Source organism: Lactuca sativa, chromosome 5, assembly GCF_002870075.4.
Source record: "Lactuca sativa cultivar Salinas chromosome 5, Lsat_Salinas_v11, whole genome shotgun sequence".
Taxonomy (NCBI): domain Eukaryota; kingdom Viridiplantae; phylum Streptophyta; class Magnoliopsida; order Asterales; family Asteraceae; genus Lactuca; species Lactuca sativa.
This window is the reverse complement of record NC_056627.2, coordinates 308,083,935-308,156,023: the sequence shown is the minus strand read 5'-3', so window position 1 is coordinate 308,156,023 and position 72,089 is coordinate 308,083,935. Positions and strand designations below refer to the sequence as shown.

The 72,089-nt window shown below is 38.9% G+C and overlaps 2 protein-coding genes and 1 non-coding gene across 5 annotated transcripts; all 3 read right to left on the bottom strand.

Moving 5' to 3' along the window:
- Nucleotides 1–30,874: 30,874 nt before the first annotated feature.
- Nucleotides 30,875–31,318, bottom strand: LOC128126071 (uncharacterized). Its single transcript, XM_052763800.1, has one exon. The coding sequence runs from the start codon at nucleotides 31,316–31,318 to the stop codon at nucleotides 30,875–30,877; it is 444 nt and encodes a 147-aa protein (XP_052619760.1).
- Nucleotides 31,319–33,950: 2,632 nt separating this feature from the next.
- On the bottom strand, nucleotides 33,951–40,128 carry LOC111888512 (polyprotein of EF-Ts, chloroplastic). Of its 3 annotated transcripts, none has more exons than XM_023884673.3 (10): nucleotides 39,972–40,128; nucleotides 38,270–39,521; nucleotides 38,082–38,165; nucleotides 37,916–37,993; nucleotides 37,519–37,596; nucleotides 37,084–37,164; nucleotides 36,213–36,290; nucleotides 35,856–36,059; nucleotides 34,847–35,567; nucleotides 33,951–34,764 (listed from the first exon to the last, which is right to left on the bottom strand). In XM_023884673.3, exons 2-10 carry the CDS (start codon nucleotides 39,438–39,440, stop codon nucleotides 34,137–34,139), a joined length of 3,123 nt encoding a protein of 1,040 aa, XP_023740441.1. In that variant the 5' UTR covers nucleotides 39,441–39,521; nucleotides 39,972–40,128; the 3' UTR covers nucleotides 33,951–34,136. The 3 variants fall into 3 exon arrangements, with proteins under 3 accessions (XP_023740441.1, XP_023740442.1, XP_023740444.1); XM_023884674.3 differs by having other exon boundaries at nucleotides 38,082–38,159; XM_023884676.3 differs by lacking the exon at nucleotides 37,084–37,164.
- A 9,024-nt stretch (nucleotides 40,129–49,152) lies between these two features.
- Nucleotides 49,153–49,259, bottom strand: LOC111888528 (small nucleolar RNA R71). Its single transcript, XR_002849254.1, has one exon. It is a non-coding gene; the product is annotated as a small nucleolar RNA R71 (small nucleolar RNA).
- Nucleotides 49,260–72,089: the final 22,830 nt, after the last annotated feature.

Here is a 72,089-nt window from a genome sequence, read left to right as displayed (position 1 = left end):
GTGTGAAATAACTTAGATCATGTTTTTTTTACTTTCTTATGTCATAGATCGTGACATATCACTCTTTTTTGGTTACATGTTCATCACAAAAAAAACACATAAAATCATACATACATGCATAAAATCACACATAGCATACACATACTCATAGATCTACACATTTTCTTGTATTCTCCCCCATAAAACAATTAAAAACCAAAAAGAGAGGGGTATGAATCTCACCTTGAGTTGTGGTTTCGATTTTGAAGGAAGAGATGAAGAAATTTTGATCCTAGCAAGTCCTCTTGGTAAATCTCGAACTTAGATGATTTCTAAGAGAGTGATCATGATTCTGTATAGATTAGGAAGAGGTTTTTGATAAAACAAAGAATCTATATCATAGATCTAAGCATGAACTTACCTTAGATGATGAATTTGTGGAAATATCTTCTTGAAAAACCTCCTAAATTTCGAGAACTTGATGAAGAGTGGAGGGAGTTTCCTTGAGAGAGTTTTGAGTGGAATGTGTGTGTGTGTTTGTGTTGTGTTCGGCCGAGAGAAGAAGAGAAGGGGAGAGAGAGATCTTTGATGGGATAGTTGCATGGAAATATGAGATGAATGCATGGAAATCCAAGAGATAATGGTGAGGTGGCTATCCTAAAGTCAACTCCTTCCTTTATTTTATGGTTTGGGCCGAGAATGGAGAGGGGAAGGAAAAATAATTGGGCCATGTATGCTTAAGCCCATATCATGACTTAATTAGATGATTTTTGGTCCAACATAAATCAAAGAATGATTTTATGACCTATTAGGGCTAAATTAAGTTGGTTGTGACCCAATAAGGCCCATTAAAGATAACCTAGTTCATTTTAGGCTTATAAGGCCCAAAATATTAAGTTTCATGTATATGGGTCCAATTAGGGCCTATTTGAGAGTTCTAGGTTCAAGGTAGTTAAATTGGAAACTTATTGGTCCATTAGGCCCAATAAGGAAATCCTAGTCCAAAATGGACTTAAACCGGGATTTCAAGGGTTTCCAATTCTTTTTGGACTATTTGTAGTGCTTGAATGAAGTATTTGATGAAGTTTTGTTGTTATTGAATAAGCATCATACATGCTTTCACATTGTTGGTGCATAGTTGACATAATTGTTGTAGTTACATGGCATCAAAATTCCTAGTTGTGACAGAGAGAGTTGTAACACCCTGTTTCGAGTTTTCATAATTTGGGGTCATGGCCCAAAGATCAATTATCATAAGGATTCGGGCACTGGAGATTGAGAGGTTTAGACCCATTTGGATATGGGTAATATGAAGAATGTGATCCAAGAGTTATGTTTTGCTTTGGAGCCCAAGGGTATAACGGTAAAAAGGCGATAGTTCAGGCCTTTCATGATTTAGGATTTAACTTCGGAAGGTTTTAAAGAAAAGGGGATTTGATAGGAGTATAAGGCTACTCATTACCTTTCCGTGGATATAAGGTATCATCGAAATCGGAGTTAGAACGGAGAAGTTATGGCTTTGGAAGTTAGGAGGATTTTTGGGTTAGTCTAATACGATGGGCGTACATGGTGTACACTGAGTGTACTGGGCTTAGGTGATCGTGGAGACCTTTGGAGTATGATGGGTGTACCTAAAGTACGTTGGACGTACTCCAGTCATATGCAGACCCTAATTTAGGGTCTTGGACCCTATTTAAAGGTCTTAACTCATTTCCAACCCTTCTTATCTTTAGCCTCCATCCCCTCTAACCCTAAGTTCAAAACCCTAACCCCCCATTTGGAAGGATTTTAAGCATTAATTGCAGTGATTTTGGTGGATGTTTGGTTCCTTTGGAAGAAGAAATCCTTGAAGAAGTGTTGGTTGTCTTGGAGCTTGGAGATCCAGGATTTGTTCATCTTGATCTAGCTCGTAGGGGTATAAAGTTTTAATCTTGATGGCTTTCTCTTGTAAATCTATCTTGGGGTTGTGATTTGTTATGTTTTGGTCCCATAATTATGGTTCTTGTGAGTAGAAGTTACTCCAAAACCTTTGAGCCTCATATTTGGTCCTTGTTGAGGTCATTAAGTCATAAATTTTGGATCTTGAGGAGTGTTATCCTTTCATGCATGAACTAGTGACCTTTTGATGAAGTTATGAAGCTTGGATTTTGGACCCCATTAAGCCATGCAAAGTCATATATAACTTTATGAATTAAGACATCCCTTAGAGGTTAGTGTTTGGGCATTTTGTCTTAAAATTAAATCCTTAAAATGAGAATTGGACACCTATGGCATACACTAGGTGTATGTATGTGTACGCTCAGTGTAATGCATGGATTTCTACGTTACCCGTTGTGACAGGTTGTACCTTGAGCTTCAATTGGTAGTATGTAGGGGCGTACAAGTTTGGTACGCGGGGCGTACTCATGAAATACCCTTTTGGGACTTTTGGGCCTTGGGTCTTTTGGGAGTTGGGTCATGAGTTGTTAGGTCAAAAATGAGAAGTGTAAAATGGTCTTTTACCTAACGGGGTGATAGAAACTAATTTGGACATTAGATTCTGGGAAATTACCTAATTTATTGATTACGAATAATTTGGTAGTGTCCGGTGTGAACATTTTGGTTGCAACAATGCATGTGTTTCAGTTATCTTAGATTGAGGTAAGTTTTCCTCACTATACTTGTCAGTCAAAGGCATTAAAGTCGGCCCACTGGATTTGATATCTTAGTATATTGATTGATGTTATGCTTAGTATGTGGTAGATCCATATGATTACAGATACGTGTTAGATTGGTAGATATGTATGATTACATGTATTGTTGGATATGTGTTAGACCGGTAGATCTGTAGGACTACTTGTATTTGCTGGCTATTGATTGTTACGATGTATGTTTTATGTGTTATGGTCGACTTGGGTTGAGGCGATCCTGCTTTATGCTGAAGGCCAAGATACCCAGGGCAGTCCGAATAGAATGAAGGCATGTGAGGCGATCCAGTCAGGCCCGAAGAGTGGTCCAGATAGGTTGTATGCCCGGTGTGGCGGTCTAGTCATGTTGAAGGCTCTTAGAGCGGTCTGGATAGTCTGTAGGCCCAGTGTGGCAGTCCAGTCAGGTTGAAGGCTCATGTATGCATGTTGTTATTTGTATGGTTATGTGTGGTACTTTGGGAGAACTCACTAAGCTTCATGCTTATAGTTTCAGTTTTATGTTTCAGGTACTTCAAATGATCGGGGCAAGGCGAAGGCTTGATCGTACACATCCTTCACTTTTTATGAGAATTGATTTTGGGATACTATGATTTGTGACTATTGACATTTTGGAGAATATGTTTATAAACGCTTAAGGTTTTGGATTGATTTCAAAATGAAAAATTTTATCGTGATTTTATGGATGTTACATGTTCTTAAAGAATCAAGAAGAACCCATACTCATTTTCAAGATTTCAAGAACAAACCCATATTTGATCTTCATCGTGTTCATTAAAACATAGGTTTGATCTTCATCTTGTTCATCAAAACCCAAGTAATTGAACATACAACCCTACAACAGCTTCACCAACAAGCCCTATACATATCTACCAACTGTTGTCGTTCTTGTTGCAGATCCATTCCTGTTGCAGAACCTTGTCAATTCTTTGATCTCTTCTCCTCCATCCCTAGTGATTGCTCTTACTATCATAGTTACTACTCCGGGGGCCTAGCAAAAACCGACTATTACTTTCTTTTCTTCATCCATGGAAACATTCGAGACCTTTGTAGTTTTTGATTGAGTTCTCAATATCTTGGAAGCTAGTTTAGCTTCCAAATCATCACCAAGTATATGTTGTGTGGTGATTTGATCTAAAGATGGTGGCCAGCACGAGTTTTTGAGGCCATCATGGTAATAATCGTGATCAACAACTTCTCATGGTGGTAAAGCTAACCCGATATAACATAAATCAAACAAAGTCTAGAAAAAAACAAGATGTAGGAAAGCAAATCTACTGAAGTCATTATAGAAAAGTTAAGAAAGAAATAAGAAAAACCTATATTTGAAAGAATCAAGTTCATATGTTCAATGCTTTGATTTAGGAGCAACATGGAAGGATCAAGTTCTCTAGTTTATGGCAAGCTGATGATACCTGTGAAAAGATAAAAGGAAAAAAATATGGATAGATAGATAGATAGATACATAGAGAGAAAGAAAGAGAAAGAGCGGGAGAGAGAGATGTGGGCCTATTTATTTTTAATATTTATTAATTATTAAAAAAGAAGGGTATAACAGTCTTTTTAATTTGGAGAGAGATCTTTCTACATACAAATATGTTCAAAATGACCAAATATCCTAAACGTTATGGTTTGTACCAAATCTCATAAAAATACAGTTTTGTCTTTTTATATATATATATATATATATATATATATATATATATATATATATATATATATATATATATATATATATATATATATATATATATATATATATATATAGATTAGAGTTCTATCAGAACATAAAATATTTAAGAGTTCTTTGTTACATTCTAGTAAATAAAAAATATCTTAAAAATTATAACAATTTAAAATTATTAAGTGTAATTTGGTTTGATCTAATATTTGAAATCGTGAATTACGCACTAAAACTATATTTGACATAATAGCTGAAAAACTAGCTGATAGTTTATAGATTAGCTGATAAAAATGAATTATTGTAAAAACTATTTGGTAAGCTGGCTGAAAGATATAAAATGATATAAAAAAATTTGTAGAAGAATATTTTTTGTATAAATAATGAAGAGAATGTTTGAAAACTAAAAAAAAAAAAAAAAAAAAAAAAAAAAAAAAAAAAAAAAAAAACATAGTCTATGTAATTTTCTAAAAAGCTAATCTATAGCTATTTTATTGTTTGTTAAACATAACAATTTTAAAAATATATATAAAATAAAGTAAAAATAAATTAGTTTTTCAGCTAGTTGTAGTGCATCAAACACAACCTAAATTAATATACTTATATTTTTTAACACCAAGACCGAGCTATTTATTATATCATTAAGATTATTTACATACATCCATATACACATGTAATATATACATATATAGAATCAGGGGTCGATGCATGTGGTTCCCCGGGGGTCTTGATCCACCACTCTGATTCGGTCTGTAAGTGTAATTTTTTTTTCTATTAGGTGCAACCTCTTCGAATACGAGTGTCAATATTATTTTAGATTTGTTCAAAAAATTTTTGATGTCTCCACTATTGAAACTGTGTGCGTTCGTCACTGCATAGAATATACAAGCCAACATCTACTCTAATAAATAAGGATCTTTTTGTCACATGTCACATTTTCATTCATTTTGCCACATGTAATTTTATGGTAATTTTAAATTAAATTTTATTCCAGATGTCATTTTATGGTTTTTCCATTTTATTAAATTTCACATAATATTAAATGTACTAACAAATACATATCAATTTCATTAATAAACTTTCCTTTAAATTTCAAAATTATCAAGTTAAAGTTTTATTAGTTTCTTATATTTACTTATCTAAACTATTTGTTTAAATTTAAAAGAGAAATAAAACACCTTAATTTTTATAATTCAACATTTTTTTTTATTTTTCTTATAAATTCAAAGTTCTTAATGTTTAGAATTTTATATTTAATTTTTATTTTAAATAAACCCATGTAATACATGGGTCTCACACCTAGTGTATAGATATATACATGTGTATATGTATATGTATGTCATTGTATGTATACAACATACTTACCTACATGTGTATATATGTATATGTATGTCATTGTATGTATACAGCATACTTACGTGCAATGATGAAACGAAGAAGAAGCTGCTAGTTGCGTTACCCTCCTAAAAATCTCTATGATTAATAAACATAATTTAAAATTTCAATATAAGTCATGACTTTTGTTTGTTTTCAAAACGCATAATATGTTACACCTATTGCAATATAAATATCTTAGAATTGATCACGGGTCTTGATTCAACATGCTGTATTTATGATTTGTAGAAAACCATGTGCAGCATAAATCGTGACAATTATCTTTATTCAACTTGGTAGGCTAAAAATAATTATTTAACTCAAACTTGTTAAAATTGTTAAAACTTTTAATTAGATGGTGATGTATCAACTAGAGGTGATCATCGTTCATCGAACACGGTATCCATCTTCATAACCAAAAACCATTCCGAATTAATAAGTTTGAACCGGACCTGGTGTTGTTTAAGTGTAGTACGTCAAAACTTAATTTTTTTTAGTTTTTATACGTTGGATTATCATTAGGAATTTAGGACTGCTTGCTTCTAAAATCGTAATAATAGAAAATTCAACCAACTACCATTTTATATTCTTAAAATATAGATACTCAATAAAATAACAAAACCAAAGGTTTTCTAACCCATAGTACTAGTGTTGTCATTTATTTCCGACTTCAAGATTTCAATTAAAAGTAGCTTAGAAATATATTAGATTAAAGGTTAAAAAAATAAAAAAATAAAATACAACTCAATTTAAGATTATACATTAATATTTAATTATTTATTAATATAGTTTAAGTACGTTGTGGTTTATGTTTGATATACGAGTCGTCTATTGTAGTTCCGAGTATCTTTTTGCGGTTTATGTACTTCACTTTAGCATAAATATAGCATAAGTAACAGTTAGTAATAATTTATTAATATCTATTACTATGGTTTTTGAATATTTCATTTAAGATTAAGGTCCCGTTTGATACGTATCTTTTCAGATTTAAACAGATTTTTCTGGCTGAATGGACCGTAAAAGACTGTTTGATTTACACAAAAAAAAAAAAAAAAAGTCTTTCCTGGTAAAATATGTCTTTCTCAAAAAGCCTCAAAATCATATCTTTCTGGCTGAATGGACTGGAAGGACAATTATGCACCAAAGCCCGCCTCTTTCTTTATTTCTTGGATTATTATTTTTTTTTTAAATAACTTTTTTTTTAATTTATTTTTTTTCATCATTCAGCACAATCAATCAGATGTACAATCAAACAGCATGGTTTATTTCCCAGTCAGAAAACTTTTTCAGATAGCATTTTACCATACAACACTTTCCAAAACAGAAACTATCAAACGGGACCTACGTCTTAATAAAATTTGTAGAAGGATATTTAGGGGTTGTTTGTTTTTTCTAAAAAATCACTCCTGACCATTTATTGTTGTGTCGTGCAGCACACGGTACCACTTGGCACTTCACAACTGTTGTTTTTCAGAAGAATTATGATTTAAAAACTGATATATATATATATATATATATATATATATATATATATATACATATATATATATATATATATATGTGTGTGTGTGTGTGTGTGTGTGTGTGTGTGTGTGTGTGTGTGTGTGTGGCACAACACTTGACCATCTGATTCAAACATCTTCACACATTACTTTAACTTATTGCAGTAGTCTGCAGAAGTTAAAAAAACAAATAGATTTTTTATTACATGTTGCAGCCGTTTGGTCTCCCTCTTCTGCTGCTACAGAGGGTTGCAGAGGTGATCCGCAACCATCAGATATTTTCGTTTCGAAAAAACAAACAACACCTTAATTTCTCTGTTTATAAATATAGTTTGCGTACGTCTAGTTCCGAGTATTTTGTCGTATATGCACTTCACTTTATATTTATGATTATTAATGAGTAAAATAATTTATTATATTTATTAGTGATAGTTTATAATATTTAATATGATAAATAAAAGGGAAAACTGAAATAAAGTCTCTACATATTGGTCTCATAATCGATTTAGTACGTATATACATTTTTTATTCAATTAAGTCCTAAATACCAGTAATCGTATTCAGTTTAACCATTTGACCCGGTCAACAGGTCATCCAACTTTCAAAAAATACATTTTTGGCCAAGATTTCAAAATTTATTACAATTTTGGTCCAAAATTTACACTTTTGGCACCGATTTTAAATATTGTTACAAATTTGGTCCAAACTTTACCCTTTTTGCCCAAATTTTAATATGAATTCATCATAATTTTAGTTTTTTACAACTTTTTTTCTCAAAAAATTGTTTCTAATGTGTTTTGTCTTTATAAAATAATATTTATAAAAAAATGTATTTTCACTTAAAAGTCGTATATTTTCTATTGACAAAATTACAAAAATTTCTCCTGTGGTTTGCCAAAAGTCACAAATTCAGTCCCTATTAATTTTTTTTTGATGTAATGGTCCTTGTGGTTTGAAAAACTCTAACGGATGACCTTTTTTACTAACGCCATTAGTATTCAGCCGTTAGGGACTGAATTCATAAGGAAATTTTCGTCTTTTCAAGTATAAATTGACTGAATTCGTGACACTTGGTAAACCATAAGGACCATTTTTGTAATTCGTCTAAAAATAATTTAAATGAGTGGAGGAGGATTCGAACTTAGGACCTCCTCCCCTAATCACAAATCAACCTAAGCCTTATACCACTAAACTGCATTCAAACTTGGTTTGTAGTTCCGAAAAATAAATTATACTACGTAAAATCACAAAAAAAAAAAAAAGATAAATAACAAAATAAAATACAATTTTTTTACATATTTTTTTTTAAATAAAACAAATTGGACTGTTATGTATTGAAGAAAAAATAATTTTTTACAATTAGTTTATATGTTTTTTTACGTTTTTATTTTACGTAAAATAATTTTTTTATGTATTTAAAAAATACATTTTTGTACAGTACGTTATTATGTTGTTATAATCTTATAGTATACTTTTATGTTATGTTAACGTCTTTAATTGGTTTAAAGCAAAACTACAAGTATTTTTTTACGTAAAAACATTAAGAACATGAAAACATAACGTAAAACAAAAACTTGAATATTCGCTTTAAATCAACTAAAAATGTTAAGATAATGTAAAAGTATATTTTATGATTTTAACGACGTAATAACGTATTATATGAAAATGTATTTTTTAAATACATAAAAAACATACTTCACGTCAAATAAATATATACAAAAAAAGTTACACATTTTTAGGATTACGTTTTTTTATAATATATTATTACGTTTTTTTATGTATTTAAATATGTTATTACGTTTTTTATGAAAATATACTTTTATATGAAAATATACTTTTAAATACATAAAAAAACGTTTTTTACGTTTATATGAAAATATACTTTTAAATACATAAAAAAAACGTAATAACATATTATACAAAAACTTAATCTTAAAAATGCATAATTTTCTTTTGTATATATTTATTTTATGTGAATTATGTTTTTTATGTATTTAAAAAATACATTTTTATATAATACATTATTACGTTGTTAAAATTATAAAATATACTTTTACGTTATCTTAACATCTTTAGTTGATTTAAAGCCAATATTCAAGTATTTTTTTACGTTATGTTATCATGTTTCTTAATGTTTTTACGTAAAAAAAAAATACTTGTAGTTTTGTTTTAAACCAATTAAAGACGTTAACATAGCGTAAAAGTATAGTATAAGATGATAACAACATAATAGCGTATTGTATAAAAACATATTTTTTAAATACATAAAAAAAATTATTTTACGTAAAATAAAAACGTAAAAAAAACATATACTAATTGTAAAAATTTATTTTTCTTCAATACAGTAAAAGTACAATTTGTTTTATTAAAAAAATTATGTGAAAAAAATTGTAATTTATTTTGTTATTTATCCTTTTTTTGCGATTTTAAGTAATATAATTTATTTTTCAGAAGTATAAATCAAGTTTGGATGCAGCTTATTGGTATAAGGCTTAGGTTAGTTTGGGATCAGGGGAGGAGGTCCCAAGTTTGAAACCTCCTCCACTCATTTAAATTATTTTTAGATGAATTACAAAAATGGTCCCTATGGTTTACCAAGTGTTACAAATTCAGTCCCTTTATACTTGAAAAGACGAAAATGCTCTTACGAATTCAGTCCCTAACGGCTGAATACTAACGGTGTTAGTAAAAAGGGTCATCCGTGCAAGTTTCTCAAACCACAAGAACCATTTACATCAAAAAAAATTAATAAGGACTGACTTTATGACTTTTAGCAAACCATAGGGACCATTTTTGCAATTTTGTCTGTTTTATATAAAAACTTTTTTATATATGAAATATCTAGTTATCAAGATAAGTATTTATTAAGTATACAAATCCATTTTTATAAAAAAAATGTATACAAAAACGTATTTTACAAAAAAAATGTATACAAACACCTATTTTACCTATATTGTTTTATAAAATCATGTTTATTTACATTTTCTTTATAAAAACGTGTTTCAATAATTTTTATATAATACATGTTTGTATACATTTTATAAAAGGTATACAAACACGATTTTATAAAATATATACAAACACTTATTATATACAAAATTATTCAAACACGTTTTTATAAAATGGATAAAAACATAATTTTATAAAATGTATAAAACACGTATTATATAAAGAATTACTCAAACGCATTTTGATAAAAAAAAAATATAAACAAACACGATTTTATAAAAAAATATAGATACACACCTATTTGTGTGCATATATATATATATATATATATATATATATATATATATATATATATATATATATATATATGTGTGTGTGTGTGTGTGTGTGTGTGTGTAGGTGATAGGTGTTTGTATACATTTTTTTTTATAAAATACATTTTTGTATATTTTTTTTTATAAAACCAGATTTATATATATTTATATACTTAATAAATATATATTTTTATAACTAGATATTTCATATACAAAAAAAAAAATTAATTTACTTTTATATAGAAAATATAAGATTTTTATGTGAAAATACGTTTTTTTTGTATAAATATGATTTTATAAAAAAAAAACATATTAGAAACAATTTTTTGAGAAAAAAAGTTGTATAAAAAGTATAGTTAGGATGAATTCATAATAAAATTCTAAAATTTGTGCAAAAAGGGTAAGGTTCGGACCAAATTTGTAACAAAATTTAAATTCTGGGCCAAAAGTGTAAATTTTTGACTAAATTTGTAATAAATTTTAAAATATGGGCCAAAAATGTAATTTTTGAAAGTTGGATTACCTGTTGACCTTGTTAAAGGGTTAAATTGAATACGATTACCGGTATTTAGGACTTAATTGAATAAAATATATATATAGGGACTAAATCGATTATGAGACTAATATGTAGGGACTTTATTGCAGTTTTTCCTAAATAAAATGGTCTTAAGGAAGTTGGAAGGGGGATGTTTGAGGTGGGAATCCAACACCGGCCCACCCATTTGGTATCACATCAATCCGTATCAAATCTACTTAGCCACCACATTCTTAAGTAGTTTTGGAAAAAAAAGTTAAAAAGTTAAAAGGTAAAATGACTTATTTCGTATTGATATATTTAGTTATTATTATTATTATTATTTGTAAAATAAGTTTTTGTACATATTCAGTTTTTATAACCGATTAATTAAGGTTAAGTTCACAGTTTGTACACATTTAGTCGTTAACTTTTTTTTTTGCAAAATAAGTCTTTGTTTTTGTAATATTTAGTCATTATGATCGATTTCTTCAGGTTTTGCTCACGTTACATCCAATATGAGACAATCATTAATGATGTGTTCTCATACCTGACTCGTGTGGTCAGTGAAAACATGTGTCACTTGACTTGGTTTTGGTTTGGTAGTTGGATCATGTGTAACTCGTCTTCATCAACACAATGCCAAAATTCACTTTTACATGGATTCTTTAGTAACAAAAAACAAATTTAAGCATGCTAGAAAGAAGGTCAATTTAAAAAGAACAAAAAAATTAATTAACTCACAAAAAAAATGTCAAAATTGACATATCAAGGAATTACTAAAGACTTTAAACTTTTTGCTAGGATGTTCTTTTGTCTTGGAAGTGCAAATTTAAGTTGGAAGGAAGCAATCATAAAGAATCTCATTATTTGGTATGGAGATAGACGAAACTGAAGTCGAAGACTGATGGGTTTTACATGTATTAACGCGGATAAATCCTTAACAGTTAAGATACATGCAACCTAAACATCTAAGTCATAACACTATTGATAACATTCTATTGAACAACAAGAACACACTAACCCTAGGTAATTTCAAAAATTATAGAAGGAACAACATACCTTTTGATTGTTGTAGTATACAATAAAGAATCTTTTCTTCAATAACTTGGAAGCTAGCACCACAAGTGTCGTGCCTCTGATGGTTCACACCCAACACAAGCAACAAGAAACTTTTGAGAGAGGAGATATGTGATGATCTTCGACCTTCTTTAGAGTAGGACGAGTGGTTTGCCTGAAATTGAAGGTTATAGGTCATTATATAGTGTAACTTGGAAACCCTTGATAACCCTAAATGAATAAAATAATATTTATACAATTTGGTAATTATCCACCTTCCTATTTATCTGCAATGAATACTACAGATACCCTGGAACACCCTAATTCCGTCCACCTCCTTTTAAGGAAGGTTTCAGACTCTTTCTTGTTCAACTATTGAACAATTGCATTTAAACCCTTGTAATTTAAATTAATATAGTTAATCCCAAAATCAATCTAATTAATTTCTTGATTAATTATTAATTAAATATTATTATTTCTAATTAATATTTTCTTTCATAACATATTAATAAATTCATTTATTTCTATTTATTAATCATATAATAAATCAATAAACCAGTCTCTCTCTCTCTCTAAAAGTCATCATATTCAATTACTAGGTTTAAGGGCAACCCAAAAGGACTTTGTTAATAATTCAAGATTATACTAATTCAGTTATTGACTTAGAAACCTAATCCAACAGTCTCCCACTGGATAAGTCTATAACTTCAATTACTAGTATCACTTCTAAATTAAACAACAAAGAGTGCTTACATAACAACTGTCGAACTCTAAACTAAACAGACATTGGTCCTAAGATAAGTGATCAAATATTCCTCCATTCTACTAGATATCATACAGACATGAGACATGGATTAGAGTCAATCTCATTGTCCAAAATTTTTGTTTCTCGATTTCCCGATTTGTGATGACGACATGAGACTTTAAATAAAATTGAACACATCAATTGAGTCTTGATTGGGTCCAACATTATAAGCCAACACTAAATCACCGAAAGGCCCAAATATATCCTTTTTCCTATTAGACCAAAAGGAACGAATAAACTTTGACTTATATATTTGTATCTTTTACTCACCAAATCATACATGACACTACATTTTAGAACATCATGTTACTAATGCTTGTATGCAACACCAATGCACAACCGATTTACAACTCATATATCCCAATTTCAAGAATATAAGATATTATCATCTCAAAATTACTCGTGATGTAATCCATGAAGTAATTTTCTGAGCATGAGTTTATCTAATACTTAAATCTCCATTTCTAAGTACTCATGAATGTTGTAGCAATGCAATTGATATGTCTAACTCCCTTAAACAATCTAAAATCCAATTCATGACAGTCTTAATTCACTACTTACTTCCTAAAGTATGAGCGACCATGGAATTTTAATAATTAAATTATTCGGGAAGTAAAACATGCAAAATGAAACACAAGAATAAATAATTGACAAAGGCAGTAACCAAACTCATAAAAATCTCTATTATTTAATCACCAAAAGTCAATTACATTTATTTGGTTATAAGTTTCAAACTAATCATCTAACTATTAAAACTAATGTCATCTTTCAATACAATGCTCCTAGAATGTTGTATGAGTCTAATCCTACTCAGAGCCTTTGTGAGAGGATCTGCAGGATTATCTTCTGATGAGACTCTCTTCACTATGAGATGACCTTCTTCAACTCTATGTATGATATAATGGTACTTTCTTTCGATATGTATTGATTTGCTTTGATCTCTCAGTTCTTTGGTTAAATCAACCACCCCTTCATTATCGCAGAAAAGTTCCATTATTTCCTGAATGATTGGAAGTGCTCCAAGATCTCCAATGAAGTTCTTCAAACATGTTGCTTCATTTGGTTCTTCACTTGTCTCTATGTACTCTGATTTACAGGTAGAATCAGCCACTGTGTTTGACTTGGAACTTTTCTAAGTAACTGCTCCTTCATTTAATGTAAATACCCAACCAGATTGAGAAAGAAAGTTGTCTCTATTTGTTTGAAAGTTGGCGTCACTATACCCAGTCACTCTTAATGTATCATTGCCACCAATGACTAGAACCATGTCCTTTGTCCTTCGAAAATAATGTGGTGGATTTGTTCACCAAACCGTTCAACAAAGCTCGATTCGATGTGCTTGTGGGTTTTCTCAAAATGATACGTTTTGAAGACTAATTTTTTGTTTTAGGTTAGTTTAAATTTGTGCATTTAATTTCCTTTCTCTCCTATGCACAAATTTAGGGGGATAAATAAAAACAAAACAAAAATCATAAAATACTAAAATCCAAAAATATGTTCTAATGGAGGTTGTCTGCAGGTAATTAGTTGGGAAGGATATTAACCAAGTGATAACAGGCAATTTTAATTTGTGTAAGGTACCAACACTGAACTGTGTAGGCTCTGTGTTCAATGTGCTAGTAGGCACGAAAGATTTAAATGGACCAGACTAGGCATAGATTGACATTTAAAAGGACTTGACAAGTATTGACTTTGATAGTTCGGTTTGGTCTGACAATACGACGCTTGGGTAGATTGAGCAGTGAGATAAACATGGGAACTTGCAGGATACACTAAAAGTCATGTATCTAGAACTGTGGCTTAACATTTCCTCAATGTATGGACTTGTGTCCTTAATTCCAATACTGATAGGGCGACTGGGGGTTCTGATAAAGTAGGTATGTGGGAAATTACTTTCTTGCTTTCTATCTGTCAGTCATATGTTGCATCCTCTACGTGATTGGAACATATCCGACCTAGAATGTAACATATGCAACTCTATCTCTATGCATATCCTTATCTATGAAATTCTTTCTATCTGTTAGCCATATGTTGTCCCCTCTACGTGATCGGAAGATCCAACCTGGGACACAACATATGCACCCTACTATCTCTCTTACCCTCTATATATGTTAGTCATATGTTGTTCCCTCTGTGTGATTGGAAAACATCCGACCTGGGATATAACATATGCAGTTCTATATCTGACTTCTTTCTTAATGGTTGAATACTCATCTAAAGTAAGGAGCTCTTTTGAAGTTCTTGATTACAGGGGTACGTCGAGAAGTGGGAAACACGTTCTAGTGCATCTAAAATTGAACAATTTAAAAGGTTGTCTGTAGATCTCGCTGCTGAATTTAAGTAGACAACAATATCCTTGGTCATCGTCAGCTAAATGGTCCATTTAAGAATAAGATCACAATGTCTGGACACTTATAATCTATCAAATTTGTCCATATCCTTTGTGTTTAAGTGGACCACAATACCGGTGATTGACCAGATCTAGACAAGCAGGCGTGTGCTGATAAACGATATTGAATTGTTTGACAACTTTGATCCCAACTATTTTTGTTTTTGTTAAATTTGCTCATAATTTTCCTCTATGCACAAATTTAGGGGGAGAATTAAAAACTAAAAAAACAAACAAACAAAAATCAGAAAACTAAAAATCCAAAATATTGTTATTTCTCTTTTATTTTTTTTTTTTAGAAAAATCAAAATTCCAAAAATATTTTTGTTTCTATTTTATTATTTTCAGAAAATATGAAAAATCCAAAAATATTGTGTGCTAAGTTTGTTTTTTATTTTTGTTTTTATCTCAAATTTCTTTGTCTTGAAAAGTGAATTCATATGTAGATGAGACTCATGGAGATTGTATCGAGATTTTCTAAGCCAAAGCTTCATCCATGATTGTCAAAGAATTCTCATTCGAAGGAACAAGAAATGAAGATTATTCTTTCAACATTCAATCTTTCAATCCCAGAAGCAAGGTGAGGCTGTACTTGAAGATATGTGACAAATTACATTGAAGCCTCCTCAATCAATTTGTTGTTATCTTGTGCCTGCTGAAGTGATCTAGAAGATTCGTTCTCTGTTGTTCTCTCTGAAGATTCTCAAGCTGAAAGTGCAGATTTTCAAGAATCCATACAAGAAGCCTCCACACCCAACATGCGTTCAAAGTCAAATTTTGAAGAAAAACCTAATTGTTCAAGATGAAGTCATTCACCTAGAAGATTCAGTTGTTTATCTTGAAGTTGTGAAGAAATAGAAGACAAAAAGCCGAAGCCAAGCTCCAAATGAAGATTAACAAGAAAAGTCAGCTACATTTTTAGGGGAGTTTGTTGGGTCAAAGAATAGAAAGCTATAAACCAAGAGGGAGATTTTTGGGTAAAAAATATGGTTTATACTTTACTTTTCTAGGCAATTGTAGTTTTTGGTCTAGGATCGAAAACAGCCTTGTGTTTACGGTTGTAAACGCGTTTACGGTTGTAAACATGTTTACGGCTACTGTTCCCTATAAATAGTGTTTGTAGATGTCAGATAAAGAAGAGATTTACGGTCATGTGTGTGTGTAAATCAAGGTGTTCTAGAGAGAGAAAGTTAGAGAGAAGAAGAGAGAGTGTGTGTGTGTGTGTAAGTCTTGTGTTGGAGCATCAATCTTATCATCAATACATCATAGATTCATATTCTTCTTCTTCTCCATTCTATCTTGTATCATCTACTTGATTGGGATTCCGCACCATCAAGTGGATCGGATTGATACATCAGACAAAATTTGGGACTTACAATATTGCTTCCTATTATGCAAATAAACTGAGTGGGTTATGTTGGAAAACCTGGTGAGTACATAGGGTTTTCAACACACGATATTATACTCTTTAATTATATATTTGTCAACAATGAAATATCATAGTTACCCATTCCCATTATCCTCACTTCCTAAATCCTTAAATAATGATCTCGAGGGATCTCTCCTAAAGGATCTTTATCGGCAGCGGTTGTCATCTATTCTTCCTTAAACATCTAGGCACAACAGTACAATAGTACTTTTGGTACAACATAATAGCATAATAGTACTTTGGGTAAACTCAAAAATATGATAGTACTTTTGTCATAGCACAACAGGTCACAACTTATTATTTTGACACAACCTTTTACTAACTAATATTTTTCTAGTTGACTAGGCACATCAGTACAATAGTAATTTTGGTAGGCATAATAGTACGATAGTACTTTGGGAAGAGCATCAGGTCAGAAGTGATTATTTTTCACAACCTTTTACTAACCTATCACAGCCTCCTATTTATTATTTCACACATTCCGTTACTACCCAATCATATATCAAGTATGATTAATATACAACTTAATCAAATAATAGACATATCATGTTACATAGATATATTAAGCACAATTAAAAAACACACTATAACATTTAAGAATTTAAAATACTTGTATTTATGTGTATGTTGGAAGTAGTTATGCACTCACTTGACTTAGATTGACTGTTGATTTGGGCAGAGCTTCACCTAACACCCCAACTTTTCATTTAGCGATACCTAAGTACGATTAATATTGAGTCTTAGTCTAATGTTTCTAGTGACTAATGACAGTCTAGATTCTCAACTAATCCCAATTTCTATATCAAAATCTATCAAGTAAGGAATAACCAGGTAGGATCATATCGGAAGTAGGGTCTGTTTGGTATACAGAGTATACTGTTTGGAAACCCCACTTTAAACACCTCACTAAATCCAACCTAGACATCACTCACATATCTAGATCAATCAGTATAATGACTTGAAATCAATGATAAATTTTATTTATATGTTCATAATAATGACTATGAACATAAATATAAGTTACACTTGAAATAAAATAAGTGTAGTTTAACTTATAGAGACTTTAGCGAAAACCGCGAAATTATACTAGTAGAACTTCGAACTAAGAGATTTTAATTTTCGAGATCTCCGATAAATCATAGCCAAGCTAAATACCATAAATATAAAGAAAATTTGGATATTGACCTTAGAAAGTCAAAGAGAAGATTTTTGGATTAGGTGTCTAAGCCCGTAACTATAATTGGTATAAACTTGAATTGATAGTAGCACAGTCGTTTTGGGTTACCTTCAAACTTGACAATTGAATAGGATAACTTTTAGAGAGAGAAGAATGATTTATTAATTTATTTCTTGATTAATAAATTAATTAGAAATCAAAATAAATAATTTATTAATGCGTTAGGGAAATAATATATTAATTAGAAATCATATTGTTTAATTAATATTTAATCAGAAATTAATTTGAAATTAATTTTGGGGTTAAAGGAATTAATTAAAACTGCAGGGACTAAAGGTGAAAATGTTCAATAGTTGAGCATTGGACAATTCTAGAACCTCCCTAAAGAGGGGTTGGGGACTCTAGATGATATCTAGGGTTTACTTGGGCTCCAAGGGTGCCTTGGATGCCTTAGGAAGGAAGTTAAGGGATTAGGGTTATCTTGGATACACGTGCCTTATCCAATACCTTCCTAACACCTATATAAACCCTCCTTAGGGTTAAATTTCGGTTATGACTCCTCTAAGAGCCCAAGGGCCAAAATTTCTCTTCTATTACTCTCTCTTTATAGTATTTCTTGGTTGCTTGAGTTTGTTTGTGAACCATTAGAGACGCGACACTTGTGGTGCTTGCTAGCAAAGGTATTTCAACCAAGGATTCAACATTGTTTACAATAATAATCTTAAAGGTATGTATCATAAACCTTTTATGTGATTTTCGATTATACACTAGGGATCTAGGGTTTATACTTTTTTTTTCATTATTTATGCTCAATTAGAGAAAACGTAGATCTTTAATTAGGGTTGCCTGCACACATAGGATTGTATGCCATGCCAATAACCCATCAAAAGTAAGTGAAGGTATGAGGAAACAATGAGGCATTGGCAACTATTTATACAGGATTTTCGGTCAAGGCATGTTGCATATTTAGAGGTACGCACCGCCTCTCCAGACATGTCGTTCCTCTAGCCTTGTCACATGTGGCAGCTGCATAGTGGATCGATGTGGCCCCCTTCTAGAAGCGCGTTTCGTGCCTATACGCGCGTTGCATTGATGGGAAATTTTCAAAAATTCATATCTTCTTCATATAGACTCCGTTTTTGACGTTCTTTATATCCACGTGTAGCCATCGACTAGGTCTACAAGTTTCATTTACACTCCATAAGCTAACTCTCACTTAGTTTTTAAAGTTATGAATTTAACAGGCTTAGACTGTTAAAGTCCATATAAAAATCATAACTCTTTCGTATGACATCCGTTCTCGACTATCTTTATATAAACAGACTCCTATTCAAGAGATCTTCGATTCTTGTTTATATTGTTTTGCCTAACAATCGACCAATTCTAGTTTCGGTTTTATGTTTCGCACAGTGCTACGTTGAATCTTTGAAAAATCATAACTTACTCATATGAAGTCAGATTTGGATGTTATCTATGTACGTGAGTTCGCTTTTATGATTACTATGACTTTTGTTTAGATTGCTTAGGCTAATAAGCAAACTATCTTGGATTCACTTTTTATGACACGTATAGTCGTGTCGGTTTGATCGCGAAACTTCGAAGAAGCGTAACTTCTTCATACGACGTCAGATTTATGTGCACTAAGATAGTCATTATGAGTACCACATGTTTAGCTAAGATTTTTTATTTCATCTTAAAGGTATATCCGAATCCACGGGTTTTACAAACATTTAGACCCTCCATCTTTTAACAAATTAATTCAAAATTATTTTAATTAATTTCTATCAACTCTAAACTAGTTTCCAATTAATTTATCATCACATGATTAATTGATAAACTATATGTATCTCTGTCTTATAAATTTCTAAAAGTATTTGCATCATTTAGGGAAACCCAAAAAGGACACTGCTATTAGTGGATAATCTTACCAGTTTAGGTATGACGGTGGAAACTATTCCAACATGCTTAACACTGTATTATAGATTCTTTAGACTCGTTGCTTTTCATGTTTATTTATTTTCTTAAGGACAACATTGTCCATCTTATGCATATATTTATAACCAAAGGTTTAGAGTCTCCATCCATATCATACCCCAACATATTTCCAAGATCCATGTAACGACCCATTTCTTCTAAAAAAGAAACACAGTTCTTATATCTTACTAGTCGAGATTAAGAACATTTGTTTCCCTGATTATAACTCGATGAAAAAATCTTTCACCATTGAATATAGGAGGTTTTGAAGGTGTCTGTGAGCTTCTGAACCCCATTTCATCAACTTAAACATTAACTTGAGTGACCGAAGCTGCCACCAGAATCCAATTCGAACCCATCAAAACATGAACTTTTCATTCCTTAGCTATTGCGGAAATGGGCTCATCACACACATATGGTGTTATATCAATATCCCTGACACCAACGAGAGCTTTATTATCCTCACTCACTTATTTTCATACTTAAGACACACAACCTTTATCACATTTAGCTGTGTAATCTAATTCACTTGAAACCTCTTCTACTAATGCTCCACAAAAGTTGTTATTCTGTTCATCGTTTACACCATCACGATTGTCATCTTGCATCTCAAAAGTACTCCTGAATAACTTCCTTTCATGTAATTCATGGAATAAACTAGGAGTGTCACAATCATGTATAGGCTTGTAACTCTTATGATTTAGACCATGGAGGATAATGTCAGTAATGTCCTCCGGATCCATCTTTTCGCCTAGAATGATAAGTTCATTGGCAATTTCTTTGATAAGTTGCATATAGTTGGTAACAGTCTGTTCATGAGTCTTGGAGGACTGTTTCAGCCTATGTTGTAACTGTTTGATATGGCCACAAGAAGGATAAGCATATGTATTAGACATAATCTTCCAAGCACCCAAAGAGGATGTATCATTTGTGATCAATGAAATGATATGAGCCAACAAACTACCAACGATAGCGCTAAAAGGAAGTCAGTCCTGGAGAAACCAACTACTGTAATCTGCATGAGGAGTGGTGGTGCCATATGCATTTTGGGTTGGCGACATTAGGAGATGTGCGACATCGATGAATTCGTATATATCTAAGCCTTAAGGAGAAGCTTTAATATGAGTTATCCAACTTAATTAATTAGTAGAGGTTAGTTTTAGAGAGGAAGGGAAAGTAACCATTGTTAAAGATGGTGTTGTGGTGGGGATGGTAGGAAAGGTGGCGTTGTTGGTGGTACTGTCAGATGTCACTCAGAAGGAGGTGTTGCATCAGAAGAGAGGTAGGTGGCAAAAAGATTAGGGTAAACCCGCTCTAATACCATATAAACCTATCAAATGAAAAAAATATTTTCTAATTCACAAGGGAAATACATATAAATACATAAATAATGTCATGAGAATAGGAAACTACAAAAAAATAGGATCTGAAATTGATTATGTACAATATTTTAAATAAATTCAAAATTATTGGTAGGAAAGGAAATCAAGTTTAATATGCTAACGTCTCTTTGACCGTAAAACTTTTAGATATCGGGCATAGTTTTTTGGAACACCACCTAATCCGTTCATTTTTCTTAAATTTCATGCATGTGTGACTTGAATTGAATCGAAGCCAAAGCCAATAACCCTTAACATAATGCTAACCGGAGTGGACATAGAAGAAGACGTGCGAAGCTGACATGTCCGGCCAAGGGACGTGTGAACACCGCCCCAGTGGCCATTGGCTTGGGTGTGATCAGTGGCGGATCCAGGATCAATGCAAAGGGGTATCCCTAATAAGTAAAGGGGTATCCCGACAAAAAAATCGTGTAATACACAATAAGAAAAAAAAATTCCGAAAACATTACACTACTAAAATTTTTTTGTGGGGTATCCCAGGCTACCCCGAGATACATAGTAGATCTGCCTATGGGTGTGATGGCTTCATGAAGACGGATGCTCACAAGGATGATGATTGGCCTTTTTCCTTTACCGTTTTGCTGACTATTGGCTTATAAAAAAAATCAATTTTAAAATTAATCTCTCTATATATACACACACTTTACACATTTTTTACATACATTTTACACTACAAAAACACACAATCTCTTCCCATATTCTTTATTTTCTTCAGCATATGAATCCAAATTAAAATACACCACCCACTCCAAACACCCCAAACACTCCAAATGATCAATTTGCAATCTTAGTTACATGCAATTGATAATATCTTCAATCCAACAACAACCTCTATTTAACAATCTTTCGTACCATCCAAACTAATACCAACAACAACGACCACCACAATTCAATCAACCCCAATTTCAAGCCTTCCAACAACAACCTTCTCCACAATTTCAACCCTAATCTTCTCAACCTCAACAATTTCATGCACAACCTTCACAACCATATCAAGTCCTATTATTTCAATCCCAACCTATAAACCTCAACAATGATGACGACAATGAACGGCGTCCAAGAAACACAACCAAATCGTTGAAGGAAAAAAATGAAAAGATGCAAAAAAAGAACTACGCACTGGACCGAAGACGAGGAGGAAGCTTTAGCTTTGTATTTTCATATCACAAGACGGGGATGTCAGCAATGCGCAATCGGGTTAAAGTTTTTGGAATCATATTTTAGACCAATATCATGCGATATTAGGAAGAAAAATGGATAAGATGTACGACACGGTCAAATGAAAATGGCATGACCTTTGAGCCGCTTGCACCAAATTTAATGACATATTTGAAAATCTTAGAAATATGCATAGAAGTGGTAGCAAAGATTTCAACATTTTAACAACTGCATGCTACCAATACAAAATTATCAATAATGGTAAACCATTCGGCAACCAAAAAGCGTGGGAAGTTTGTTGTAATTGTCCAAAATGGGTCCTCTATCCGGAAACGGCGCATCCAAGATCAATCACCGACTCCAACAAAAGACCTAGAACTTTCAAGTTGGACGTGGGTGTTGGTCTCGACCTCAATGATGACTTCGACACCATCGAGCGGGAAGGTCTACCAAACGTCCAACTTCGTCGACCACTGGGAAGGGACAAAGTGAGAAAGGCGGCGTCTTCAAGTGGAAAAGTGACCACCGAGGACGTACTAGCGGAAAAAAAAAATAGACAAAACTCTAAGTTTTTTTAGATTTTTTTTTGTAATAACGGAGGAAGCTCGTCATCAAAAAATAGCACTTACCGATCTTTAAACTTTAAACACAAAGCCGCAACCGGATCTCGACCCATAAAATATAGCGGTGTTTTTTTAAATTCAACAACAAGTTCATGAAAAATATAACAACTAAATTCTATGTTTTTTATATTTTTTTAGTAATTTAGGTTTAATTTTCTATGTTTTTTTAGTAATTTAAGTTTTAAAGTTCTATGTTTTTTAATTAATGTAATGTAGTTTTAATTAATGTAAAATACTTATTTATGTTTTAAAATATGTTTTTTATTTAATTTAATGTTAAAAAAAAGATAAGTATTGTATAGTGGTAACCATTTCCAATTCTAGTGGTTTGGTGGTGAGTTTGTAGTGGAGCTGACGTGACGCTGAGTTGAAAACATGATGCGATCCAGTCCACTGAGGAAGTCCAACCAACAGCAGCCCAAGAACAGAACCGAACCAAGAGAATTATTAGAAGACACAACCGATTCCAAGATTGAAGAACTGGTCAATTTTTGACCACTGGCTCCATTTCCCTTTTAAGTTTGCATGTATTTCTCCATGATACAAGGAACTACCCATGTTCCCTGAATAACTTGCACATTTCCATATTCAGTAGAATTAGGATTGAAGTATTATTGCATTAGTATTTATAGGATTGTCATTTTGTTATTAAGGATTATTCAGAAAATTTCTCCAATCGTGATTATTACTCTTGCTTCTTGGGAGACAAACCATCTCAAATCAGGTTATATATTTTGGTGCTTTCATCGACGTTACTATGCCTCCTCGGAAAGACTCCATTTCCGACGACCCACCACCTCCCAGCAACATGCAAACCCTCATCCAGTTAACCACCAACCTCATCAGCCACATCATCGCTCAATCCGCCACCATGTTCCACCAAACGGAAGCCATTACCAAACTCACCATACTCCTCACCAAACCAGAAAACCAACCACACCCACCCCCACCACTACCTCCACCGCCACAGAACAACCACCGACCACCTAAGATCTCGCTCCCCTTGTTTGATGGAACCAACCCATTAGATGGGCTCTTCCAAGCTGACAACTAATTCACATATTATTCCATCCCACACGCACAACGTGTTGCCCTCGCCATGTTCTACTTCACAGGAGACGCCCTCAGCTAGTACAAACATTTGCCCAATAACCATCTTCTTGGTACTTGGACTGATTTTACCCGAGCCCTAGAAACCCGTTTTGGACCCTCTACCTATGAAAACCATCAAGCCACACTTTTTAAACTCCACCAATCCACCACCGTATCTGCTTATCAATCAGAATTTGAAAAGATTAGCAACTATGTTGAAGGTCCCCCCCCCCCCCCCCCCCCCGCGGAAGCCCTTCGCAACTGTTTCATCTCGGGCTTGCGATCCAAGATCGCACTTAACAACCCCACCACACTCCACCAAACTTACGGATTAGCCAAACTCATCGAGGATAAACTCACCACCAACCGGCCCCATTACACACCCTCGCCATGCAACTACAGTCCCAACCCATCCACCCCACCAACACCTCCTAAAACAGTCATCACCCTCCCTACCCCTCAAACCACCACCACTGGTCTACTATCACTGCCTAAACACTGTAATTCCCTCCCATTCACTCGCCTACCACCGGATGCATTACAGAGAGTCGAAGGTCTTTGCTTCCACTGCCCAAAAAAATTTCACCCAGGACACGTGTGAAATCCCCCACAATTCCTTCTGATTGCAGATAACGATGATATACATCCCACTGAACCACAAATCGATGCCAATTCCCTCGTCTCCACCGACTTTAATCTTCCCAAAACCACCCTACTACCGTCCCAGACATTGACAACTTACAACCTCAATTCATGTCTCTCTTATATGTTGCATTTTATGGGTTACAATCACCTCGAGCCGTTCGTGTCACTGCTTACATCCATGGCTAGCCGATAACTACCCTTGTGGATTGTGGAAGCACTCGCAGAATCATCCAACCTCACATTGTTGTAATGACTAATTTACTAAAAAAAATAACTTTGTGCAAGATAATTCTCACACAAAGGATCGATAAAACTAGAAATTAGTGTTAATTTTTGAACCGTTCCCCGACAACGGCGCCAAAATTAACACTAATTTCTAGTTTTATCGATCCTTTGTGTGAGAATTATCTTGCAAAAAGTTATTTTTTTTAGTAAATTAGTCATTATTTTAAGTTTTAATAGTTTTCTGTTTTTAGGATTTTTATTAAAAATTTTATGTTTAAGCCGTGAACTCGCCGAGTGCGGTTGAAGCTACTCAGCGAGTCCATAGCTGATTTCTAGTTTCGTGTTTTATTTTATTTTTGTTCTTTTTATGCGTTTTCCTTGTTTTGATTGCAGGCATTACATGACCCGAGTATCCAACACACCTCTGGTAAAAACTTGATGTGTGTGAAACCAACTAATTTTAATCCTACTTTTCAAATATAAATTTAACACACGAAAGACAGTGTACCTATCAATTGGTGGTATAATTAAGCAAGCAGGGTATCGAACACAGGGAACGACAAATTAAGCTAACTACTAGAATTATCTTAAACAAGTAATAAAAAGAAAGGTTTTTTCTAGTTTTACAAGACTAGAAACTTAAATAGACTAACTAACTAGTAACTAAAGCAAGTAAATACCACTAAATTTAATAGTTAAGAGGACTTATGTTTAGGTTCGAATCATTTGTTCCCATGGATGATTTTATGGTAAATGCATCGAAGTAATTCTTCATTGGTTACCGATTACGGTGATTAGGTTCACATTCGCTATTGCTAATCCTTAGAAAACAGATTAATTCAAGCAATGGCCAGTTGTCTAAATCAATGAATTTCCTAGTTTATTGCTTCGGTTTAAGTAAGACTTGTAATAAGCTAATCAAATATGCTAATTCAATTAACTCCTTGTTGATGGTTCGTCACATAAGCTCACACATTAACTTACATATCTTCTAGTTAATTCTAGTTTCACATTCGTTATTCCTAGACATATAACTACGTGGTCACATAAATCATATGAAATTAATAATTAAGAGATGTTCATACAATTAACTTAATTACTAATTTATTAACAGAGAATAGTTTTTATTAACATATGAGGTTCTTTAACAAGCTTAACAAAACAATATTACCAATTAAAACTAATCCTAACCATAAAATCAATCCATATTCACAAAATCATCTACCCAAAACAGAAGATAAAGGGTTTAGTTCATAATTGCAGTAAAAATAAATTCAAAAACGAATTCAATTAGTTCAAACATGATTCAATCAAAAGATTAACTAAGAATAAACTAGAATTATCCTCTTCAAAATCGAACTTAGGGTTGATTCCTCAGCTTCTCACGGTCTAGTAGCACCTTTATTCGCAATTTTAGCCTCTTAGGGTTCCAGAGAAGTCCCCATCACGATCTCAAAGTCCCTATTTATATTTTTCTGGAAACAGAGGTGACTCGTCTAGTCAAGGTCCCAACTCGCCAAGTCCCTCATTAAAAATCCGTGTACGGCAAGGACTTCTAGAGATTCGCGAATCTTCAATCCAACTCTTCGAGTCAGGAGTTGACTCGCCGAGTGCTTCTTATTTTTGGCATTTTTTCTTCTTTGTTTCAACTCCTGAACTTCCAACTGCTTCTCCTGCTTCCTTTTGCTTCCGAGCATATCTTTTGGACTGAAAATACAATTCAAACACTATTAAGTACATTTTGTCCATAATTTGCAAATAATTAGTTAATAAATAAGAAAAATCCACACTAAATATATAGCTAAATATGCACATATCAGTTTCCCTCCTTAACACTACATCTACACCAATTCTCCCATTCACATTCATGGTCGGCAATGGACAATTTATTGAGTGTAACAGCCTCCTTCCCAACACACCATTCGAGCTTAATAAAAATACCTTTCAAGTGCCCCTCTTTGTGTTACCAGTATGAGTTGATGTTATCCTAGGCCTTGCATGGCTTCGTTCACTTGGACCAATCCTAATAGCTTTTTCCATTACCCAAATCTCGTTCACTTTTAATGGGCCAACCTATGTCCTAAAAGGAGAACCGTTGGCATCTTCAGCTTCACCCAGTTCCATCCACACACTGCTCAAAAAAACTTTGTGGCCTTCCTACACACTATGATTTACCACCACCACTAACCAACAGAGCTACCAACCCCATCTGGAACCCCATATTGAATCCTTTCTCACAAAATACAAACCCCTATTCGACCCACCTCACAACCTACCATCATCTCGCCAACATGATCATCACATCGCTCTTCATCCTAATACTCAACCCATCAATGTAAAACCATACCGTTATCCACATTATCAAAATGAGGTTATGACCTCCCTAATCACCGAAATGCTCACAAATGGCATTATCCAACCAAGCCATAGCCCATACTCTTCCTCGGTACTTCTAGTACAAAAGAAGGATGACACTTGGTGCTTTTGCATCGATTACCGGGCCCTCAATGCAGTCACAGTATGCGACCGTTTTCCTATACCCACTATCGACGAGCTACACGATGAACTCCATGGTGCTACCGTTTTCTTGAAAATTGATCTTCATGCTGGCTACCACTAAATACGGGTTTCACCAGCCGATATTCACAAAAAAATGTTTTGCATAATAGGTGGGCATTATGAATTCAAAGTAACGCCATTTAGCCTTATCAACGCCCCTTCGACCTTCCAGGCTGCCATGAACGATCTCTTCCAATCAGTGTTGCACAAATTCGTTCTAGTTTTCTTCGATGACATCCTTTTCTACATCCCTACCATCAACAACCATTATGAACACTTACAATTTGTTTTTCAGACACTCCTGGACAACAATTATCATGCAGAGGCTTCCAAGTATCAATTCGCTACTACATCTATCCATTCCTAGGGCATATTATATCCACCAAAGGTGTCGATGCCGACCTAGAGAAACTATCTGAGATTTAAGCCTGGCCCTCCCCCACCTCCTTCACTACCTTGCGCGCCTTTCTGGGCCTTGCATGCTATTACCAGCGATTTGTCAAAGCTTACGCCCAACTCGCTGCCCCGTTAACGGGCCTCCTAAAAAATCCCACCTTTTCCTGGAACAAGAACACCACCACTGCCTTCGCTTCCCTCAAAACGACGATGACCCAACTGCTTACCCTCGCCCTTCCTGACTTCTCAGAACCCTTCAGCATCACCACAGATGCCTCTGGAGTGGCAATAGGTGAGGTTCTATCCCAACATGATAAGCCTATCACTTTTTTTCAGCTAGAAATTGTGTGATAGAATGCAGGCAAACTCCACCTATATAAGAGAATTATATGCCGTCACCAAAGCCATCAAAAATTGGCGACAATATCTCTTAGGTCGCAAATTTTGTGTCTACATAAATCATCATAGCCTCAAACACCTCCTCACACAAACAATCCAAACACCCGAACAACACAAATGGCTCATGAAATTGTTGGGATACAATTTCAAACTCCACTACAAGTCGGTTAAAGAAAACTAAGTAGCTGATGCCCTTAGTTGAACTGAGCCACCACAACTCATGGCACTCACTGGACCCACAACCACTTGGTTGAATGAGCTGCATTCCTATTACACTAACCACCCCGAGGGCAAGAGTTTGATTACAAATTTAGAGCATGATTCACCTTGATTCCTAAATTATACACTTCACAACGGCTTGGTATATGTCCATAACCGCCTCCTTATTCCTATCATTCCACATGTACGTTCTTTACTTTTGCAGGAATTTCACAACAACACTAGGAGGCCATGTCGGAATACAAGCTACTGTTCGTCGCATACCATCTTCATTTTATTGGCCATAACTCAAACAAGAGGTTACCACATTCATTAACCAATGCTCCACTTGTCAAACCACCAAATACCCCACCCACAAGCCTTATGGCCTCCTCCAACCCCTTCCCATACCAACAAAACCTTGTAACGATCTCACAATGGACTTCATTACCCATCTCCCACCCTCCAATGGAAACACGACCATATGGGTCATTGTTGACCGACTCACAAAATTCGCTCATTTCCTAGACCTCCCTAACCACTTCACGGCTCACTCCTTAGCCACAATCTTCCTACGAGATATCTATCGCCTCCACGGACTACCCAAATCCATTACATCCTATAGAGACCCGTGTTCTTCAGCCATTTTTGGACCCAACTGTTCAAACAGTTAGGCACAAAGCTCCGACATTTGAGTGCCTACCACCCTCAAATGGATGGCCAATCTGAGGTTGTCAACCGTTGCCTCGATTCATACATTCGAGTCTTTGTTCATGATGAACCCCTCTCCTGGAAGAGTTACTTATATTTAGCATAATTTTGGTACAACACTAGCTTCCATTCATCTACCCATATGACTCCATAAAAAGTTATGTGCAGACGTAAAGCGACTACCATTCACGACTATACCTCACGCTCTAACACTACATCATCCATTAATGCCTCTCTCCTGGAACACCAACGTCTCATTAAGGTTTTCAAAACAACCCTTTCACAAGCACAAGACCAGATGACTAAACAAGCCAACAAGAAACGAATGGACAAACAATTTCAAGTGTGTGATCTGGTTTATCCTCGACTCTGTAATTACCGACAATATCCAGTAGCAGCAAGAGAAAGTCAAAAGCTCCCTAAAAGGTTCTTCGGACCCTACAAAATTCTTGAACGAATTAGACCAATAGCCTATCGACTACAGCTACCACCCATGTCACGAGTCCACCTCGTCTTTCACGTATCTCTCCTCAAACAGAGCCATGATCAACCAATAGCGACAAAATTTCCTAGTGAATGGCTATATGATTTAACTGATGACATTCCAGTTCCAGAGCAGGTCCTCCAACACCGCCAAATTGATCCACGAACCAACCAAGTGATCATCAAATGGAAACACCAAGATCCATCTGAAGCAACCTGGGAAGATTTAAGAGAATTCAAACTCCGATTTCTAGATTTCATTACCGGACTTGAGGACAAGTCCGATTTCGAGGAAGGGAGTATTGATGCGATCCAATCCACTCAGGAAGTCCAACCAATAGCAGCCCACGAACAGAACCGACCCAAGAGAATTATCAGAAGACCCAGCCGATTCCAAGATTGAAGAACTAGTCAATCTGTGAACACTAGCGCCATTTCCCTTTTAAGTCTGCATGCATTTCTACATGCTACAAGGAACTACCCATGTTCCCTGAATAACTTGCACCTTTCCATATTCAGTAGAATTAGGATTGAAGTATTGTTGCATTAGTATTTATAGGAATGTAATTTTGTTATTAAGGATTATTCAGAAAATTGCTCTAATCGTGATTCTTACTATTGCTTCTTGGGAGACTAACCATCGCAAATCAGGTTATATCACAACACTTTTTAAGTAGCTTGAGTGTGACCACTCCCTATAGCCTAGCTGTCATTAACATTCAAGAACCCCTCAAATAAACACATCTTTTTAATGGCGATTATTGAATAAACTTATCAGACTCGACCATGAACAACACAGTTTGCATTGGTAAGTTTTATAACCCTCTTGTGTCCTACGTAGCCTCGTCTTTTACACGATTACATTTCTTTGGGTGTTTGGAACAACATTTTGCATACCATGTACTTTTTTGTTGTTGGTTGAATTTTGCTATAGATTTCAAAAAAGTGAAAAAAATCCAACCTGGATCGAACATAAATCCTTTTCCAGAACCTTGGCATTCCGCACCTTCAAGAAACGAACGAAAGAAAAAAGTTCCCCATCTCGGAGAGCTTAAATTTTATTAGACATCAGCAACTCTACCGTACTTCTCACAAAGATTCCACAACCCCTTAACATCCATTTCACTTATGAAGTTCATCATATAGAATGTGACATCAAGATTCACTAAATTCGGAAAAGTTCGGAAAGGGAGAGCGGTGAAGAATAAGAGTTGCAAGGTGTTCGTACTTGGTAGATAAACCATTAATCACATAAATTACCAAATGCTTGTCTTGTACCTTAGATGAAGCATCAAGATTTTCCAATAGATTGGATATGTGTTGAATTTTGTAACAATAAACTGCCATGGATATGTCATCAATTGAGATATTGCGAAGTTCGGTATCGAGTTGCATCAATCTTGCTTTCTTATTGTCACGAAAAAGCTTCTCCATATGTAGATATACATTACGAGCATAAGAATATTCCTTGAGAACCATTTGTAGAAGAGAATGAAAGACGGTGGAGAAGACCCACATCTTTACTTTGACGTCGACCTTTTTCCATTCATCAACATCTTTTGTTGTTGTTGCATTGTAAGTTGTAAGTGTCACTGACATGGTCAATAGCATCGTATGCTTGACAGTGGGTTAGGAAGAGAGCCCTCCAATAGTCGTAATTGAGTCGTTCTATGTAAGCACTAATGGAAAATGTGACTTGATGTTAACGAAGGTGAAGGCTTTATGAGGAAAAAGTGGATTAATGTCGCCTATGATGATGAAAACATGGAGAACATAGGTGGTGATAGTAGGATTTCAATGAGACACAAAAAGAGTCTCCGGTAGTGTTTATGGAAAGGGTTGAGAATACGAGGGAAAATATGATAATTAGGCTGATACCATATTGAGAGATATAGTAAATTATTCTCGTTGTCGTTCAAAAGATGGAATAAAAACAATATACAAACACGATATAAGGGCGGGAAATGGACTTAATAAGGTAATTAACTTTTCGGTTTGTTCACATCTGGGTAACTATCTTTTTTTTGTACACATTTAGGTAACAAACTTTTTGTAAGTGTTCACATATGACCATTATGACTGGATAATGGTCATATGTGAACACTTCTAAAAAGTTCGTTACCTAGATGTGTTCAAAAAAAGATAGTTACCCAGATGTGAACAAACCGAAAAGGTAACAGTAAAATACGCGAATGGTCCCTGTAGTTTGGGTAATTTGTGCGTTTGGTCCATAACTTATTTTTTAACTTAGATGATCCTTACTATTTATTTTTGTTGTGTATTTGGTCCCTGTGCTACCTCAAAAGATTATTGTGGGACCCAATTTAAATTTCTCAAATGTGGTTTCAGATTTAGGGTGAAGAGATGCAGATATATGAGGTCTATTAATTTTTTTTAATATATAAAAAATAAATACATAAATAAGAAAAAAAAATAAAAAGGGCACAATAGTCTTTTGAGGTAGGACAGGGACCAAATGCACAACAAAAATAAATAGTAGGGATCATCTAAGTTTAAAAAATAAGTTATGGACCAAACACACAAATTACCCAAACTACAGAGATCATTCGTGTATTTTACTGTTACATTTTCGGTTTGTTCACATCTGGGTAACTATCTTTTTTTGTACACATCTAGGTAACGAACTTTTTGAAAATGTTCACATATGACCATTATGACTGGTTATGACCGGATATAACCTGCTACAGCCGGTCATAATGGTCATATGTGAACACTTCCAAAAAGTTCGTTACCTAGATGTGTACAAAAAAAAGATAGTTACCCAGATGTGAACAAACTGAAAAGTTAATTACCTTGTTAAGTCCATTTCCCTATAAGGGCCTATACACTACAAAATACATGGCCTATACAATATACAATACATGGTCTAAGCTATATACACTAACACTTTTGTCACTTTATGATTAAGGTCACATGCACTTTCTCCATTACGACAACCTTGTATTTCTTCCATTACTTAAGTCATCCACCTAATGTCTAACCCTAAGGTTTACTTAGGTTTTCCAAACCTAACCACTACTTTTATATGTGTTCATGCTAGTGGTTGGTTTTCCTATTGGCATTGAAGGTTGAGAAGCTTAAGGAAATTTAGAAGACAATACCTTGATGTATCAAATATTATTTACTTGAGTTGTTTCTTGTTTATCATGTTACATCCACTCGTATGACTTGATATTTAAATACTTTCAAATGTTAAGAGTTTTATTTGTTAGGACATTTATCTGCACTTGCAAATAAAATTTGAAAAAACATTAAAAGCTTGATTTGAAATTGATTAATAAATTAACCTGTGTTTCACATTACCAAGCACAAGAAATTTAAGACGACTTTCCATTAAGTTCATGGCATTCTCTATCAAACGTTCATGCCATTCTTTAAGAGTGGCGTATAAGACCGTGGAGGTTACAAATTTTGAAAAAAAAAAAATTGAATAAACAAGTGTACAATTACGTGTTGTGATTGTCAAGTTGTTCGAGAAATCACAAGTTACATGGTTATTTATTTTGTGCTAAAAGTTGAAAGGATGGTTATCTTGATATATTTGACTTTCATATAATAGAGTGATTTCATATATGGTCATCTTAGTAAACATCCCTAACATTGATATATTTACACAATAAAATATTTTCAAATGATTTTTACGGTATAAAATAAGTTTTAGGGACGTTTCTTTTTTACTTAGTGAATTTAACGTTTAAAAAACTTAAAAAGTTCAACTATATAAAAAATTTTCTTTTTTATCTAATGTTAACAAATTATCTTAGTGGATTAAGTTGAAAAATAGATGCAAATTATGTTAGTGGATTAAGTTGAAAAATAGATGTCTTTAATATTAAGTGGTCTTTGTTTGATATTTTTTTAAAGGAATTTTCTAATATGTGTGGAGGCACATATAAAAACATTAAATATCATAAATATTACCATAATTAAATATGAAATTCATTTATTATGGAAACTATTAATGTATTTCACATTTAATTATGATAATATTCCTTATAATAAATGAATTTATTAGAAAATCCTTTATTTTTTAAGTTGCAAAATAATGGTTTTATTTGATAAGTGAATTTATCGCCGCTGTAACAAGCAGCTAACAAACCTCCCTACTATTTTACATGACATTGTTCCACTAAGGTTTCTTGTTAGCATGATATGAACACATGTACATTTGTTTAAAAGTACACCTTAAATATCTAAAATGTCTTCTATATACCCGCCAAATAACAGCATTTTATTAATAACGATCATAATGAAATAAGTCATTTTAACATAAACCCAAAAAATAAAGTGTTACAATTTCACGATACAAAATATCAATATACCATTACTCGGTGTTTGAATAAAAACCCTTGTCCCGGATAAAATTCCCTAAAAACAACATTACCAAAAATACCCCTCAAGACTCAACTTCCTCCGATTTCGACTCACCAAGTGTAAACCTCACAAACCTCCTAACCTTAATATTCTCACCGAGTGCCGCAACCGTTTGTTTCACCACATCCTTCACAAGGACACTATCGTCTTTTAAAAACGGTTGTTCAAGAAGCGCAAGCTCTCCAAGCCTCTTTGCTACTCTCCCTTCCACAATCTTTCCCCTTATACCCTCCGGTTTAGACAAAATATCCTCTCTTTGCATCTCAATCTCTTTCTCTTTTCCCACAATACCCTCAGGTATATCTTCAATAGACACATACTCCACTTTAGGACACGCGACAACTTGCATTGCTAAATCATCCACTAATTCTTTGAATTTTTCACTTCTTCCAACAAAATCGGTTTCACAGTTGACTTCAATTAGGACTCCGATTCGGGAATCGTGAATGTAGGACCCGATTCTTCCTTCGGCTGCTAGACGGCTTGATTTTTTATCAGCTGTCGAAAGGCCTTTTTTTCGGAGGTATTCTTGTGCTTTGACTAAATCGCCCTCCGTTTCTGATAATGCTTTTTTGCAATCCATCATTCCTGCACCTGTTTCTTCGCGTAGTTGCTTCACTAATGATGCTGAAATTGTTACTTTTGGCGCCCTAAATGAAATGCAAAAAGAAAAACACAAAATGAGATTTTTTTTCCGTTAAGTCTTTGACTTTATAATAAACACGCCCTTACTCTTTAGCAGTCTCAACAACGGGCTCCGTTACTGCAGCTGGCGGCTCCACCACCGTGGGGTCCGCCGCCTTCTTGGCGGTAGTTTGGGCAGCAACTTCTGCAGCAAAATCATTCGATCTTTTTTCCAAACCTTCACCAAGGTTAAACCTTACAAACCTCTTAACTCTTATATTTTCACCAATTGTAGCAATGGTTGACTTTACATAATCTTTGACCACAACTTTATCATCTTTAATATACGCTTGTTCAAGTAAAGCAAGCTCCTCAACTCTCTTCTTAATCCTCCCTTCAACAATTTTCCCCCTAAATTGCTCTGGTTTCGCCAACAAATCTTCCTTTTGCATTTCAATTGCTTTCTCTTTTTCAATCAAATCTTCGGGAACGTCTTCAGGGACGAGATATTGTACCTGTGGACACGCAGCCACTTGCATTGCTAAATCGTTGACTAATTCTTTGAAAATGTCGCCACGTGAGACGAAATCGGTTTCACAGTTGACTTCTATTAGGACGCCGATTCGGGAATCGTGGATGTAGGATCCGATTCGACCCTCGGCGGTGGCTCTGTTTGACTTCTTGTCGGCGGTTGAAAGGCCTTTTTTTCGGAGGTATTCTTGTGCTTTGACTAAATCGCCCTCAGTTTCTGAAAGGGCTTTTTTGCAATCCATCATTCCTGCTCCTGTTTCGTCTCGGAGTTGCTTCACGAGAGCTGGTGATATTTTTGCTGTTGTATTTAAAAATAAATAAATAAATAGAATTTGAGGGTGTTTTGATGTGTGTTTTAAAAGTGGTTATGTGATGCTGAATATAATCAATGATCAAAATATATCAAGTTTGAGCTCGATAATCACAAAAATAAACAAAAATTGGAAGACAATCGAAAAAGACCTTTTCTTTCTTGAATTATATTTTAAGTGATTAAACCATTATGCTTTTTCAGACTCCGAAAAAAATCATTTTTCACAGTAGTTTTGATATAAGGGCAAAATAGAGAAAATAAGTTATAATAAACCTTTAGTGGTGGTTTCCAAGGGGGGAGGTGTGCTGCTTTCCACAACTTGTTGAGGGGCATTTACGTCATTTGTGTCCTCAACTGGTGTGACAGCTGGAACCTCTGTGTCTATTTGTTCGACTGAATCTTGAGGTATTTCTACTTGTACTTGGTTTGTAATGCTATCATTTTCTTCAGAAACAGGTTCGATTTTTACATCCTCATCTGTTCATAAGAAGTAATTTCATTTGTTCTTCTTTTGGCTTAATGCAGAAAAAATGACTTAATGGAAAAAAGAGGCTTTCCCCATTGAGTTTTTAAAAATGGAACATGAGTCAATCAAGGGTATAAATAGTCAAAAAGAGCAAGAGTTCAAACCTTCAGTTACAGGTGCATCAACTTGTTCAATTGAGCTTGTGATACTAGTTTCCTCTGGAATCTCTACTACTTGTTCATCTGATTCATAAGAAGTAATTTCACATGTTGTTTCTTTTTTACTTAATTGACTTAATGGAGAAAAGACTTAATCTGGCAAGCTATATTTGAGTGTTTGTTTTTGACTTAATGCAGAAAGAACAACTGAAGATATAAAGTCTGGAAAAAAAAAAAAAAAAAAAAAGAGTCCTAACTTTTTTTTTTTTTACAAATTTACCCATGTTTACTATTTAAATTGGTTAAAAAGTGAAACATTGTTGCATAAACTGGTGAAGAGTGAAATATTGTTAATATAAATAAGCATTTAGTTGGTGCCATGTCATGAGTTAACTGGTTTAGGTTACAATATTGCATGAATTTGTACTAAAATGAAAACCATTTGCATATTTCATCTAGATAATAAAATTGTTGCATGAATTGGTAAAATGAATAAAGATTAAAGAACAAACTCAAATAAAACATGTTCAAGTGTTCAACTCTACTTCAAAAGTCTTGATCAACATACTAAGTTAAATAAATTCAAAAACTAATAACTCATTTTCAAAAAACTAAGTGCTCGTTGTCTCTAGCCTATTCCTTTTCTTTGAATGTACCTACAAAGTTAAAATCAATGAAATACTTTAGTAAAAATAAAATATGTATTTTATAAAAATATAGATCAACCGATTTTTATGTTCGATTTTGTTTTTAAACCTCCAAAAACCACCTAGGCTGAGTTTTACAACACTGATCACTAATAGACTAAAGTAACTATATTTTGAAACATACATCAATCAAGTGTATAAATAGCATAATAAAGAGCTAGAGTTCTAACCTTCAGTTACAGGGGTATCAACTTGTTCAATTGAGCTTGTGATACTACATGCCTCCTCTATTATCTCTACTACTTGCTCATCTGATTCATAATAAGTAATTTCAGGTGATGTTTCTTTTCTTATACTTAACTTATGTGTGTTTCTTTTTCACTTTAAGCAGACTTAATACCTCATTTACTCTCTGAGTTGGTAAAAAGATGAGATATTGTTTGCATAAATTGGTAAAAAAAAGTGAAACATTGTCACTTTAAGCAGATTTAATAACCGGTTTCCAGTTACAATGTTGCATATTTTGGACCTAATATGAAACCACATGGTTGCATATTTCATCTAGAGAAACACATTGTTGCATAAATTAGGAAAAAGGTGAAACTTTTTTGTATAAATACGCATCAATCAAGGGTATAAATACCCAAAAAAGCAAGAGTTCAAACCTTCAGTTACAGGGGCATCAACTTGTTCAACTGAACTGCTCACACTACTTGTCTCCTCTGGTATCTCTACTTGCTCAGCTGATTCATAAGTAATTTCAGGTATTTTTTTAATTAAAAAAAAGACTTAATGGACTTAATATAAAAGAACGACTTAATACATAAATCAGAAACAGAAAGCTTTCCACATCAAGTCCCGACTTCTTAAAAGTTGGCCCTCATTTACTTTTTTAAATTGTTAAAAACTGAAACATTGTTGCATAAATTGGTAAAAAGTGAAATATTGTTCCAAAAAATGGTACAAACATGAAAGATTGTTTGCATTAAATGGTGAAAAAGTAAAACATTGTTACACAAATAAGCACTGGAATGTATTTCAATCAAGAGGTCAAAGTCAAACCTTCAGCTACAGGGGCATCTACTTGTTCAATTGAGCTTGTGACATTACTTATCTCCTCTGGAATCTCTACTTTCTCATCTGATTCATAAGAAGAAAAGAAATTTCAGGTTTTGTTTCCTTCTGAATTAATACATAAACATAAAATAAAAAAAGTAAGAGTTCAAACCTTCAATTACAGCATCAACTTCTTCAATCGAGCTAGTGATGCCACCTGTCTCCTCTGGTATCTCTACTTTCTCTTCACCTAATGCTTTTCATTAAAACCAATATCAAAAACCAAACTAAAACAACTACATTTTAAAAACACAATCAACCATATGATTATAAGTAGTCAAAGATATCAAGAATTCAAACCTTCAATCACATTCTCCTCAATTACTGAAACATCAACTTGCTCTTCACTTGTAACAGTCTCTTCAACAGATTCTTTTTCAACTTTTTCATCTTCAACTACTAAAGAAGAAGAGCTTTCAATCTCAACTTTCTCTCTCTCATCCAAAAAAGAAGCAATATCTTGATTCTTACGAAAAGCAACAAGAAACGGATTGGTAGCAGTGAAAACCTTCCCTTGAAGCTTTGAATCCAATTCTTTATTATCTTCATCTCTCTTCATAGTCAAAGTCACCTGTCCTCTTGCAATCCTCAAAACCCTAACTTTGACTTCTTGACCAATTTCCAACGAAGACCCACCACCCATTATACTCCCAAACCCTTCATCAGCCTCTTCAGAAGCTGGCAAAAACCCTTCTTCACCTTCCGGAAGGTTTATAAAAGCACCCGATCTTGTCAAATTCTTCACTGTTCCTTCAAGATCTTGACCCTTCGAAAACTTTGTTGACTTTCTTCCTTCGTTACTCCTCTGGTTTGACTTTTGATTTTGACTTTGACTTCTTTTAGGTCGAGACGATTCACCACCACTCACAGGCTCGTTTTCCCGCATTGTTAAAGCGATTCGACCTGTTTCAATGTTTGCTTCCACCAATTTCACCTTCACTTCTTGACCTACTGACACCACGTTTGCAACATCTTTCACATACCCATCACTTAACCTTGACACGTGTACAAGTCCATCTGTGAATGCACCGAAGTCGATAAAAGCTCCAAATGGTTGAATCGATCTTACTTTACCCGTGAAACTTGCACCCGGAACTAATTCTTCATCTTTCACGGGTGGCATCTCGCTCTTTCTAGCGGGTCGTGATCGTTGTTTTGATTTGTCAATGGGTGTTGGTGTTTCCGGGGTTTGGATGGAATCGGAATTGGAAACAGGGGAATCGGAATCGGTTTGTACTACTGCTACATCGACTTCGGTGGCTGATGATGATATCCCGAATCTTGGTTTATGGTGAATGTGTGGGAATAATTTAAGTGATGTTGAGAGAGGTAATACACAATCTTGAGCGTATAGGGTTCTTCGGGTGGATCTTTTAAGATTATAGCATCTTATTGAACTGTTGGTGTTTCTTGTATTGAAAGTGCACCCTGGGATAAGTGAGATGCTGCTTGAAGGGATAACAGGCGTCATGTTGTTACTCCAATGGTGAATTGGGTTCGATTTGGTTTGGTTCTGTAAGTAACTATACTAATTGTTCATCAGCTTCTTCACCTGTGGAGGAAATACAGCGAATAAACTATCAATTAAGACGCAATTGGGGATTGTAAACTACAGGTCGTTAATGTAATCGTGGATTATGTTACAAAGTGTATACTAGTGGATTTCATTTATCAATGGTGGTGAAGAACTACATTTAAGATTAGAGAATTAGTTTCTCGGATAACCATGCCTTCAATTACATCACAATTTTGAAGATTGGAAATCGAATTAGCGAAAATAATAACTAATTATGGTGCGTTTATTTGAATAACATAACATCGTGAATTGGGGATTATAAACCTAACACAAGATTGACTTCAGTTCTGCATTGAAAGACTATGTAGAATCAAAACAAGAACAAAATTTCGCAAATTGAGACTAGCCTAGTATTCATAAACGATTGTTAACACGTTAAATCAACAAAGTAAAGATACCCTAGCGGAAAAGAAAAAAAAAAGTTACCCTAAAGAGAAGAGCTGAGCTCCTGTAATGGAGGTTTTGGGTTTGTGATTGTGCTATTGCTATTGCTATTGCTATGGGTGTCTATCTCTCCGACCAGAACGAAAAGAGGGAAATGAAAGGTGGGTCTTTAAACCCTTATCTCATCATCTTCTATACTTTTATCTTTTATTTTGATTTTCTGGATTTTGACGCCGTTAGTGGTGACCGTGTGAAATCAGCGGTTAATTTCTTGACCGATAAATTTCAGATATCTAAAGCCCGTTTTGTCGTAAGAAAGTGTCTAATAGCATCTCATTTTAACCTTACGAATTTTTTTTTGCTCGTTTTAAAAGATTTTTTTTTTTTCACTTTAAGAAAATTATGAGAGTTTAGAAGATCATTTTCAAGAAAATAAAGGGGCAAACCAGTGAATTTTTGTCTAGTCACGAAAATCCTCTTCCAAATAAGCAAATTGGTGCCACGTCGAAAAATTAAATTGTCATTTGTTATCTGAGCGATTATAATTTATTTAACATAGACAGCTTCTTCTCTTTATGTTCCTTTCGAACAAAAACCCTTGCCTTTCAAAACCTCTTCCTAACGGTGACAAAATATATAAAGATCGATCTTCATTTTCAAAAAGTTTTCATCAACAAACCATTTTATTATTCTTACATCATGTGTTCGACAATGTCGATTTTGTAGGTATTGATTTTAAAGAATGTGTAGGTTTTCTTGAAAGATTTACATAGCCAGATATTGAATTCCCTAAAGGTTTAAGATTGATTTCTAATGAGCTTCAATATGTTGAGTTCATTGACATTGTTTATCGGTATGGATACCAACTATCGATGTATATGGACCATTTTGGTACTAATCTCCATGTATTGTCTGATGAATTTGCTTGTTATGAGGACAACCATTCATGGGTATCAAATATGTCAAAGGAAATGGAGGATGTTATTGACCTAACTGACTTTACCACTCTATTGAGTAACAACATAAAATGAGTAACACATAAAGGGGTAGGAGTAACTCAAAAGAATCAAAATGAGGATGACACAAGTGTTGAATCAAATGATAATGTCCCAGATGTTGATGTTAAAACAAGGTTCAATGAAGTTGTACCCTAGAACAAGCAATTGCTTGTACTAGATATGAGATTTACCGACCCTAAACAATTGAAACACATGTTGTGTAATTATTTTGTAGCCAATTGCTACTAATTGTGTTATCAAAAAAGTGACAATAAAAGACTTTTGGTTAAGTGTTGTGGTGATGATTGCACCTAGGGATGAAAGTGGGTCCAAACCTAGGCGAGGTGGACCCGGAACCAGTTAACGGAATTTTGTAAAATCGGAAAGATGATCGGTATATAGGAACCGATTCCGGTTCGGTTCTGGGTACGGTACCGGGTAATGGGTCTAAAGCCGGAAAACCCCAAAAAATCAAAGTGGGTAGATTGGAACCGGATAAAGTGGGTTTAGAACCGTAAAACCTGAAAAAAAAAACCGGAATTTGTTGGCAATTACTTACTACTTAGTGGGTTGAACTTTGAAATTTTCATATTGATATCCCGACTTCGGGGGACTATAAGTCATTGAATATGAAACCAAAATTGAGAAAAATATAGTCTAAATCATGTACAAACTCTAAACTACACTCCGGAAAAAACCAAATGTCAATCCAACTTTAAACGAATGAGATATTCATGTGTTAACGTTTTCATATAATACAAAGTATAAAAACAAATAGCTGAAAAGTTAAAATTTTCAGCTTTGATATCCCGACTTCGGGGGACTATAAGTCATTGAATATTAAACCAAAAATGACAAAATTATAGTCTAAAATCATGCACAAACTCTAAACTAAAATTTGGACAAAAAAAACTTCATGTCAATCCGACTTCAAAAAAATCAGATATGCATGTTTTAAAACTTTCACAGAATACAAAAAAGATGAAAAACTAAAAACTTCCACCTTTGATATCTCAACTTTGGGGGACTGTTGTAACATCCCGAAATTCAGGTACATCTATTTAACCCTTATTATTTACTAAGTTGTCAAGTTTAGCCCTTGAGAGGAAAATGTTGCAAATGAGTACGCTGGGCATACTCAAGAGTACGCTGCGCGTACTCATGCGCTTAATTTGGACGCAGACTCTATTAGGTACGTTGGACGTACCAAAGTTACGCCGGGCATAATTGGCTTAGATGCAAAACTCTAAATGAGACTTGAGGGCTATAAAAAGAATGATAAGGCCCTTACCCTAGCCACCATATTGCAGAGAGTGAAACACTAAGAGAGTAAAAACCTGTGATAAGCTTGTGTGTGTGTTCTTAAGCTTGAAAGTGCCATTTTATGGTGGTAAAGGAGAAGAGGAGGCCATTGTGGAAGCTAGAAGTTGGAGGACAAGCTTAGATTTGAGTTCTACGGAGGTTGGAGCTTCACTTAGAGGTAAAAAGCTCAAAGCTTTCCTTGTCATCTTTGTTTTGTGCTTTATGGACCCATTTTTAGGGTTTTTGGTTCCAAGGTGGAGACTTTATGAGCAAAGAGTCTCCATAAGCTTAGATCTGCCCTATTCTAATGTAATATGTGTTGTAGGCCCATAAAAATCCAGTCTTGGATGTGAATATTAAGTCATGCATGAGATATAGGCTTAATGAGGAAAGAGGAAAGGTGTTTAGAGTTATTGGAGGCCTTTACAACCATGCAAGGCTTAAAGGTTTCGACTTTATGGATTAAGTGGCCTTAGAATAGTCAGATCTGGAATTTGAGCTTATGTCTTAACCGTTTAAGACCAAAAATCAATAAGAGCATGAAAATGAGACTTACGTTGGGCGTAAATCTCAAAACGCGTCGCGTAAGGGTTTGAGACCCCGATTCTGGATCGCCGGAGTACGCCTCGCGTACAAGAGCTGGTACGCGCCACGTACTACCCTCTGTTGACTTTTAGGGTTTGGTCAATATTTGGTCCTTTGAGCCAATTGAGGGTAAAAATGGTCTTTTACCCTTCTAAGGGAATTTAGAGAGGGACTAGTCTAGCCTTTGAGAATTGTATTCATTACGAGAATTTATTTTATGTGATTAGGTGGAGGCTAGATCAGTATTTCGGGTTCGAGATCATCCGAGTTACCCGAGGTGAGTCTTCTTACTATACTTTACCAAAGAGTGGTAATTAGAGTTATGTGACAAAGTATCTTGTATGCTTTTTGTATGATGTGATTTTGATGTGGTTTGTGATATGTATGACTCAGAGTTTACAATTCCACAAAGTTAGGACGAGAGGGTCCACAGAAATATGGGACTAGAGGGTCCCACTGAGACACATTGACTAGAGTGGCTAATATGTGTTGTATGTGGTATTTTGGGGAACTCACTAAGCATTTATGCTTACAGTGTTATGTGTTTTGTGTTTCAGGTACTAGCGAGGATCGTGGGAAGGCGTCGGCATGATCCGTACACACTGACAGAGGATTGTATTTTGTGATCTTGGGAAATGTTTTATTATGATCACATTTGATGAACATGAGATTTAAGAATATTATATAAGTTGTATGTTGTTTGAAAAATGAAAAATTGTTTTAAATTTTCACGGTGTTACAAGTTGGTATCAGAGCCTTGGTTTGAGAGATTCAGATGCACCGTCGGGCATATCTGAACTCAAACTGAGGATTTGAGGAAAATTTTCACAAAAGAAACAAATTCTTTCTAAAAGAGTAAAAGATTTTTGAGAAAGGCAGAAAGGAGTAGTGTGTACAATCAGCCAGCGCCCAAACGGTGATTTCCCAAAATACCCTTACGTTATGTGTTATGATATTATGAAATGAGTTGTGCATGCTAGAGTAGGCTAAGTAATTCATATTTTAGGACTAGAGTGGCCTAATTTCTGATGCCTTAGCCTAGAAGTTCTACCGTTGTGAGTTTCTTGGTATGCATTTAAGTAGCAGAGAGTAGCTTACGAGAGGCTTGCTAAAGAGTAGGTTGGATTCAGAATAGTATAGAGTACTTGTGAGTTAGGATCCTAGGAGGAGGACTTTGGGTGAATACTGATGTGGTGTGGAAGGTAGTATAGAGCCCATACTATCGGAAACACTGAGTCAGTGAGCATTCTAAGTAAGAATCCGCAGGGTACTAAGGAACAAGTAGGATTGAGTTATCGAGTGCGAGTATACTCGAGCGAGTCTCCGATTTCTTTATGCTGCGTTTTAGAGGCATCATGGTTGGGACACGCAACACTCCAGAGAGCAGTGAGGTTAGCGATTAGAAGATTCGCTGATTGATTCATGAGGAGGTGGCCGCAGCCATCCGGACGGAGATTCCGAAGATGTTTGGGTCTATCAAGACCACCTTTATTGAGACGTTTGATGAGCGATATGCTGCTCTGTCGGAGGTTGTCGTTGCTGTAGCCACTGCAGCTTTCGCTACCACGAGGCCACAAGTAGGTGACTCGTTGTTGTACCAAGAGTTCAGCAACACGAAGCCACCAAAGTTTGATGGGACACAGGATCCGATAGCCGCGATGAGGTGGATTTCTGACATTGAGGGATGCTTCTATACGTGTTCATGTCCGGAGCATCTGAGGGTACGGTTCGCACTGAACCAGCTTCGCTTAGGAGCAAAGGATTGGTGGAAGTTTGCGACGGCGCATTTCACTTCTGCAAAGCTTACCGCGGTGACCTGGGAGAGGTTCACCTCCATGTTTCGTGATGAGTATGTTCCCCCGGTGGAAAGGGAACAGTTGGCTCAGGAGTTCTTGTCCCTCAAGCAGGGAACAGAGTCTGTTACTGTGATCACCAGGATGTTTCACGAGAGGGCGATGTTTTGCCCTGAGCATGTGTCTACTGAGCAGGCACGAATGAGTCGACATCTGAGTATACTGAGGAGAGACATTCATGAGTTCGTGGCGAACTTGACGTACCGGACATTTGTCGAGCCCCAGGAAAATGCTCGGAAGAGGGAGATTGAGCTCGAGACTCAGGCCAGGGAGGAGGCGGAGTCTCAGGGGAGGGATCAGCGACCGGCACAGTCCCAACTGGCAGCCAAGCGGGCAAAGCCCGCCGATTTAAGACCATGGAACCAAAGGGGCCGTACTTGTGGTAAGTGCGGCAAGAGTCATGAGGGGACTTGTCGAGCAGGGTCTTGCTACAAGTGTGGCAAGGATGGGCACATGGCTAAAGATTTCCCCAAGGGATTTGCAGTCTGCTTTTACTGCAACAAGACCGGCCATCGGAAGGCCGAGTGTCCCCAGCTGCGGGGGTTGGCACAGGGAGCACCTCAGGGATCTGCCCCTGCTGCCGTACGAGCTACCAAGAGTCGGCCAGTGAAGGCCGAGGGGCCAAAGGCTCGCGGTATAGCCTTCCAGTTGACAGCGGGGGAGGTCCGCGCAATGCCCGATGTCATGGCTGGTATGTATTCTTTATTCCTTTTTTGCTGAGTTTGAGATTTTGTGCTTATATTTTGGTATGCTTAGGTACCTTTCTTATGAATTATGTACCTACTTTGGTGTTATTTGACTCGGGTGCAAGTCGATCTTTCGTGTCATTAGCGTTTAGTCAACACATTGGTATCCGACGAGAGGCGTTGAGTCGACCTCTGCGAGTTTCTATAGCCGACGAGCGAGCGGTATATGCTACTGATGTGATTCGAGGATGTGTACTCAAAATTTTCGGTGTTGAGTTTCCGATAGATCTGGTACCAAATGTGATGGGGGATGTCTGTATCATCGTGGGCATGGACTGGTTGAGCCAATTCGGAGCCGTTATCGACTGCGAGTGCCAGATGATGACCATACGAGACCCTAGTGGGGGAGTACTTATGGTGTTTGGTGAGGGTACCCGATCTGGGTCAGCATTCTGTCTGGCAGCTCGCGCGAGGCAGAGCTTACAGCAGGGTTGCATGGGTTATCTGGCATATGTGGCGGATACGCGAGATGTTTCGGTGAGACCGAGTTCTGTCGAGGAGGTCCCGATAGTGCGCGAGTTCTCGGATGTTTTCCCTGAGGAGTTGTCGGGTGTGCCTCCGGAGAGGCAGGTGGAGTTCCATATTGATTTGGTTCCGGGATCAGCACCTATTGCCAAGGCACCCTATCGCCTTGCGCCACCGGAGATGCAGGAGTTATCCTCACAGCTTCAGGAGCTGTTGGGGAAAGGGTTTATCAGGCCGAGTAGCTCACCGTGGGGAGCACCGATCCTATTTGTCAGGAAAAAGGATGGTTCACACCGGATGTGCATTGATTACCGGGAGTTGAACAAGTTGACGGTCAAGAACCGTTATCCGCTTCCGAGGATTGATGATCTGTTCGATCAGTTGCAAGGTGCATCTTGGTTCTCTAAGATTGACTTGATGTCAGGATATCATCAGATGAGGGTGCGGGATGAGGATATCCCGAAGACAGCATTTAGGACTCGTTATAGGCATTACGAGTTCGTGGTGATGCCTTTTGGGCTCACCAATGCACCGACAGCGTTCATGGATCTCATGAACAGAGTATGCAGACCGATGTTGGATAGATCGGTGATTGTGCTCATCGATGACATTCTGGTGTATTCGAGATCTAGAGAGCAACATGAGGAGCACCTGAGAGAGATTCTCATAGTATTGAGATCGGAGAGGCTTTACGCCAAATTCTCTAAGTGCAATTTCTGGTTACGAGAGGTCAAGTTCTTAGGACATCTCGTCAACCAGAATGGGATATTGGTCGATCTAGCCAAGATTGAGGCTGTGATGAGATGGGAGGTGTCAAGATCCCCCATCGACATCATGAGTTTTCTGGGATTGGTCGGCCACTATCGGAGATTTATCATGGATTTCTCCAAGATTGTCGTTCCTCTCACCAGGTTGACTCAGAAGGGTGTGACTTTTAGTTGGGGTCCAGAGCAGCATGTGATATTTGCATATTTAGCCTTATATTAAGTATAGATTTTTATTATTTGTTAGCTAATTTATTGCATATCATGGACAAAAGATACTTAAAAGTGTTTGAATTATGTTTTCAGTCCAAAAGCGAAGCTCGGAAGCAAAAGGAAGCAGGAGAAGTGGTTGGGAGCTCGGGAGTTGAACAAAGAAGAAAAATGCTAAAAACACAAGGTACTTGGCGAGTCGCATCGAAGAATCGAGAAGATAAGGACTCTCTGACTTACCGTGCACAGGAATTAAGTGATAGACTCGACGAGTCAGTCATGGACTCGGCGAGTCGGAGCGAATCTATAAAAACGAATTTTCAGATCGACACAAATAATTCTGGAACCCTTGGGGAGAAGCAAGTTGCGAGAGTCAAGAGAGATCTGGAGAACAAAGATACAACCCTAAACCCAATTCCGAAGGAGATTTGAGGCAAATTCACATCATTCTTACTTCAATCTATTTTTTTCATCATGTTTAGACTTTTAGATTTCGTTTTTGTGCAGTCAATTACCTCAATCATGAACTAAAACCTTTTAACTTCTGTTTGGGGAGACAATATTGAGACTATGGTTTGATCTATGGTAGGATTGATTTAAATTGGTGATTTTGTTAATTCTAGCTTGTTAAAGAACCTTATGTGTGAATGATAACTATTTTTCTATTAATAGGAAGATAATTAAGTTGCATGAACATCTCTTAATTGTTACCTCATATAATTTATGTGACCACTTTATTATATGACTAGGATTAGCGACTGTGAAACTAGAATTAATAGAAAAATAGGTAAATTCATGTGTGAGCTTGTGTGATGACCATCAACAAGAGGTTAATTAAAGGACCAAATTAGTTAACCATTACAACTCTAAATTAACTCGAATAAATAACCTAGTGAATTGAATTAAATTAGACAACTGGCCACTATTTGAGTTAGTTTGTTCTCTAAGGATTAGTGCAGCAAACGTGAATCTAATCACTTGAATCGGTAGCCAATAGAAAAATCAATCCATTGCACTATTGCCATAATATCAACCATAGGATCAATTGAGTTGAACTAAACAGAAGTTCCCTTCATAATTGAATTTAGTTGAATCTTTGCTTATCTAGTTTTTAGCTAATTAGTCTAAGTATTAATTAGTAAGTTTCTAGTCTTGTAAAACTAGAGAAAACCCCTTTTTATTAATTAATTTTAGATAAAATTAGTTTTTAGTTTTAATTATCTGTTCCCTGTGTTCGATACCCTACTTATTTAGCTTTACCACAATTGATAGGTCCACTGCCTTTGTGTGTTTATTTTATAATTAAAAGTATGATTAAAACTAGTTGGTTTTACATACATCAAGTTTTTGGCGCCGTTGTCGGGGAACGGTTTTAAATTAGCACTAAATTCTATTTATATCGATCCTTTGTGTGAGATTTATCTTACACAAAGTTAATTCTTAGGTAATTTAGTAATTAGGATAGGTTTTGATAAATTTCTGTTTTAATTAGGAAATTTTTTGTTTTTGCCTTGAACTCGCTGAGTGCACTCGGAGCAACTCGGCGAGTCCATTGTTGTTCACAGTTTTAGTTTTTATTTTATTTTTGTTCTTTTTATGCGTTTTCTTGTTTTATTTGCAGTTGTTTCATGACTCGAGGATCTGATACACCTTTGGTCCCTCCACTAGAAGACCCAAAGTCTGCCCTAAGGAAGAATAAAGGAAAATCCGTTGGAGAATCTATTTCTTCAAAGAACTCACTGTTGAAGAATCTAAAGTCTGTTTTCAACAAGAAGAAGAGCAGCAAATCAGGAACTTCCAGCGCCTCTATAGCAATAGAAGACTCGATCAAAGAGGACACCGAGTACGAAACCGAAGGAGAAGAAGACCCCATTTTCGGGCACGAATCCGAATTCGACGACGAATTAGCCATTATCATGGCTAACATCGATGAAGTCCCCATGGGGGAATGGAAGAAGAAGATGCGTGATGATACCGGGCCGAGACTTGTGCAACCCGCAATTCCCGCTACTGCTACTTTCGAACTAAAGGGCCACATACTCGCTCAACTAAAGGAGATTCCCTTCTATGGAAAAGATCACGAAGACGCCTATAAACACTTGGATGAAGTCAATGACGTAGCTGATTACTTCAATGTTCCAAATGTGCCTCGCGAGACCCAACTGCTTCGTATGCTTCCAGTCACATTCAAGGGTTTTGCAAAAGATTAACTCAAGTCAGTCCCTCCCGGGTCCATCACCACATGGGCTAAGATGAAAGAAGAATTTATTGACCACTTTTACCCACCTTCTAAAATAGCCAAGTTGAAGAAGGCCATTGCTAACTTTGAACAATAACCCGGAGAGTCCCTTTATGAGGTGTGGGAGAGGTACAAAAGTTTGTTAAGAAATTGCCCACACCATGACCTTAACAGCCAACAAGAAGTCTCAATCTTCTATGACGGAGTCAATGTCACAACAAGGTAATTACTTGACTCGCAAGGCCCGCTCACAAAGAAGCCACCCCTGATGATAAAAGAATTAATTGAAGAGTTCTCTAAACATTCTAGAGAATACCACAACCCACGAAATGAAGTAAGTAGGGGGTAGTGAACACGGTCAACGATGGCATGGCGGCAATGATGGCTAAACTAGACAATTTAGATAGAAGAATGACAAAGATGGATCAAACAATCCATGCTATCCAGGTGGGATGTGAAAATTGTAGGGGACCTCACCTAACTAAAGAGTTTGACTTGGATGAGAATGGAAACAAAAAGGCGCAAGTTTTCTATTCAAGTGGTGACAGATACGATGAAACTTGGCGGAAACCCAAGAAGGAATGGCTCCCGTATGAAGAATACAAAAAGGCAAATGAAGAGAAATACAAGCAAAAAGAGAGGGGCTTCTATCAAAAGGAAGAACCGGTTGTGGAAAAAAGAGCTGATTTAGAAGAGATGTTCACGAGATTTATAGCCGTGTCCGAGAAAAGACACAATGATCATGATGCTGCAACATAAGAGACCAGAACAATACTTAGGAATCAGCAAGCATCTATTCTCAACATTGAAAACAGCTTGGGCAACTGGCACACCAAGTGAATGAGAGAAGACCGGGTGAACTTCCAAGTAAAACCGAGAATAATCCGAGAATGGAGAATGTGAATGTTATAACATCTAGTTATGGGGAAATTTTCACTCCTATGACCCCTGCATAGAAGGTCTCAACTAAGGTGCATGCAGAAAAGACAGAAGAGTCGAGTGCAGCTAAACCCGACACGACTCGCCGAGTCCCTCTAATGGACTCAACGAGTCCATGGTCTGATGACAAAACTGTTGTTTCCTTCAAACCGTACAGGGCGCCTTTGCCATTTCCAATTCGAGCCATGCCTGATGAAAGGGTTAAAGTGTACAGAACTTTCATGGAACATGTTAAATCCCTTCAATTCAACATCCCATTTGCTGAAACAATGCTTCAAACACCTAAATATTTAAACTTGCTTAAGGGTCTCTTTGCTGCTAGAAAAGATATGGCTAAAGTCGCGGAATTAGTATTAAATGAACTACCAGAAAAGAAGGGTGGTCCGGGAAGCATCTCGATCCCTTGTCAATTTGGAGATATACTTGCTACTCAAGCATTGACCGATTCGGGTGCAAGTATTAACCTAATGCCTTTTTCTTTCTTCAAGAAGTTGAATTTACCGGAGCTAAAGCCGATTAATATGAAGATCCATCTAGCGGACAAAACAATCATTCGTCCAAGAGGTGTTTGTGAAGATCTTATCATAAAAGTGGACAAATTTGTATTCCCCGTGGATTTTGTAGTACTTGATGTAACGACCCAAAAATCACGACTAAAAATTTCTTTAAAAACATTACTAAAATCATATTTATAAAAACTGTATCATAAGCCATAACATAATTTTTCGAGTATTAATTCAAAACATAATCTTCTTATCAGAGTCAAACATTCCTAGGCTAACTGACTATGGTGTGTGCACTGCAATCTTCCCGAGCTCCTTTTTTGAAAACTGAGTACCCGAAACCAAAACTTAAAATCCATTGAGCTCTTGCAATCTACCACATACCATACAATAACAAATGAAGCACATACTGGGCCTTCCCCACTGCATCGGACCGAGGTCCGGACTAACTGGGGCCTTGCCCCCTGCATCGGATCGAAGTCCGGGAACTGACTGGGACCTTGTCCCCTGCATCGGACTGAAGTCCGGACTAACTGGGGGCCTTGCCCCCTGCATCGGACCGAGGTCCGGAAACTGACTGGGACCTTGTCCCCTACATCGGACCGAAGTCCGGACTAACTAAACAAAGCATAACATAAACATATCAACTAGCATGAACACACATAGACTGCATAGTGCATCGAGACAGAGTCCGAAACACATAACACAAAACATGCTTGAATCACAAAGACATCAAGCACCCTAACTACTGCATCGGACCAAGGTCCGGAACTAACTGAACATAACATAACATAATCATAGCATATAACATGAACACATATACTGCATACTGCATCAGACCATAGCCCGGTACACATAACTCATACCATGTCTGTATCACAAAGACACCAAGCATACTGAACTACTGCATCGGACTGAAGTCCAAAACTACTGCTAACTAAACGGGCCGGCATTGTGGCTGTAGAACCGTTCCTACTAGAAGGAAACTCACCTGAACTACTGAGCTCTGCCGATAACCCCTTGGCTGCTAACTGACAATCTTTTGAGCCGTTGCTCCTCTAGCTCTCCGAGCTACCAATATCAATATGACACTTAGTCTGATAGTCCTCTAAAAGTCAACTGAGTCAACTCTAGTCAAGTTAAAGTCCTGGTCAACCCTACTCGTCGAGTCTGCCTACTGACTCGCCGATTTCATACGCTCAGAATCCATTCATTCGCGGCTCGACTCGCCGAGTCAGCCCCTGACTCGCCGAGTCTACCGATTTCTGAGTCCTGTCCTGACCAACTCACTGAGTCCCCACCCAACGCACTGATCTGAGTGTTAATTCGAAGGGTTTGGGGTTTCGCGACTTGACTCGCCGAGTCCAAGAACAAACTCGTCGAGTCCAAGGCAATCTTCAACAGACTCGCCGAGTTGTTCATCCAACTCGTCAAGTTCATCTCCATCTTCATACTACTCGCCGAGTCCACTCAAAGGACTCGCCGAGTCCACTCGAAGGACTCGCCGAGTCTATTCATCCCTTCATATATTCAGAGGCTTTTGAGTCATGCATGGACTCCAAACTGTAGATCCACTCTTCTAAAGCCTATTCCTTACGTAAAGTGGCAAACTTTACGTGTAGCTAAGGAGATCTAGGCTAAATACACCATGAACTAGGGTTTAAGACAAAAGGGGCTTAACAATCGACCCATAAATTGATGCTTTATTATTCACTAGGCCAAGATACACTTAGATCTGAAGTAGCAACTTCAGATCTGGGCTTCTAACTCGAAATGGTTCATAAACTTGTCCAAAAAGTCCCAAATCTCACAACTAGAATAGATCTAAATGAAGGAAACGACTTAGTACCTTCAATAATTCAGAAAGGTTCCACAAAATCCAGATCTAAGACCAATCCTTGAAGCTTCCTTGATTTCCCTCTTTCTTCTTCCTTCAAATCACCCAAAAATGGCAATGGCTTGGAAGCTTGAATGAGCAACAATGGAGGCTTAGGGTTTCGGGTTTTGGACTATAGGGGCCGCAAATGAGCCCTAGGGAAGAGAATAAGATGCTTAAATAGGGTACCAAGTGCCGAAATTAGGGTTTCCCAACCCAGACCAGACTCGCCAAGTCCACTTGCTGACTCACCGAGTCGGTCACTTACTTTACCCCCGGATCCCGCTCCGACTCGCCGAGTTCCTCCCTAGACTCGCCGAGTCAACCCTCTTTAACTTAGGGTTTTTCCTTTCCTTTCTTGACCTTTCTAATTTTGGATGTTACAACTCTCCCCCACTTGAACTAAACTTCGTCCTCGAAGTTCTCTATGGTCAACTGACCTGCAATACGCCTCAACACCCTCCCTAGTGACTTTAACCCTTTTTATCCATCACTCCAGCCACTCACAGTGCTGGTTGTTACTACTGGTACATACTAAATTCTTCTCTTTTCCATAATTCCCTTAGCGTTACTTCCTCCGACTGAAAATCCCATTGCCCCTCATCCGCCTACCGGATGCACTGAGACTACCCTGGTCCAACTAATCCGCTGATATCTGGGTTACCGGACTCCCACCGGTCACTACACTCCATCGCAATCTCCTAGTCGCTTCTAGCGACTTCTGAAGATACTTCGACTACCTATAACTATTCTATCCGTTCTGCCACCCATACTGAATCGATGCTGCTGGAACCAGCCTGCTTATCTCTCATCTGACTACTCAACTTCCAAAAACTTAAGTCTCCCTTCCTAAAAGAAAGGCTACCTGCCTAATCACCCTTGCATATCACTTATACTTGGAAGAGGACTCAACTGATCCTGCTGAGAGGGACTTGCCATTTCCAAATCAACCAACTATACCGTCCTCACTTGAATCCCAACACAAATACCAATTCTGTCCATAACTCTGAAATTATTTGAGCACTGAACTGCCTGCAACACTGAACTGCCTGATACACCGAACTGTCTGAAACACGGAACTGCCTGAAACACTGAACTGCATGAAACACTGAACATGCCTGAAACTCTGAACTGCCTGAAACACTGAACTGCATGAACACTGATCATGCCTATATGACTGTTTCCCAAAATAGCTTAAGACCTTCCTGGTCTCCAATCATTCGTCGGTTATCTGCAACACCGAGTTCCGACTCAACTGTGGAGTCAAAGGACTCCTCACTTAGTCGATCCCACGACTTCTGAACGAAATCTTTCTCTGGAACTAGTTTCCACTAGTTATCCTGTCACTGTGGCTCTAACAACCTCCCGATCCACCGATCAAGTCCAAACATCATATCCTGACATCATCAATTCCACGACTAACAACATGATGGCTTCCAGACTAACGGTAGCCCTTAACATACACAAACCCAAACGGTCCACTGCTACCCTGATCTCATAATTGTGGTGACGATCCGACTGTCGATTCGCCGGCTTAACCATAACTGAACCATCTGGGAAATCCGAAATCTAACCCTTGGATTCCCATATCTTCACTGCTGCACCCGAACTGGTGGGTACTACTGTTTCCCCCGCGCCTAAACAACGCGCTCATGCTATCTACTAACTTGACGAATGCTACGGCTACATCCGTAGACTTATAACACTATACTACTAGCTGACTGCTAGTGGATGCTACAGCTACCCCCGCTGACTTACAACACTATACTACTATTTGACTGCTAGTGAATGCTACGGCTACCCCTGCTGACTTACAACACTACTACTACTATCTGATTGCTAGTGAATGCTATGGCTACCCCCACAGACTTATAACACTACTACTACTATCTGATTGCTAGTGAATGCTACGGCTACCCTCACAGACTTACAACACTACTACTACTATCTGACTGCTAGTGAATACTATGGCTACCCCCGCAGACTTACAACACTACTACTACTATCTGACTGCTAGTGAATGCTACGGCTACCCTCGCAGACTTACAACACTACTACTACTACTATCTGAGGACATCCTGACTATCCCTAGTCCTGCTAGGGATTCCTTATCCTGATTTCTCAAAACCAGCCCTTAGTCATCGAATATTGCATCAACCTCGACATCTTATATCCTTGATATACTTAGCGTGTCGTCGAGGAATTCTTCGGCTTGGTTCCCAAACCAACCGTCTACTAATCCGGCTACATGAAACTATTGTTGGGAAGTTTCCAAACTCCCAACTCTTGAATCTACACAACCTTGCATTCTGTCTCTGCTACTGGCTACTAACACGAAAGCAACTCTTGCTAACCGTTCTCAAGATCCTCATTCCGACTCACTAAAGTCCTTGAGGCGGTCCTCCAATCCTGGATTCCCAACCAGCTACTAACCATCACGATTACATGAACTAACTGTTGTAAAGTTCCTCAAACTCCCAATCCCGAACTCCTCAATCCATCAATCACTGTGCTACTATCTTTTCTTCTCAAAAGCCACGTACTCATTCTGGGTCTACGTGCTCTTATCCTTGTATACTCGGAGGGTTCTCCCCCACTTGGGTTCGGCTAACTGCTTACGGCTCACTGGTCGAATGGATTCCCCAACCTTCGTTCCATTAAAGGGCGATCTGCTGACCGCCAACGTTTACCTCTGTCGGCGCTCCAACTAACTCTTACCAAATCCGAACCATTCTTGCTATCTAACTGAGCACCCTTCAATCCTTAACTGTATTTGATTTAGGGACTACATTCCGAGAACCTGCGTTTGGGGTGCACATCCCCAACCCACTTCCCTACTATCCGCTGGCTACCCCACTAGAAGCTCTAAATTGTCACTACTAAGGATTTAACCGATCAATCTCGAATGACACCTTTCAAAAGTAGTGAGGCACTACTGAATCTTACACGTACATGCTACAGTCACCGCATCTGAAGTAACCTGATCTAGAGGGGACGACCTCCAATTCACCATTCTAATTCCAAGGTATGAAAATGGCATAAAACTCCGTCACAAGCAGGTAATATAATACCCCAACACATATGCTTATTGACATCAATGCAGCAACATAACAATAATATCATGAATAATAATTGATAGGGAGGTAAAAGATACATACCTCCATCACTCAACGCTGCTCGAATCCTTGCTGAAATCAACCGGAAAACTCGGCTCCGAGCCGTGGGCGCCCTTGCCCGGCCCCAGCAATCGCTGGTGGTACTTGAAGTCACAAGGGCAGGAGCTATCGTCTGCTCTGTTGTATACAAACTCGGACAGTGGGCCTTCTTGTGGCCCCTCCGACTGCAATGGAAACATATCGGATCAAGTTCCTGGGCGATGGTAACAGTACAATCTCTGCTAAAATGGCCCGTCCGGCCACACTTGAAACATCCAACATCGCCACCACTTCTACACATGCACACACCCATGTGCGTCCTACCGCACTTCCTGCATCAACTGCGGCTCTGATAGTCCCTCGATCTCAAACCGACCCCTTAGGCCTCTTGCCCGAACCTGTGGCTACCTGAGTCTCATCTGTTTTCCTCTTCCTTTCTGATTCCCTGCCCGTCTCTCGCTCCTGCGTTACCTCGTCGACACCGCCCGTCGACTGAACAACAGCTGTCTGATCCTGGAGCTTCGCGATCAACCTATCAGTGATCCTCACGACCATGTCGGGCAGATCCTCGCGAATGGCTCGCGAAACCTCCTCAACTATCTAATCATGCAGAGGTCTCTCTTGGAGACAGGATGCCCCACTCACTCCTATCCCCTGATGGCAAAAACTAGCAATGGGATCTCCCTCCCTGATGGATCCCTAAACTCCATAAGAATCGGGATCTAGATGTGCCCCAATCTGTCCTGAAACTATCCCGGCCTTAAAGGCCTCGAGATGACTGTCCATAAGCTCCACAATCGCCTCTCTAACCGAGCCGAAAATCATAGGAGTCTGATCAATGATGTTGCGCATGATCTCTGCGGAAATGAAATCCCTTATCTGATGATCAAGCTGCCCGACTCCAGAGCCCGAGCCAGATCCCTCCCCGATACCTGAACTGCTAACTGGTAACTCGCGCAATGTCATCATGCAGAAAATATAACAATTCCTGATCAATTTACACACCGCTGCTGAGGGATCTCTCACACACTCTAAAAGTTCCCTGGTGTTGTCTCGGCCCCTCTTGATTCGAGTACGGATCCTTTGCTTTCAGTAGTATGGGCCCATACTACCTTCCACATCTATCCGTACTTTCCTCAAGAGTTACCTCAACTCCACCAAGTCACTTTCCTGCTACTGATCTCTGCTACTACCTTCCTAGGCTTGCCCTAGGGAACCTTTGACTCCACCCAAACCAGTCCTCAGCTGCTGAAGGCCTCCTTGTAATGCCAATTATCCACCACCTGAATACCATCACATGCAATGAGGCTCGGATAATCCTTCGAATAAAAGACTCGTCCCTACAACGGTCAGACTCATACCAGAGTTGCGCAATAGGGCCAAATCTAGCACTCTGAGATTATTCAACCCTGTTCACATGTGACGTGAAGTATTCACCTAATGGCTAACTCCCATCACTCAGAGTTCCACAAAGCACAAAGCAAGCAACATTCAGACGCAGAAAAACTACTCAAGCAACTCTATCCTCATAACAAGGACCTATACTAGCATACAATGCTAAGCTCATACTATCAGGCATAACCTACACAAGCTATCCTACTACTATCTACTCAATACTAGCATGCAATTTTTTTTATTAAGTTGAAACACATAAGGCAGGCACATAAGGCATCCTCCTAGATCCTTAGTCCTATACTAGCATGCTGTTCTACTGAAAATGGAGCTGAAACTAAAACTGAAACTGATAATCATAAACTTGTATGGGTAATTTGGGAGTATTTACTTAAGCTCGGCTGATTGCATGCACCACACCTTTTTTCTCTTTTCAAGTTATTTTCTTTCTAAAGCATTCCTTTCGCTTCTTCTAAGACTCTTTTCTTTTCTCAACTCCTTTTTACCAGAAATTCCTTTCGAAAATGTTTTTCTTTTGAAAACCTTTTTCCCTCTTCCTTAGTTTGAGTCCAGACACACTCTCAAGTATGTCCGAATCCCTCAAACCAGGGCTCTGATACCAACTTGTAACGACCCAAAAATCACGACTAAAAATTTCTTTAAAAACATTACTAAAATCATATTTATAAAAACTGTATCATAAGTCATAACATAATTTTTCGAGTATTAATTAAAAACATAATCTTCTTATCAGAGTCAAACATTCCCAGGCTAACTAACTATGGTGTATGCACTGCAATCTTCCCGAGCTCCTCTTTTGAAAACTGAGTACCTGAAACCAAAACTTAAAAACCGTAAGCACAAAGCTTAGTGAGCTCCCCCAATCTACCACATACCATACAATGACATATGAAGCACATACTGGGCCTAGCCCACTGCATCGGACCGAGGTCCAGACTAACTGGGGCCTTGCCCCCTGCATCGGATCGAAGTCCGGGAACTGACTGGGACCTTGTCCCCTGCATCGGACCGAAGTCCGGACTAACTGGGGCCTTGCCCCCTACATCGGACCGAGGTCCGGAAACTGACTGGGACCTTGTCCCCTACATCGGACCGAAGTCCGGACTAACTGAACAAAGCATAACATAAACATATCAACTAGCATGAACACACATAGACTGCATAGTGCATCGAGACAGAGTCCAAAACACATAACACAAAACATGCTTGAATCACAAAGACATCAAGCACCCTTACTACTGCATCGGACCACGGTCCGGAACTAACTGAACATAGCATAACATAATTATAGCATATAACATGAACACATGTACTGCATACTGCATCGGACCATAGCCAGGTACACATAACTCATACCATGTCTGTATCACAAAGACACCTAGCGTACTGAAATACTGCATCGGAATGAAGTCCAGAACTACTGCTAACTAAACGGGCCGGCATTGTGGCCGTAGACCCGTTCCTATTGGAAGGAAACTCACATGAACTGCTGAGCTCTACCGATAACCCCCTGGCTGCTAACCGACAATCCTTTGAGCCGTTGCTCCTCTAGCTCTCTGAGCTACTAATATCAATATGACACTTATTCTGACAGTCCTCTAAAAGTCAACTGAGTCAACTCTAGTCAAGTCAAAGTCCAGGTCAACCCTACTCGTCGAGTCTCCCTACTGACTCGCCAAGTTCATACACTCAGAATCTATTCATTCGCGGCTCGACTCGCCGAGTCTACCGATTTCCGAGTCCTGTCCTGACCAACTCACTGAGTCCCCACCCAACGCACTGATCTGAGTCTTAATTCGAAGGGTTTGGGGTTTCGCGACATGACTCGCCGAGTCCAAGATCAAACTCGCCGAGTTGTTCATCCAAGTCGTCGAGTTCATCTCCATCTTCATACTACTCTCCGATTCCACTCGAAGGACTCGCCGAGTCTGTAACGACCCAAATTTCATGCCCAAAAATTTCGTTTTAAAAACATTACTTTAGAAAACGTTAGTAAATTAAAAACATTGTTTGATCAAACCACATCACAACTTAAACCATGTCTAAAAGCCAACATACAACCAATCGAAATATCAGAGTATAAATCCCAGAGAAATCTAGTAAATGTGGAAACCAGTGTGTGTGCATGATGTGCCGCTACCGCGCCAGCTCCTTCCCTTTTGATGAAGGGGTACCTGAAACCAAAACTGTAAACTGTAAGCACAAAGCTTAGTGAGTTCCCCCATAATACATCATACCATGCAAGCATATAACATACAATATTCGGCTAGGAGTTACGGGCCTCGCCCACACTCGTGAAGATATGGGCCCTGCCCACACTTCGCTGGCCGGGAGATACGGGCCTCACCCACACTCTACTATCTGGGAGATACGGGCCTAGCCCACACTCCACTCTCGGAGAAATACGGGCCTTGCCCACACTCAACCGCTAACCCATAATATACAAGTATCACACAGACAACAAGTATAGACAACTCTATCATACCGACACATATATCACAATTAACTAAACCAAGAGATACGGGCTCGGCCCACACTCTAGTGCTAACATCTCATCTACACGGGTCGGCCTTGGTGCCTTAGACCCGTTCCTACTGGAGGGAGACTCACATCGAAATAACTGCTGGTCTGTGTGGGAATTGATCGCCTACTGCTGCTGCTGCTGCTCCGGAAATCCTCCGGCTGTAATTCCCACAACATACTCAATCAAACACTGCTAATTGTCCTTTGGGTAAAATGACTATTTTACCCCTGATCATGCCCTAATTCAAAGCCAGAGTCAACTTTCAGTTGACCTGACTCGCCGAGTTGGCTAGCCAACTCGCCAAGTCCCCGTCCAATCGACTGACCTGGATCCCGTTTCTACTCGTCGAGTTAGGCGTTGAATCGACGAGTTCTTCTTTCAAACTGATGTTCAAGTCCTTCATCCTACTCGTCGAGTTTCATGAACAAATCGCCGAGTTCATCTTCATTCGATGAACACTTATGCTACGACTCGCCGAGTTGTATGAACAACTCGCCGAGTCTGATCTTGATCTAAGGAGATTGCCTTGAACTCACCGAGTCTGGGCAATGACTCGCCGAGTTCCTCCATGGATGAGTTCGGCTTCCAACTCACTGAGTCACACCCCGTGACTCACTACTCTACTCGACACAACGAAAAGGGGGCAAACTCGGAGACTCGCGAGCAGACTCGCCGAGTCAGATGAACGACTCGCCGAGTCGCTACCATGCAGTCTCTAAATGGTTGATTTTGCTTGAATCCAGCTTATGCTATCCACAGATCTGGGCTCCTAGGTCCTGGTTTACACGTAAAGTTTCCAACTTTACATGTAGATCATCACCAATAAAGGTTCTAAGGTTTAAAGTGCACCAAAAGAGGTAGATCTAGGGCTTGTGTGCAATATGACTCCATAAAGGCAGTAGATCCAAGCTCTAGGGACTGAATAGGGTCTAGATCTAAAGGCTAGCAACTTGAATCAACCAACAATGCACAACCAAGTTTGGGACATGGTTCAAGGAGGTCTTTAATGGAGTAATAAGAATAGAAACAGAGGGAAAACGAGTTATACCTCCAAGAAACTACTGAGAGAACATGAAGATGCTTGGCTTCCTTTCCTTCCTCTTGATCTACTCCACTTCCTTCTCAAATTCTTCAAGAAAACACACTAAAAAGCCTCAAACTCACAAGAACACGAGCTAGAACGTATGGAGAGCTTCTGAGGGTGAATGGGGCGGAGTTGGGGCACAAATAGTCGTTTAAAAAGGGTGCAAACCCTTGGAAATTAGGGTTTCATCAGACAGCGCGGACTCGCCGAGTCCATAATATGGACTCGCCGAGTCGCCAACTTAACCGCGCCCCAAGTCTCGTTTCTACTCGGCAAGTCGGGCCTCCAACTCGCCGAGTCCACGGCCAAAAATACAAAATACTCAGATATATCTTACGTACCAGGAACCAGGTGCTACAAATCTCCCCCACTTATTTTAGACTTCGTCCTCGAAGTCTGCTGCTCGATCCTGAAACAGCTCGGGGTAATGCTCCATCATCTCTTCCACTGGCTCCCAAGTCCACTCCGAACCATTGCGGTGCTGCCATTGCACCTTCACTAGCTCTACCCTCTTGTTCCTAAATCTTTCGACTTCCTGTCGAGGATTGCGACTGGGCGCTCACTGTAATTCAGGCTGTCATCAATCTGAATATCCTCCAATGGCACTACTGCAGAATCGTCCACTAAGCACTTCCGCAGCTGAGAAACATGGAAAGTGTTGTGGATCTGGCTGAGCTCGACTGGCAGATCCAGCCTATACGCCACCTTGCCCACCCGGGCTACAACCCTGAACGGTCCGATAAATCTCGGGCCCAACTTGCCCCGCTTCCTGAATCGAATGACGCCTTTCCAAGGCGACACCTTTAGGAGAAACATATCCTCGACTTGGAACTCCAAGTCGGATCAATGCTTGTCGGCGTAACTTTTCTGGCGACTCTGAGCAGTCTGAAGCCTGCTCCGAACCTGCTGGATCCTCTCGGTCGTCTTGAGCACCACCTCGGTGCTCCCCATGACCCTCTGGCCAACTTCACCCCAGCATATCGGGGTCCTGCACCTCCGTCCGTACAACATATCGAATGGGGGACGGTCAATACTCGCGTGGTAGCTGTTATTGTATGAGAACTCGGCCAAGGGAAGATAGGTATCCCAGCTACCACCGAAATCTAACACACATGCCCGCAACATATCCTCCAAAGTCTGGATGGTCCGCTCGCTCTGACCATCTGTCTGCAGGTGGAAGGCGGTGCTAAAATGCAAACGAGTGCCCAACTCGTCATGAAATCTCTTCCAAAACCTGGAAGTAAAACGCACATCCCTGTCCGAGATAACCGATACTGGCACCCCGTGCCGCGCCACGATCTCCCTGATATAGATGTCGCCCAATTTCTCGGCCGATATACTCTCCTGAATCGGGATAAAGTGAGCACTCTTGGTCAATCGATCCACGATGACCCAAATCGAATCTACTCCAAGCGCGGTCCTGGGAAGCTTCGTGATAAAATCCATCGTGATATCTTCCCATTTCCACAACGGGATGTCTAACGGCTGCATCTTCCCATGTGGTCTCTGATGTTCGGCCTTGACCTTCCTGCAGGTCAAGCACCGCTCGACGTACCATGCCACATCCCGCTTCATGTAGGGCCACCAATAATCTAGACGAAGATCCCTATACATCTTCGTCGCCTCGGGATGAATAGAGAATCGGGACTTGTGCGCTTCCTCCATCAAGATCTGGTGCATACCTCCGTGATACGGCACCCACACCCTGTGGTGTAGTGTCAATAGTCCTTGGCTATCATAATCGAAGGAGGAAACCTGCCCCACCACACGCTCGCTCTTCCAATGTTCCTCCTTGATAGCCTCCTGTTGAGCCTCCCGAATTTGCTCCAACAGGGGAGTCACTACGGTCATCCTCATGCAAATATCCCTGATCGGCGCCGCCTTGCAGCTAAGTGCATCGGCCACCACATTGGCCTTCCCTGGGTGGTAAAGGATCTCACAATCATAATCCTTCACCACGTCCAACCACCGTCGCTGCCTCATGTTCAGATTCAGCTGATCCATGAGGTACCTCAAACTCTTGTGGTCTGTGTAGATGGTACATCGAAACCCGTAGAGGTAATGCCGCCAAATCTTGAGGGCAAAAACCACCGCCCCCAACTCCAAATCATGCGTCGGGTAGTTCGCCTCGTGAGGCTTGAGCTGCCTCGAAGCGTAGGCAATGACATGCCCCCTCTGCATCAGTACCGCGCCCAACCCTGAAATGGACGCGTCACAGTAAACCACAAAATCCTCTACGCCCTCTGGCATGGCTAAGATTGGCGCCTCGCACAATCTCTGTATCAGTGTCTCAAACGCAGCCTGCTGCTCGGGTCCCCACCGAAAGACCACGACTTTCTTCGTCAGCCGCGTCAGGGGTACGACTATCTTGGAGAAATCCTGAATGAATCTCCGATAGTAGCCTGCCAATCCTAGGAAACTCCGAATCTCAGATGGGGTCTTCGGAACCTCCCACCTCATCACGGCCTCGACCTTGGCCGGATCGACCAGAATCCCGTTCTGGTTGACAAGGTGTCCGAGAAATTGCACCTTGCACAACCAAAACTCACACTTGGAGAACTTGGCATACAAGCTCTCCCTCCTCAGGGTCTCCAAAACCTCTCTCAGATGCTCCTCATGCTCCTCCTGCGTCTTGGAATAAACCAAGATGTCATCGATAAAGACTATCACAGACCGATCCAGCATCGGTCTGCATACGCGGTTCATGAGGTCCATGAACGTAGCAGGAGCATTGGTGAGCCCAAACGGCATCACCACGAACTGATAATGGCAATAGCGCGTCCGAAACGCAGTCTTCTGCGCATCCTCCTCCCTGACCCTCATCTGGTGATAACCCGAACGTAAATCGATCTTGGAAAACCAAGACACTCCCTGAAGCTGGTCAAAGAGAGCATCAATCCTCGGGAGTGTGTAACGGTTCTTCACTGTTACCTTATTCAGCTCCCGATAGTCTATGCACATCCGGTGCGACCCATCCTTCTTCTTCACAAATAGGATCGGGGCTCCCCAGGGTGAACTACTCGGACGAATAAATCCCTTTTCTAGCATCTCCTGCAGCTGCGTAGACAACTCCTGCATCTCGGGAGGAGCTAACCGATACGGTGCCTTCGCTATCAGAGCCGCACCAGGAACGAGGTCAATTATGAACTCCACCTGTCGCTCCGGAGGTATCCTAAGAAGCTCCTCTGGGAAAACATCCGCGAAATCTTGAACCACCGGAACTTCTCTCACTGTCGCCTTACCCGCCTCCCGGGTATCCATCACGTACGCGACAAATCCTGCACATCCCTGCTGAAGATAGCGTCTAGCCCTCGCTGCTGAACATATAGTGGGTCCGCAATGTGGCCTCTCGCCATGAATCACTAACTCTCCCCCACCTGGGGTCCTGACTCGCACTAGCTGCTGTGCGCAGTCTATCACCGCCCCATTTGGGCTCAACCAATCCATGCCAATAATCACCTTGTTCCCGCGCAACGGAATGGGAACCAAGTCTAACAAATAGTGCTCCTCAAACAACCGCAATATGCAATCCCGAAACACCATCGATGCTCGTACCGATCGATCGTCAGCAATCTCTACCTCTAAAGGGCAATCCAATATGCCTGAAGACTCAGGAAACTTCTTGTTAAGCGCAAGGGAAACAAATGATCGGGAGGCACCCGAGTCGAACAACACCTGAAATGGAATGCCGTTCACATGGAACGATCCTAATGCATACATATACACCCAGAGCACATATCAATATCATAACATCATAAAATACAGTAGAGGGAAAGAATCATACCCGTCACTACGTCGGGTGCGGCGCGTGCCTCCTCGGTAGTCAGCTGAAATGCCCGGCTCCTCACCACCGGAGCCTCTGCCTTGCCTTGCCGGCCATCAGTGATCCGCAAGGTCGCTGGAGCTGGCGCCTTCGCTGTCGCAAATGCTGACAACTGGGGGCAATTGGCCTTCTTGTGGCCGCTCTGGTTGCAGTGAAAACACAACAACTCTGATGTCTGAATAGCCGAAACTGGAGTTGTACAATCCCTGCTAAAGTGCCCTGCCTTGCCGCACTTGTAGCAGCCTGCTGATCCCATTCTACATGCTCCCTCATGTGTCCTGCCACATTTCCCGCAGCGGCCAGGTCCCCCTTGGCCTTTCGGCCTCCCATCTGATCCCTGGGCTTCTTTCCTGAAGCCCCAACCACCTGCCCCGCCTCTGCTTTCCTCTTCCGAATGTGCTCCAAATCAATCTCCCTTTCCCTCGCCCTGGCGATCATGGACTCCAGGTAGGGCAAGCTGAAAAGCTAACATGCTCCCGGATGTCAGCCTGTAGCATATCATGATAACAGGTCCTCCTCATATCCTCGTCACCTGCATACTGGGGCACCAACAAATCCCTCTCCCGGAACTTGGCGGTGATCTCCGCCACAGTCTCAGTCGTCTGCCTCATGTCCAAAAACTCCCTGGCCAGCTGCTGAAGCTCGACAGCCGACACAAACTCTGCCCTGAACCTGGTCACAAAGTCCGACCAGGTCATAGCCTCGATAGCTGAGGCTCCCAACGAGTCACCCACTGACTACCACCAATCTCGAGCTCGGTCTCGTAAACACCCTGTTGCATACCTCACCTTTGACCCCTCGGGGCAGAAGCTAGTCAACTGTGCAGACTCGATGTCTGCAATCCATCGCCTGGCAGCAATGGGGTCTTTCACCCCGTGGAAATCCGGCGCACCACTGCCCCTGAAGTCCTTAAAGGACAGTGTGCGAGATCCCAACTGGCCAGAAGCCATGTCACTCCTGAACGCCCTAAGGCGATCCTCCATCAACTCGATGATCCCTTCCTTGATCGACCCGAAGATAATGGGGGTCGACTCAAGGATACCCCTGGTGATCTCTGACGCGATGAACTCGTGTAGTCCCTCATCTACCGGCTCGGAACCTGATCCCGAACCTGACCCCTCTCCTGAACCGCCATCTATCGGCCTCGATCGAAGTACCACCATTCTGCAATACATAACAACACTCATTAGTGATACTAATACTTCCTGAGGGATCACAACTACTTACAAGTTCCCTGGTCTTATCTTGGCCTTCCTTGGTTCGGGTACGGATCCTCTGCTTTCAGTAGTACAGGCCCATACTACCTTCCACATCTATCCGTACCTTCTTCAAGGACTGCCTCGACTCCACCAGATCCCTTCCACTATGGCTGATCACTGCTATACTTATCCTAGTCTTGCCCTAGGGAAATCTTAGGCTCCACCCTACCAGGTCCTCAGCTGCTGAAGGCCTCTTAGTAGTGCCAATTAACCATTACCTGAATACCATCACATGTGGTGAGGCTCGGATAATCCTTCGAGTAACAGGCTCATCCCTACAACGGTTAGACTCAAACGAGAGCTGCGTAATAGGGACAAATCCAGCACTCTAAGATTATTCAACCCTGATCACATGTGACGTGACGTATTCACCTAATGGCTAACTCCCACCACTCGGAGTCCCACGAAGCACAAAGCAAGCACCATTCGAACTAAGGGAACAATCTCAAGCAAATCCACTCTCATAGAGAAAAACTGATCTAGCATACAGAGCTAAACTCATACTATCAGGCATAACCTAACAGGCTATCCTACTGCTATCTACTCGATTCTAGCATGCAAATTTCATACACTGAAGCACATAAAGCAGGCACATAAGGCATCACTACTAGATCCTTAGTCCTATTCTAGCATGCTGTTCTACTGAAACTGATAAACACAACATAAGCTTGTATGGGTACTTTGGGGAATACTTACTTGAGCTCGGCCAGTTGCGCACATCACACACTTCGTTTCTTCTTAAAATACTTTACTTGACCTTTTAGAAAACGTTTTCTTTTTTTCAGAATCTTTTGACCCCTCGATTTGAGTTCAGACACCCCCCCCCCCCCGAAGGTGTGTCCGAATCCCTCAAACCAGGGCTCTGATACCAACTTGTAACGACCCAAATTTCACGTCCAAAAATTTCGTTTTAAAAACATTACTTTAGAAAATGTTAGTAAATTAAAAACTTTGTTTGATCAAACCACATCACAACGCAAACGATGTCTAAAAGCCAAATCATACAACCAATCGAAATATCAGAGTATAAATCCTAGAGAAATCTAGTAAATGTGGAAACCAGTGTGTGTGCATGATGTGCCGCTACCGCGCCAACTCCTTCCCCTTTGATGAAGGGGTACCTGAAACCGAAATTGTAAACTGTAAGCACAAAGCTTAGTGAGTTCCCCCATAATGCCTCATACCATGCAAGCATATAACATACAACATTCGGCTAGGAGTTACGGGCCTCGCCCACACTCGTGAAGATACGGGCCCTGCCCACACTTCGCTAGCCGGGGGATACAGGCCTCGCCCACACTCGTGAAGATATGGGCCCTGCCCACACTTCGCTGGCTGGGAGATACGGGCCTCGCCCACACTCTACTATCTGGGAGATACGGGCTTAGCGCACACTCCAATCTCTGAGAGATACGGGCCTTGCCCACACTCAACCACTAACCCATAATATACAAGTATCACACAGACAACACGTATAGACAACTCTATCATACCGACACATATATCACAATTAACTAAACCAAGAGATATGGGCTCGGCCCACACTCTAGTGCTAACATCTCGTCTACACGGGTCGGCCTTGGTGCCTTAGACCTGTTCCTATTGGAGGGAGACTCACATCGAAATAACTGCTGGTATGTGTTGGAATTGATCGCCTACTGGTGCTGCTGCTGCTCCGGAAATCCTCCAGCTGTAATTCCCACAACATACTCAATCAAACACTGCTAACTGTCCTTTGGGTAAAATGAACATTTTACCCCTGACCATGCCCCAAGTCAAAGCCAGAGTCAACTTTCAGTTGACCCGACTCGCCGAGTTGGCTCGCCAACTCGCCGAGTCCCTGTGCAATCGACTGACCTGGATCCCGTTTCTACTCGTCGAGTTAGGCGTTGACTCGACGAGTTCTTCTTTCAAACTGAGGTTCAAGTCCTTCATCCTACTCGCCGAGTTGTATGAAAAACTCGCCGAGTTCATCTTCATCCGATGAACACTTATGCTGCGACTCGCCGAGTTGTATGAACAACTCGCCGAGTCTGATCTTGATCTAAGGAGATTGCCTTGAACTCATCGAGTCTGGGCAATGAATCGCCGAGTTCCTCCATGGGTGAGTTCGACTTCGAACTCACTGAGTCACACCCCGTGACTCACTACTCTACTCGACACAACGAAAAGGGGGCAAACTCGGAGACTCGCGAGCACACTCGCTACCATGCAGTCTCTAAATGGTCGATTTTGCTTGAATCCAGCTTATGCTATCCACAGATCTGGGCTCCTAGGGCCTGGTTTACACGTAAAGTTTCCAACTTTACGTGTTGATCATCACCAATAAAGGTTCTAAGGTTTAAAGTGCAGCAAAAGAGGTAGATCTAGGGCTTGTGTGCAATATGACTCCATAAAGGCAGTAGATCCAAGCTCCAGGGACTGAATAGGGTCTAGATCTAAAGGCTAGCAACTTGAATCAACCAACAATGCACAACCAAGCTTGGGACATGGTTCAAGGAGGTCTTTAATGGAGTAATAAGCATAAAACAGAGGGAAAACAAGTTATACCTCCAAGAAACTACTGAGAGAACACGAAGATGCTTGGCTTCCTTCCCTTCCTCTTGATCTACTCCACTTCCTTCTCAAATTCTTCAAGAAAACACACTAAAAAGCCTCAAACTCACAAGAACACGAGCTAGAACGTATGGAGAGCTTCTGAGGGTGAATGGGGCGGAGTTGGGGCGCAAATAGTCATTTAAAAAGGGTGCAAACCCTTGGAAATTAGGGTTTCATCAGACAACACAGACTCGCCGAGTCCATAATATGGACTTGCCGAGTCGCCAACTTAACCGCGCCCCAAGTCTCGTCTCTACTTGGCGAGTCGGGCCTCCAACTCGCCGAGTCCACGGCCAAAAATACAAAATACTCAGATATATCTTACGTACCAGGAACCAGGTGCTACAGAGTCTATTCAGCCCTTCATATATTCAGAGGCTTTTGAGTCATGCATGGACTCCAAACTGTAGATCCACTCTTCTAAAGCCTATTCCTTACGTAAAGTGGCAAACTTTACGTGTAGCTAAGGAGATCTAGGCTAAATACACCATGAACTAGGGTTTAAGACAAAAGGGGCTTAACAATCGACCCATAAATTGATGCTTTATTATTCACTAGGCCAAGATACACTTAGATCTGAAGTAGCAACTTCAGATCTGGGCTTCTAACTCGAAATGGTTCATAAACTTGTCCAAAAAGCCCCAAATCTCACAACTAGAATTGATCTAAATGAAGGAAACGAATTAGTACCTTCAATAACTCAGAAAGGTTCCACAAACTCCAGATCTAAGACCAATCCTTGAAGCTTCCTTGATTTCCCTCTTTCTTCTTCCTTCAAATCACCCAAAAATGGCTTGGAAGCTTGAATGAGCAACAATGGAGGCTTAGGGTTTCGGGTCCTGGACTATAGGGGCCGCAAATGAGCCCTAGGGAAGAGAATAAGATGCTTAAATAGGGTACCAAGTGCCGAAATTAGGGTTTCCCAACCCAGACCAGACTAGCCGAGTCCACTTGCCGACCTGTCGAGTCGGTCACTTACTTTACACCCGGATCCCGCTCCGACTCGCTGAGTTCCTCCCTAGACTCGCCGAGTCAACCCTCTTTAACTTAGGGTTTTTCCTTTCCTTTCTTGACCTTTCTGATTTCGGATGTTACACTTGACATGGAAGAAGACCCCAAAATTCCAATTATTTTGGGAAGACCATTTTTGAATACCGCATGTGCATTGGTAGATATGTGTGAGTTCACACTAACATTGAGGGTAGGAGATGAGCCGGTAGTGTTTAAGGCTATACAAGAGGTTAATCAAGAAGAAACAAGAGAAGAAGAAATTTCCTCCATTGATTTGGATGATGAAACACTACAAAAAGAACTTACACTCTTACAAAAAGAAGATCCAAATAAATTTCTACTATCTTCTGGAGGAAATGGTGATGATGAGAAAGACTTAGAGGAGATAGAGAAGCTGTTGAAGGGAATTGATACAGAAAAATCGATGGACAGTGAGGAATGCGCATCGACTCGCCGAGTCGCATCGACAAACTCGACGAGTCTAGTCGAAAATTTCAGCAATTCGGATTACCTTGATCTGCTTGTTACCAATCCGTTGCCTGATTTTGACATGAAGATTTTTCCTAATTCTTTAGAAGATCCAGCAGCGGAAGGCGTAATTGTTAAAACATATTGTGAATTCCAAAATACTCAAGTAGCATACCTTGACACGGTGATACAAGTAGACGAAGAAATACGACTTGATAAAGAGGCAAGCTTGGAGGAAGATGAGAATGCAAAGGCTGGGAATGATGATACTAATAACTCGGTCATTGAGTAAAATGCAACCAAACCTCGAGCCTTAGTCTTTTCCAATTATGAAGTAATTACCTTCAAGGTAGGGGAACTACAAAAGAAGGTGCCAAAGAGTGGGGTGAAGAAAAAGAAGGTTGGGAAATGGAACATACATGAAATTGAAGAGGATGCCACAAGGAAAAAGAAAGAAGAATTGTGACGGGCATATAAGAAGAAGATACATGCTTACAAGACAAAGTATAAACCATAAAAGATTAAGCGTGCATTCGCGATGCAGGGGAGCGAAGAAACGTAGAGAGGGAAGGAGTCCAGCTAACGACTCCTTAAAAAGAAGCACTTGGCGGGAGGCAACCCGTCATGAGAGTTTGCATAGAATAGTTGGGATATTCAACAGGGAGGGAACAGAAGGGGATGACATCAGAAGTAGGATCGTCGAACGGTCTTCTGGCTCCGTGGCTCCTGACCTTGGAAGATGGGATTCCGAGACCTGGACCCTTTTTCATAACTTCCGCTCGTTGCATACCTTGCTCCACTACTGTACAGCATTTCCCGCTGCAGTTTGAGCAGCAAATGGTGTCCCTCTTCTTTTCATTTCTGTTTTAGTTTTTGTTTGATTTTATTAGGATTTTTCTATTTTCATCTTCTAAATCATCAAAAATTATTGTTCTTGGGTAAGCATAGTCTGAGTGTGGGGTGGATTGATTATTTATGCAAAAAGAATGACAAAATCATATGTTTTTTCTAGATTGCAAGTGACTCGGTGAGTTAGGGTACTGACTCGACGAGTCAATTCGAGTCCGGATACCTTTCATTCGTGACCAGACTCGACGAGTCGAAAATATTTTCTGAAAAAAAATAAAAACATTTTCTTTTGCAACCGGTTAAACTAGATTTTTAACCCTAATTTGAAATGTAGTATCTGTAATGCCCGTAGATCAGGGCTAGTCAATTTAGAGACGATAAGCATAAAAAATGAGTTTATGAAGAAATATTATTTAGAATGAATAATCTTAACTAAGTTATAGTATTTGTTACAAGGATTCCGTACATATAAAGAACGCCGAAATCCGAGTTATAACGAAGAAGTTATGACATGTCGAAGTTTCACGACAGAACCGACACGACGCTGAATGACGTAAAAAGTGAATTTATGTTAGAGCGATATTTAGCCTTAGTGATCTAAATGAAAGTTGTAGAGTTCGTTAAACCGTGAGCGTGCATAAAAAGAACGTCTAAATCTGACTTCGTATGAGGAAGTTATGATTTTTCTAAGTTTCAGCTTAGCAGTATGCAGCCCGAATACTCGATTTGAGATCGAGCGGTTTTTAGCCGAAACAATCTAAACGAGAATCTAAGACCTCGTCAATTGTAGTGAAACGATAAAAAGATAGGCGAAAACGGACGTCGGATGAAGAAGTTATGAATTTCTAACGAAGTTTTTCTGTCCCGGCCTACTAAAAATAAATAATAAAAATAAATCAAAACTAGCCGACGGAGTCTAAATGAAAGTTGTAGAGTATGGTTTGACCTATGCATGGATATAAAGAACGTCGAAAACAGAGCTCGTATGCGAAAGTTACGCAATTTAGAAGTTTGACGAGTCAAATTACGCCGAACGTAATTTGAGTACGCCCAGCGTACTCAGAGGGGTGCAAGTTGTCTGACCAATACTCGAGTGCCACCAAATGACGCATGCAGTGATGTCGAAGTACGCCCAGCGTAACCAAATTACGCCTGGCGTACTGAGTACGCCCAACATACTTGGAAATTACGCCCAGCGTAATCCCAGACCCAACAGCCTATAAATAGAACCCGAGATCAGCCATTTCGCTTGCTAATTTTCTTCCTTTCTCTCTAATTTTTGCATCGTTTTGCGTGCCAATTCTATCCCGCAGCCCCAATATCATTCCCGATCCCCGAAGCAAGTCTGAAGTCCCGAGGATCCCGAGGAGCGTTATTCCCAAGCCGAAGCCCTGCCCGCGAGGAGCCCCGTTTTTGTGAATATCTTCCATATCTACCGAAGAATACTACTTCTACAAGTCGTAGTGCTGTCCGATCAACTTCTAATCAAGTGAGTG

Excerpts from the sequence above, each read along its gene's own strand:
- LOC128126071 (XM_052763800.1), bottom strand. The coding sequence starts at position 31,318 with ATGTCAGTGACACTTACAACTTACAATGCAACAACAACAAAAGATGTT.
- LOC111888512 (XM_023884673.3), bottom strand. The coding sequence starts at position 39,440 with ATGACGCCTGTTATCCCTTCAAGCAGCATCTCACTTATCCCAGGGTGC. Across the intron at positions 37,165-37,518 it reads TGATGCCCCTGTAACTGAAG|ATGAGCAAGTAGTAGAGATA; the intron begins GTTTGAACTCTT and ends ATTATGAATCAG. Across the intron at positions 36,291-37,083 it reads TGATACCCCTGTAACTGAAG|ATGAACAAGTAGTAGAGATT; the intron begins GTTAGAACTCTA and ends CTTATGAATCAG.